Source organism: Pleurodeles waltl, chromosome 10 (assembly GCF_031143425.1).
Source record: "Pleurodeles waltl isolate 20211129_DDA chromosome 10, aPleWal1.hap1.20221129, whole genome shotgun sequence".
In the NCBI taxonomy this organism is placed as follows: Eukaryota; Metazoa; Chordata; class Amphibia; order Caudata; family Salamandridae; genus Pleurodeles; species Pleurodeles waltl.
The window spans coordinates 291549764-291621852 of record NC_090449.1 but is presented as its reverse complement, the minus strand read 5'-3'; positions in this window follow the sequence as shown (position 1 = coordinate 291621852).

The following is a 72089-nucleotide window of genomic DNA, read 5'->3' as shown; positions in this document are numbered from 1 at the left end:
TCTTCCCTGGACTGGAAACAAGCATCCTGGGACCGGTTTCGGGGTTTCACCCCTCATCAGCCAAGCTAGCTTGAATTCAGTGGCATGGGAAGCACGGGACCCACGTCTGGGCAAACCCTTCCCACTTAGGGCGACAAAGCAAAAACAACAAGTGAATGAATGTTCCTTTTATGGGCATGACTTGCTAATATGTTTCCCTAACTTGCCATATTTTTTTCAATGTTCCTACTATGGGCGTTTTATGATATTCTTATGACAAGTGTTCTAATGTGATAACGTGTTTCCTGACTACTGATTATGTTGCAGAATACTGAGTAACCTGTGTGTTATGTGTGACTACTGCTAATTTGCAGAGTAACTAATGTGTAATGTTCTGACAACTGCTAAGGTAGCAGGATAGTACTGATATGTGATGTTTGGTCTGATAATTACCTTGTGTACAATACAGTATATTTTCCATATAATCTGGTGTTGTGTTTCCTTTGTAGTGGGGATATTGCGTCACGTGTGTTGTGTGTGTTGTGCAAACACTTTACACATTGCCTCTGGGTTAAGCCTGACTGCTCGTGCCAAGCTACCAAGGGGGTGAGCAGGGGTTATCTTGGACGTGTAACTCCCTTGCCCTGACTAGAGTGGGTAAGTTCTGCCTGGCTGAGGTGCATACCCTAGCCAACCAGAAACCCCATTTCTAACACAGTACAGTGTCCCCTCCCTAGCATTGTGACTTGTGATACAGGTGTCCCTGTGTCTTCACTCGGGGTGAGATGATAGTTCCATACACAGGTTACATTTGACAGTGTTGTTAACACGTTCATATCAATGTAACGTGGACATCACATACCTTTAAACTTATGCAATAGATTAATGTAAACATAATTGAGATGCTTACAATTTGAAAGGTGACATTTAGGCAACACACTCCAAACGTTGTGATCATTGACGTCTTAACATTAGGCTGTACAGTAATTTCAGATGTGTGACAGGTTCAATGGTGACCTATGAAACATGGCTAGCGATGTCACAACCTCAGTGTGTTCCTGTCGACATGTTGCTGTTGTGGTGTATGTGTTGTGTGTCCTAGAGGGTTGCTGTGCAGTGTGTATGTAAGTAGGTTTTTGTACTTACCAACAAGTAGTCCATTGCCATACCGTCCATCCTGGAATTGTTGATTGATGGTGCTGTGACGGAAGATGAATGAGTCATGGACACTCCCAGGATATTTTGCCACGATGTTGGTGATCAATCCTTGGTGATCCACAATGGCCTGCACATTGATGGAATGTGTGTGCTTCCTGTTGCAGTAGAGGTGTTCAGTTGCAGCAGGTGGCACAAGGCGTACATGTGTGCAGTCGATTGCACCAAGGACATGTGGGAAGCCACTAATGAGGTAGAACCCCTGTTTTGTTTCCTGCTGCTTCTGCAGTGTGTTAGGGAAGCAGATGTGGCGGGTGTGAGTCCAATGATGGCATCCAGTACTTTGGGCAAAAAGGTAGAGAATGATGGCTGTGATATTCCGGTAACCAGGGCACCAGTTGTTTGAAAAGAGCCACTTGCCAGCATGTGAAGTGCGGCAAGCAGCTTGGTTTCTGTTAGGATGGTGCGGGGTGTCAGCAAGGTGGGTGCCAACTGTGGCTCAATGTTTCGCAGCAGCTGCTGATTGGCCTGCCAGTTCAACCTGTACCTCTGGATGATGTCATGTTCCCTGAGGCCATGAAGGGTTGTTCTGGTGCAGAATATCCTCTCCTGCCTTCTGCGCTGCCTTTGGGATCCCTGCTGGTGTTGTGGTAGCTGCTGTTGTTGTTGCTGGGCTCTGCGTCTGCGTGCACGCTGGATGAGAAGCATCTCCATGTCTCCATTTTGCTGCTCTGCTGCTCTGCTGTTGCTTCTGTGTGTTCTGATTAAATACAGGTGTGTTTGCCCTATTTTATCGCCTGCCCTGACCCAGGCATTAAATTATGACGCAAATCGGGCTGTGTGTAATTTTTTTGCTCCGCCTCCCAGCCGTGCGTCATTTTTGCCCGAAAGCATAAATACGAAGCACGGCCGGTTAAGTCATTTTTTGGACAGGAACGCCTACCTTGCATATGATTAAAGCAAGGCGGGTTGCTGCATCCAAAAAATGACTCACACGGCGGGATTTTGCACCAAAATTTTTGACGCATATTCGGCGCAGACGGAGTATAAATGTGCCGCTCAGAGTCCTGGTGGTCCTCAGCGTGGGCCCCCCCCAGCTCTATTCAGCCAGCTCTGCCTTCTCCTTCCCATAAGACAATTGACATGCAGCGTGGTGCTGTTAAGATCTAATTGGATCACTGACCGTCAGCAAATTCGCAAGGTGACCTGTCAAAGTGGCATTATAAAAATAAGGCCCATATTTATACTTTTTTAGCGCCGCATTTGCGTTGTTTTTTGACGCAAAATCGTCGCTAACTTTCAAAATACAATTGTATTTTGTAAGTTTGCACCGATTTTGCGTCAAGAAATTACACAAATGCGGCGTTAAAAAAGTATAAATAAGGGCCTAAATGAATTACCTCTGCAGGAAGCAGTGAATTATCATCTAGTTATGGCACTTTCTGCTGCCTTTTCTTATTTCGTAATAACATTTCTCTGACTGATAGCGCGTCCAGTCTTCATAAATTACTTGTACTTGGACACGCCGGAGGTCGGTGAACCTTTTGACCGAGTTGGGTTCTCCTCATCCAAGAATAGTCGGATCACTCAAATCAATCATCAATAACCATTTATAATCAATAACCAATAATCAATTAATAATCAATCAACAAATTAGTTAAACAGAAAATCAGTAATTAGACACAGCATGACCTTTCAGTCATGAATAACCACACCTGTTTATTAAAGGTTAATGAGTTTATTTCCCTATATTAACAAAGCTAGCACAATATAAGTAAGTCTCAAAATCAAATGATATACGTATACGAACATTACTAGCTGTCCATAGCGACGGAAGAAACGCAATCTACGCAATATCTGGATTATAATGCACTCGGTTGTAGTAATGCAAATTACTAATATAAGTAACTGAATTTGACTAATTGCATACATCGGTCAGCATAACAAGATTTCAATTTAGCATGGTGCATCAGATGAATACCTCGACTAGCCTCTAATAAGCATTGGCATGTGGGGCTTCATGCAAAATGAATTTAGTCAACACAAATTTAGAAAACTTCTAGCTTGGGTTCTGTTAAAATAAGCAGTTGGTACCTAAAAAGGAAAACGCAATGCATAATACAATTATCCTTTCATATTTACCAAATACAATCAGCATTCAAGGAAAGTCTTTGTCCTTCAGGTACCGGTACGATCAGCATGGGGCAGATTTCAAAGGGGCGAAGTTAAAGCAAGTTTCCTTGTGGCAGCAAGGAGAATGGGGCAAAAGTTACTGCATGGAAAAGACGGGGCAAAATTAAAGTTAAAGTCTCTAGGGTGAGAATTCTTAAAGTCTCTTTCTCTGCGACAGAGAAAAGGCATCAAAGTGTCATTTAAAATGGCGTCTTGAATCTGGCTTCAAAATGGCATGAAAGAAAATGGCGTCTTCTCTTTGTTCGGTGGGTTTAAGTAAGAAACGTTCCAAATTCTTCAGGGTCTTCCATTGGATGGTTCATAGGGTGGCTTCCTTTTGACCAATGAATAGTGTCTTTCTCCTAGTACTCATTTATGCATAAGGTGTCCTTGGATCCTTGGAACACAAGTAGCAACAAAGTTTGCCAATTAATTCTATATCAGTGTCTGCACCTGCAGAAACTGACCTTGCTTCAAAGGGTCTGAAACTAGCCTAGCACGAAACCTTGAGATAAGTGTATTAGTCATCTCTACTGGAAAAATACAACCTTAAAGTTAAAATACGTTTTTGTTAATACAAGTGAAAACCACACAGTTAAATTTGAGACCTGGCAACTAGGCCAAAGCCTCTGCTAAATCTATGCTAAGCATATAACTGTTTCAACAAGAAAATCATAGAATACATTTGCAATTATGACGGATTACTACATTTGTTGATTCTTCATGATTAATTAAGCTTGTTTATAATAATGGCGAACTACTTCGTGGGCACATTTTCCCACATACATTATTTTTCTTTGCTAAAATCACACTTCCTTATACGATTTTGATACATGAATATTTGTTAGTCTTTCTTTTTCTGCTTCCTCAATCCCTCCTCTGATGACTAATTATTTCATCACATCAAATCTTCCATCACAAATTTTATTTAATAAAAATTCTGTTTTAGTAATTTGGCACTTCAGTCAATTCCCTCTTCCTTTTTGTTCCCTTTGATTTTTCCCTGTATATTTCTACTATTTTATTTTGTTCTTTCTCTTCTCTTCTCCTTTTGCTTCTTGATTTCAACATTTTAATAGCTTTCCATATTCCCCGAATACCTAATAAGCAAATTAATAGTATTAATATTCCTTTTACTATTTTCAATAATAGTCCGTTCCAAATGTTGCTGAGCCAATTTCCCATGGAAGCAAATCCTTTTCCAACTTTTTCCCATACTCCTGGTTCCTTCAATTCTTTCAAATCTGCACTCTCGTTAGTTACATTTGTAAGCTTTTTCCTAATTTGCCCACTGTTGTCCGGTATATAAGAACAAGAGTGACGTGCACTAAGCATTTTGCAAACGCCGCCATTCTTTGCTAAAAGAATGTCTAAAGGAAGCCGATTTTGAAGAGTCATAGCTCTTTCTGCAGCAAGCTCAGTATCCATCAGGATCATTGCTCCTGAGAATTTTGTCAGCATGTTATCCACAATAGTAGACAATTTTCGTATTTTGATTGAATTCAATATGACTCCTACTGAAGGACTCATCGCTCCAAATATATCTCCTACCACACCAGAAGCTGTCTCCCTTTTCTGGATACGATGTAATTCAGACAGCTTTGAAAACGTCTTTAAGTCCTCTAGTTGATAAATCTTTGGAAATACTATTCCCAAATGACATCTCCCATACCATCCCTTTGGAAGACGATAATAGGCGTTGAGTCCACATATATAATATACTCCTGGAGTAGCTGGATCTAGGCCATTTAACATGAACGTCTATTTAGCTTGAAACAAAAACAAGTGTTTACATTCACTCGTTCCTACAAAGACTGTGTCATAATATCACTTAGGTCTACATATGCAAAGCTTCCCTATATGTATTGCATCTAAAGCTAGTCTTCCTTGTGTCTTTATTGCAGAAAAAGCATAATTATCTACAGAAGTTCTTTTGTGTAATTCCCTTTCTAATTTCTCCTTTGCCACTTTCCTCCTATCTTCAGTGTGATCTAGAAAGCTTTTCTCTACAGGCGAAAGCAAGCATGTAAGGTTTTCTCTATGGGCTTGAGCTGTGGAAAAAGGTGATAGTGGTTCAAAGAAACCCCTAACTATTTTTATATAATAATCCCTTGCTACTTTACTCAAGTACTCTATTATAGGGACATATGGAAACATGACATCATGATTGGAATAGAAGTATTGAATAGACTCCTGGCCGTAAAATCTGGTCAGTAACAAGCTACATGAAATTCCATATGTAAGCGGCATGCTATGATATGTCACTCCTTCTATTACTGAGGTAGGTATTTGTGTGCACACACAACAATCTTTTGAATCCATTGTGTCAACATACGCATTCAACAAGCGATAGAAGACGTTAGATGAAAGCTCTTTCTTGTCGTGTAAATATTTCTCGTCTTGTTCGAGTTTCTGCAAAGGAGTTAATTCAGTAGTAATTTTAGAAGTAGAAGCATCATTCGCGTCTCTTTCATTCTCTCCATGCATTCCAAGAACTATTGCTATAATTATTAGTACACATGCAGTTATTAGACCTATACACATGTATTTCCAACATTTCATTTTATGTCCCTTTGTAGTACTGCCTGGCATGATCTATATAGAATCAGAAAGTTGAAGGCACTTTATCAAATCAGATTTGCAGGTATATATATATATATATATATATATATATATATATATAAAGCTGAATGAGTTCAATGTTCACACGGTTTTCTTTAGCAGCTTCGCCCGCCAAAGTACCCCCGCCAGAACACCGCACCGCGGTCGTCAGACCGCTGCGGTGATTCTGGGTTTTCCACTGGGCTGGCGGGCGACCGCCAAAAGGCCGCCCGCCAGCCCAGTGGAAAACAACCTTCCCACGAGGACGCCGGCTCTGAATGGAGCCGGCGGAGTGGGAAGGTGCGACGGGTGCAGTGGCACCCGTCGCGTATTTCAGTGTCTGCAAAGCAGACACTGAAATACAAAGTGGGGCCCTCTTACGGGGGCCCCTGCAGTGCGCCGCCATGGAGGATTCATTTGGGCAGCGGAAAACGGCGGAAGACCGCCGGTTTTCCGCATCTGACCGCGGCCAAACCGCCGTGGTCAGAATGCCCTGCGGGGCACCGCCAGCCTGTTGGCGGTCCTCCCGCCAACCCTGGCCCCGGCGGTCCATGACCGCCGGGGTCAGAATGACCCCCTTAGTCTCTTATCGGTTTTGCAGCTTTTGTCTCGAAATTGGTTTCAAAGTCAATCAAGTTATCAATGTCTTATCCGGTTCAAAAGTCAATCAGGTTGTCAATGTCTTATTCGGTAATGTTCATGGAATTTCACTTTTCAAGTACCAAAGTGTCGTTCTGCTTCTTCGTTTTCAAGACTGAGAGATAGAAATTCGTCTGACCAATTGTTAGTGGCTGTGTATGCCCACTCTGGACCAGAATATCTTCTGCTCTGTATTATTTTTCTTTTCAATTTTGCATCTCCTTTTGATTCTCTCTCGCTTATGTCTTCTTCTTTGGCTGGGTCTTTTTCTTCACTCGGTGTTGTTATTACGATAGACACTTCTTTTCTTTTCTCCTTCAATTTTGGCACTTCATTTTCTTTTAATGTTTCTTTAGTCTTTGATTTCACTGGCGATATGCTTTGTCTCCGTTTCGCGCTGCTTTCACCTGATGGACCTGCAACCGGTTTTGGAAGAATTTGAACGATTTCACTCTGTTCTGTCTTGTCTCCTTCCCCTAGGAGGTCAATCAGGTTTTCTCTTTCTTTTCCTGTATCATCTGATTCTGGGAAAGCCCTCCTCTTATTAGGCTCTTCTGCTTCTTCACCTATGACAGGATCTTTGTCACCTTCAGGATCTTTGTCACTTCCTGAGGCTTCTTCTCTGTTGTCCTCAAAAGGATCGACTGCATCTTCCTCAGAAAGTATTTCTTCTGTCTCGATTTCTTTTTGTTCACTTTCAGGCTCTCTTTGTTCTGTCTCAGTCCCTGGTACTTTCCTGTCAGTTATTGGTAATTTCAGCGCTTCAATTTCCTCTTCTGTGGGACACGTCACCCTTTTCGTGTGACTGGCGTGAATCCAGGTGGGAACTCCCGCACACTTCACAGCGGTGGTAGTTGTCAGAATCACTTGAAAAGGTCCTTTCCAATGGGGTTCCAGACACGACTTCCTCACGTGTTTCTTTATCACGACCCAGTCACCTGCTTTCAGGGCGTGTCCTGGACCTTGGATCGGTGGCAAGGTGGTTGCCTCCACCTGGTGAGAAAAAGAGTAGACCACATCAGTCAGACCTTTGCAGTAGTCCAATACCATATCATCTGTAATATTTACAAGAGCATTTGTAGGAACTGCTGGAAGTCTCATGGCTCTGCCCATGAGGATTTCATGCAGTGATAGTCCAGTTTTTTCTATCAGGTGTGTTTCTCATTGACATTAACACCAAAGGCAACTCGTCAGGCCATTTCAAGTTTGTGGATGCGCATATTTTCACGGTCCACGATTTCAATGTGCCATTCATTTGCTCCACTAGTCCTGATGCTTCAGGGCGGTAGCTACAATGCAATTTTTGCTCAATGTTCGATGCTGCACATAGTATTTTGATTACTTCTTATTGAAGTGACTACCCCTATCTGATTCTAAGGAGATCGGGAATCCGAAACGTGGTATTAGTTCTCTCAAAAGTAGTTTTGCAACTGTGAGACTGTCATTTCTGCGTGTAGGGTATGCTTTAATCCAGTGACTAAAAATACACACAATCACCAACACATATTTCAAGCCTCCATGCATAGGCATCTCAATGAAATCCATTTGCATCCTGCTGAATGGCCCACCTGCTCTTCCAATGTGGCTCAAATTTACTACTGTTCCCTTCCCTGCGCCATTTGTTGGCAAATGACGCAACGATGGCAAACTGCTTCAGCAACTTGACGGAATTTGGGATTAAACCAATCAATTTTGAATAGTCTAATCATGGCATCCCTTCCAAGGTGGGCTTGTCCATGATACAACCTGGCTAATTGCGTCAAAAGACTGTCTGGCAGAACCAATCTCCCTTCACTTGAAACCCACAAATCATCTGGTTTCTTTACGCATTGTAATTTGCTCCATGAGAGTTTCTCATCCTTACTAACATTTTTTGCAGGAATTTCAATTCTTCGATTGTATCTACAACTTTTAGAGCAAAGGCTTCACTTGGTTCAAGTTCTGGCTCATTTATTAAGTTCCATTCGTCTCTGAGCAATATACAGTTCAATGCACAAAACCTTGCGACTTGATCTGCATATCCGTTTCCCAAAGAAACGAAGGGGGTTATTCTAACTTTGGAGGAGTGTTAATCCGTCCCAAAAGTGACGGTAAAGTGACGGATATACCACCAGCCGTATTACGAGTTCCATAGGATATAATGGACTTGTAATACGGCTAGTGGTAAATCCGTCACTTTTCCGTCACTTTTGGGACGGATTAACACCTCCTCCAAAGTTAGAATAACCCCCGAAGTCTTGTGATTTCGAGTGTGCACTGCATTTTACCACTGCTACTTCTCCTGGTAACTGGATGGCATGTAACAATTCTCTTATTCTTTCACCATTTTTCAGTGGTGATCCTGAAGAGGTCATGAAGCCTCTCTGTGACCACAATTGTCCAAAATCATGCACTATTCCAAATCCGTACTGACTGTCAGTGTAAATGGTGACTTTCATTAATGCGGAAAGTTGGCAAGCTCTAGTAAGGGCTACTAGTTCCGCCACCTGTGCAGAGTAAACTCCCTGAAGCCAAGATGCTTCCAGAACACCGGTTATTGTACATACAGCATATCCTGCTTTCAATATTCCTAGTGCATCTCTCAAACATGAACCATCAACAAAAATAATTTGATCATTTTCTTCCAATTGGGTGTCTTTGATATCAGGTCTTGGCTTAGTACAAAATTCAGTCACCTGAAGACAGTCATGCTCGATGTCTTCGGCGTTCTCAATTTCGACATTTTCACTGGGAAACAAGGTTGCTGGATTCAACGTAGTGCACCTTTTCAGCTGCACATTGGGTGATCCCCAAATTATTGTCTCATACCTTGTAAGCCTAGCACCGGTCATGTGCTGTGTTCGGGAACGTGTCAAAAGTATTTCGACTGAGTGAGGGACCATAACTGTTAAAGGATGTCCCATCACTATTCCTTCACTCTGATTTAGGCTTATACCAACTGCTGCTACAGCACGCAAGCATCCTGGTAAGGCTGCTGCGACTGGATCCAAAGTAGCTGAAAAATATGCTACTGGTCTGTTTACGCTACCATGGGCTTGAGTCAAGACAGACAAGGAACATGCATCACGTTCATGACAAAACAATGTGAAAGGCTTTGTGTAATCAGGCATACCTAAAGCTGGAGCTCTGCACATGCATTCCTTTAATTCAATAAAAGCATTAATTTCATCTCTTTTCAACACTATTTCATCCAGTGCATCTTTCTGGGTCAGTTCCAGTAAAGGTTTGGCTATAGTTGAGAAACTGGGAATCCATTGGTGACAGTAGCTTACCATTCCCAAAAACCTTCTCACCTCTTTTCTCGTCTTGGGTGGACTCATTTGAAGTACACTTGTTATTCTTTCTTTCATGATTCTTTTCAACCCTTTCTCTATTTGGTGACCCAAATATTTCACTTTCTTCTGGCAGAACTGTAATTTTGCAGGAGACACTTTGTGTCCATTCCTTCCCAAATGGTTCGATAGGGCAATAGTGTCAACCGTACAGTCATTTTCTGTCTTGGATGCTATCAGCAAATCGTCAATATACTGTACTAAGGTTGATTCAAAAGGTAATTCCAATGATTCCAAATCTTTCTTTAGAATCTGATTGAAAATTGATGGTGACTCCGAAAACCCTTGAGGAATTCAACACCAACTGTAGACTCTGTCCAGGAATTTGAAGCAAAAGAGAAATTGGCTGTCCTCATGAAGAGGCACCGAAAAGAATGCTTGTGACAAATCAATGACTGAGAACCACTCTGCATCACAGGGAATTTGAAACATTATCACAGCTGGATTTGGTACCACGGGACAACATTTGACTATTATGTCATTTATTTTTCTCAAATCTTGAACAATTCGGACCTTTCCACTTGGTTTTATTAGTCCCGTGATTGGCGAATTACATGGACTACTTAGTACTTCTTTCAGTACTCCCTGTTTCACAAACTCATCAATGAGTTGGGCGACTTTCATGAGAGTGTCTTGTGACATGTGGTATTGCGGAGTCTGAGGAAAATGAACATTAGGTTTTACAGTCACTTTCACTGGTTCTGCTCCTTTAACCAATCCTACTTATTTCCCTGTCATATCCCACACTCCCTTTTCAACTGTTTCCTGTAATTCAGCAGGAATATCTGCTTCAGTGAACATAGGATAAAGAGTAATCAGGGGATACTCTTCATCGACAGTTTCCACTTCGTCCTCTCCTAAACTGTCCTCTTCTTCCTCATCACTGTTTGTCTGAAGTTTAATTCTATCAATGGAGCACATAATCGAGCATCCCAATTTGCACAATAAATCTCTCCCAACAGGGATATCGGGCTTGAGTCACACACCACAAATGTATGTAACCCTTGAAAGTTACCAATTTTGACTTGCACTGAATCTGTAATTGGGTTTGTCAGATGCCTATTTGCTACTCCTACTACTTGAACTAATCTCCCTGAGAGTGGCAAATTTGGTACTTCGATACGTCTAACTGTAGAGCGTGTAGCCTCTGCGTCAACCAGAAATGAAACGCTGTGACCCATAACTCTTCCTTCCACATACGGTCCCTTTTGATCAACTTCCAAAGATGCTGCAAGCATACAATTTCCCTCCTCATCTGAACTTTCACTCTCCCATACATCGTTTATTCCATTCTCACTGTGTAACGGGAACTGGTGTACTGTGTCATTTTGATTCATTCCTTGACCCGTGACCTGTTGAGGAAGCATTACTTGTTGCTGATTCATTGGTGCTAAGGGTATTTGCATTTGATGATTAGGTATCATAGGAAACTGCTGTTGCAATGGCTGCAACTGTGCCATTTGTACACAGGGCATTTGCACCTGCTGTGGTTGTATGGGTTGTAGACCCTGCATCTGACTTACATTATTTGGGAAATTTGGATTTGGACCTCTCGATTCCGGTCCTCTCATACTCTGAAATGTATTGACATCATTGTTTTGCTGACCTACACCTTCCTGCACCAACATTGGGCACTCCCGTTTCCAATGCCCGACGATTCCGCACGTGTGACATGGCATCACCTTCTTCATTGCCTGTATACCATTTGGAATCACAACAGTATTTAAATCAGGACCATTATTCACAAAACCTCCTTGGCCTCTGCCTCTCATCTGTGGCTGAAACATAGCATTTCCCTGCTGTTGCTGCTGCGGCAACTGTTGTTGGAAACCTTGCAAACCTTGCAAACCTGTCTGAGCTGCTCTAATCTGCATCCCCATCACTTTTTCCTTCAACCTTTTCTGTTTTGTCTCAATCTCATCACTGCAGTATTTTGCATAGTTCAACACTTCATCAATCGATGTTGACTGCCAACAAATCAAATGCATTTTAATCATCTGACTGATTTCGGGCCTCAACCCTTCCACAATTCTGAACACAAAATGGAGCATGTCCTTTGCCTCAATCATTTCCGTACCACTGTAATTTTTAAACGCTTTCAACAATCTCTCATAGTATGCATGTATCGACTCTTTAACTTCTTGTGCCGTTCTGTCAATTCTCTGCCAATCCACATTTTTCGACGCAACCTTTGTTTTCAAATGCTCAATCACCTTATGGTATAAACTCATTACGTAGGCAATGGTGCACCTGTGTCCCTATCTCTTTCTGGTTCACTTGTTGGCCAACCTACAGCCCTTTTACAATCTTCCCACAAATCTGCCGGAACCACAATTTCGAATAAAGTATTCAGGTCTTCCCAAAGACATTTTGCGAGTTTCACAAATCTATCTGTTTGTTGATACCATTCGATCGGTTTCTCTCTTAATTTAGGGAAGTCATCCGTAAAGGATTGAATATCACACCTGTGCCATGGTACATGGACAAGCTTTCCCCCTGCCGTTTCTCTCATTGGTAACATGGTTATCAGATCATCATTCGGTTGTACTTTCTCATTCCGGTCTGGGGTACTCTCTTTCTTCTTGTCCTTTTTCTTAACCCACCTGCTCTCTCATTTGTCTAAACATCTCCAAACCTGCGCGCTTTGCAGTATCTCTTTAAGGTGTGTTTTCATTCCTACAGACCTCATGTGTTCAAAATCTTTTGTTACAAAGTCTAACCTGTAACTTCTGCTCAAGTGTTTGGTTTTACCTATGTCGACTTTGTTTCTGTCGGCAATTTCTTGTAACTTCTAATGTATGCTGCTTACTTCTCTTGTAATTCTAGGACACATGTATCTCAGCTCTTCTTCGGTGTATGATTCTAACCTGTTCAGACCCATCGTTCCCTCTACTAGTTCGTCTGCTTCCATGCCCAACCTTATTCTATTCAAGTATTCTTCTCCTTTCCTTCTGGGTGTACTCTGTGGGGAGATCAGGCTATTCAACCATTGTGTTAACTGTTGTGCATTCAGTCCCATTAATGTGGCACTTACGTCTACTGCTACTGATGGCTTCTGTAGCACTTCTGTTTTTGAAGTTAGCGGTACTATTAGAGGTGGACCTGACCTTACCACAGTTGACGGAGCACAAGCTGGAATTGGACTAAATTCCAACAAAGACCCAGATCTATTTAGCAGTGTACCTACCGGAGTCGTTTCTTGAGTATTTTCTATGCATCTCCTTCTTGTCTCATTTTGTGTCATTACCCCTTGATCGCATACACTCGGCTTTGCCTGTATATACAATGGTACTGGCGGACCTACAGTAATAGGCAGAGATATTGCGTCCGGATTCTGTCTGTTCCCCAAATTCTGTGGCATGTTAATTCCCACATTATGGTTCATCATTGCTGGCATATCTAAATGGTTTTCTGCTGTTTGAATGTACCTTGGCACTTCTTGTATCTGCTTTTGAGGCATCAAAATTTGTGTTGATTCAGTTTGAATCAATGTCGGTTTTTGGTAATTCTGTCCTCCCTGCACCATTAAATTAGAAGTCATTTCCGAATTATGCTCATCATAATAGCGCCTTTGAACCTGTGGCTGATAATCATTGACAGGTTTCAATTTAGGCACGTTGGGATATATTCTCTGAACTTGTGGTATTTCTGCTATAAAAGGCATATCAGGACTACTTTGCATCTGCGATATTCTCAAATTCGGTGTTACAGTACCCTGTATTGGTTCTGGAGGGGCAGTACTAGTACTTGGGCCATTTTCGCTTTCCACATATGGTGGCGGGCGGTCATTTAGCAATTGCAGAGTGAACTCATCATCGTCTGATTCGTCTGGCCTTTTTGAATTTCTATTGTTTTCTCTATCTCTGGACTGACTCATGTTTGTTTTATAGGTAGCTTTCCTTCCTTCCGTCTCTTCTTCGTCAGTAATTGCTGGAAACAATTTAATCCCCTGCAATATATCTGACCTCCAAACCTTTTGAGTGCTATCCCATCTAGCATCCGCTAGTTTCTTTTCTACTTTTCTCACTCTTGTCTCAAATTTCTTTTGTAGCTGTCTCCTAGCCATTTGCTCCCAAATTGCTAATGCTTCAAACTGTGCTAGTCTTGGAGGTACTTTCATGTCGTATAGCGTGAATCTTAGATTCCCCAAAACTCTTAGATTAAACGACCCATGGATAGTGAACGCTGCACTTCCATGCTTTTCTGTTAATTTACACCATTGCTTTAACCAAAGACATGGTGCAACACTCTTTTCTTCAATCACGATGTAAGCTGGTGTACCCTCAGGCGGTGTTTCTTCTCCTACATTTGCTTTAATATATACATCCCTCCTTAAGGCACTCTTAAGTGCTTTGAAAAATTTCATCTTGCCGTCTTTTATTTTCTCAAATAAATGTAATCAATAAGTGACTTTAATTCCCGGCATACTCTTCACTTGCCTTTCCCCACCAATTGTGCTTCACGGAATGCGTCCAATCCGTGCGCGACCCTCCTTGCCAACCAACCTATCCCAGCGCGGCTCCTAGTGACGTCACACCCACACACTGTGGCTGACAAAGTCCCGCGGCTTGTCCTCTTTAATTCAACTTCACTCAAAACTAATATCCGCAATATATCGCGAGCACTAATCAAAAGAAGAAAACAAATCTGTCGGTTTACTACAGGAAGGGTAATACAATTGCTTCAGAAACGTTAGGGATTTTTCACTAGCCTCTGCAGTTATTCTATCTTTCTCGGTTTCCCACTTTCGCAAGCAAAATTTGACCTGCAAACTTTACTCTCAACTGATCAATGAACTATTCTAGCGCGCCTTAGAATTCGTCAAATCTCAAAGTCAAAAACGTCCTTTTATTCCTCAACATTCGTACTGACTTGTTGACCACGCCCGATCAACCTACTAAACCGAACAAATTACAACATCAATCAAGTGTCTCATACACTTTTCAACATACTCCGGAGTCTCTTGACCTCGCAGGGCCCATCTCAACATCAACAACCACGTGGACAATTTTTCCTGCACAAAGCGCTACACACATGTGAAGTTCGACGACTTCCCTACTCACACACTTTGGAGTATCACTCCTCTAAAATTTTAATTGGAGTTCGTAACCCCCTAGAATCCTCACAAACTTCACAATTCATCTGCAGCATAAGCTGTGCAAGCGCGAAACCCTAACTTCTCTCATACTGTCACTAGAAACGCCGAAAACATTCTCACACCTCCATTTCCTCCATTCGCAAGCTCTGAGATTCCGGGAAAGTCATTGGGGATTTAGGCATCATCATCTCTCCAACTTGTTTTATCAAAGAAAATTCTAACTTGAATCCGTCTATTGTTCGGAATGGGTCCCAAAGGGCGAAACCATCAATCTCTGCTACCATCTACTGATAGCACGTCCAGACTTTATAAATTTCTTGTACTTGGACACGCAGGAGGTCGGTGAACCTTTTGACGAGTTGGGTTCTCCTCATCCAAGAATAGTCGGATCACTCAAATCAATCATCAATAACCATTTATAATCAATAACCAATAATCAATTAATAATCAATCAACAAATTAGTTGAACAGAAAATCAGTAATTAGACACACCATGACCTTTCAGTCATGAATAACCACACCTGTTTATTAAAGGTTAATGAGTTTATTTCCCTATATTAACAAAGCTAGCACAATATAAGTAAGTCTCAAAATCAAATGATATACGTATACGAACATTACTAGCTGTCCATAGCGACGGAAGAAAAGCAATCTACGCAATATCTGTATTATAATGCACTCGGTTATAGCAATGAAAATTACTAATATAAGTAACTGAATTTGACTAATTGCATACATCGGTCAGCATAACAAGATTTCAATTTAGCATGGTGCATCAGATGAATACCTCGACTAGCCTCTAATTAGTATTGGCATGTGGGGCTTCATGCAAAACGAATTTAGTCAACACAAATTTAGAAAACTTCTAGCTTGGGTTCTGTTAAAATAAGTAGTTGGTACCTAAAAAGGAAAACACAATGCATAATACAATTATCCTTTCATATTTACCAAATACAATCAGCATTCAAGGAAAGTCTTCGTCCTTCAGGTACCGGTACGATCAGCATGGGGCAGATTTCAAAGGGGCGAAGTTAAAGCAAGTTTCCTTGCGGCAGCAAGGAGAATAGGGAAAAAGTTACTGCATGGACAAGACGGGGAAAATTTAAGTTAAAGTCTCTAGGGTGAGAATTCTTAAAGTCTCTTTCTCTGCGACAGAGAAAAGGCATCAAAGTGTCATTTAAAATGGCATCTTGAATCTGGCTTCAAAATGGCATCAAAGAAAATGGCGTCTTCTCTTTGTCCGGTGGGTTTAAGTAAGAAACGTTCCAAATTCTTCAGGGTCTTCCATTGGAGGGTTCATAGGGTGGCTTCCTTTTGACCAATGAATAGTGTCTTTCTCCTAGTACTCATTTATGCATAAGGTGTCCTTGGAGCCTTGGAACACAAGTAGCAACAAGGTTTGCCAATTAATTCTATATCAGTGTCTTCATTGTCTGCACCTGCAGAAACTGACCTTGCTTCAAAGGGGATGAAACTAGCCTAGCACGAAACCTTGAGATAAGTGTATTAGTCATCTCTACTGGAAAAATACAACCTTAAAGTTAAAATACGTTTTTGTTAATACAAGTGAAAACCACGCAGTTAAATTTGAGACCCGGCAACTAGGCCAAAGCCTCTGCTAAATTTATGCTAAGCATATAACTGTTTCAACAAGAAAATCATAGAATACATTTGCAATTATGACGGATTACTACATTTGTTGATTCTTCATGATTAATTAAGCTTGTTTATAATAATGGCGAACTACCTCATGGGCACATTTCCCACATACATTATTTTTCTTTGCTAAAATCACACTACCTTATACGATTTTGCTACATGATATATGAATATTTGTTAGTCTTTCTTTTTCTGCTTCATCATGACCACAGAATGACGTATGTAATGTGTGGTGCATCATCAAACAGAGCCAACCGTTTATACCTCAGCTACTGGGAAACACACTCTAAAGGGAGCGGTATCCCTGAACTTTCACCTCACGCGCGCGACATCACTGCTGTCAAACGGCCACTGAGCACAAATATCTAAAGGCTGGAATAAAGTAACATAACGTAACATGAACAACATTAAATAAATACATCATCTGACAGACTTACAAAACTTTTGTGCTTAATGTTCACTACTAAGTCAGACAAAAAGATTGAGCCGAGTTTAGTTCCTTTCATGTTTCCCAGCCTTTGGAAGCTGCTGCGTCTCGCACTCAGGCTTTCCAGGTTTCCCCTCTGACGCAAACACTTTGGCCCAAGCCTCAGCCTGTCTCGGAAAACCAACCGATCAATCTGACTTTTCCAGCTTCACTGGTGAGTTGGTTCCCAGGGCCACAAACAAAGACCCGCATAGTTGCCATTGAAGGTAAAGAAATGAAAGAGCTTCTAACCAACTCGATATCAGTCAGAAATTCTTGCAGTGTAAGTCATCAGACATAAACTGCAACTGAGTTATGACTCGCCAGGGTGGATCCGTTATTATTAACGTGTGATGTGTCCTGTGAGCGCTGTGGGAAATTAGTAATGCTAACATTGTGTTTCTTATCCAGTGCTTTATACCACACTGTGCCGTTTCTATGGGCCAGATGTATCAAAGGATTTTACCCATTCTGTGTCTATGGGGAAAAGCTTTAGTACATATGGCCCTATGTGCTTTAAACAGTCCTGGTTCTAACAGGAATGTCGCGTAGGCTGGTGCCATCCAAACTAACCTGTTTAAACCATTCAGGCTGTACCTACTTCCAGTCTGTATATAGTGCTTCCCAAGGGCCAGCAGCTGCTATTTATATACTTAAATGTGTTGATAACTAGCAATGACGTGGACTTCAGAGTCTGTGAACATGAACTGCTATTATCATACTCATTACACACCAGTGCTTCGTTTGTGCCGGTGGTTGCCTATACTGGCAGCTAGCACTCGTTTTTGGGGATCCAGACTTATTCTTGATCATCAGACCTGGAGCAAGAGAGGGAAAGGCAGAGATAATGGAGAACGATGAGAAAAAGATGGGAACACAGTGACAAAGCAGGAAGCAGGGGATGGAAAAGAAGCGTAAAGAGTGAGAGAAAGAGATCGGAATCTTGGGATGGTGGAAGAAATTGGCATGAGTTGAAATCAAAGGTGGGCATCCTTGCTAGATCTCTGTACTTATTATTATTTTGTTTCAACTAATCACTGCCAAAGATGCATAACCTTCACTTCCGAAACATACTCAGAGTTGGACGGTATATGGCAGGCACAAAGCTGGCAGCAGGTCTATTAGAGATTTCAAACTTGGAAAAATCCGCCAGCTGGCAGGGGAAGTGGTGGTAAGCGGCACCAGAGCATCACCCCTAATTCATTCGCCTCCCTTGGTTCTTTGGAGACTCGTACTCAGTGCTTAATTTGTAAATAAAAAGGTGCCGGTGCCCAAAGCCCTCCTCTCAAACACGCTGCTGCTGCAATTAAATATGCAGCATGGAATACTGAGGCAGCATAATCCTGAAGCCATCTCAGGTCTCTTTAATACATTTACAGCCACTCCCTGCCCCTTCAGCTCACTGTTGCAGCTTTCTGCTTTCTCCCTTTGTAACACTTTTTCGTTTTTCTCTTCTTCCGTCTTTCCCATATGTGTCTTTTCCTCGCAGCAAATGCTTGAGGCAGAAGACTTAGCCTCGGCCCTCAAAAATAAGTGCCGGTGCTCAGCACCGGAAACAACAAGCACAAATTAAGCACTGCTCGTACTAGGGGCTTAAAGTACACACTGGCAGCTCATGTGGTGTGGGGATAGCAGGCAAGCCTTCAGGGGTCACCAACACTGAGAATTGAAAGGCTCACAGGCTCCTCCACATTCTGCAGGGGATGAATCCACATCATTTTGCATTATGCCACTGACTCGTAGACGTAAGAAGGGGAGATTGTGGTTTGCCATCTGCCTTTTCACCAACTGCTGTGAACCTGTTTAGATCAAAGGTAAATGGCGTGTTGGCTTTATCGCTTGAGTCATTTTCTAGATGGTGGATGACTGGTGAAGTGGCTGCTTCCCTTTGTGGTGTCACACGGTGGCGATATCACAGCAATAAATAACTGTGTTGAATTCTGATGGTGACTATGAAGTATTTCTAACAATGCCATGTAGAAGATGGATACACTGTGCGCGTGTTTCAGTGACAGTGAGGGACAGGGGATTCGACACAGACTGGAAATCTAGCTCCCCAATGAAATGCATAACTTAAAAGGACGTTTCAGTCATTTGTTTCTGTGATATGGAAATGCCATATAAACACATACATACATACAAAAATAAAATGTGTACAACTTGTTTCACTGTAAAGTGTCCTGCATGAAGGCAAGCGCAACGCTGATGTACTTCTGATTCCGCATAATTCACTCTTCATTCACGTCTGCAGTATTAAAGTGTGCAGTCTTCGCTTTTGAGTGTCCTTTGCACAGCACAAGGCATGCTCAAGTACTGTAAGCCATTACTATCACTGCCGTCCTGTCTAAAGCACACTTCATCACTGCACTCATCACTTTCCATCATGAGGCTGTCAAACCGCAGTTTGGTATCGCTGGTGCTTTGAAGCAGTCATATCGCCGAAGAATTATGGAAATAACTCAAGACGTGCCATAACAATAAACACATACACATATAACAAAAAAACAAAAAAATAACATAAAAATTATGTACAATACATAACATATACAAACAGATGGAACATAAAACATAAAATACGACAAACTTTGAAAATGTGTGAGTTACTTATTATAAGTAGAAGAGTATCCTAACTCGAACCTCAGTACATTTCCTTGATTTTCAACCTCAGATTTTTTTTGCTGCGTTTCTCATTCAGGTTTCATAATCTGCCTCTTGCCCTACAAACATTGTCCCAAGCCCTACCCTGGCCGAAATAAAAACTCTACCAGTGTGCATTTTCCACATTTGCTGGTGATTTGGTTTCCAAAGCCACAAACAAACACATAGGGGGTCATTTTGACCTCGGCGGTCTTTTTCCAAGACCGCCGAGGAACTGCCGTGTGGAAGACCGCCAGTGGTGGTGGTTTGCCTCATGGCCTATTATGACCGTTGGCAGCTCTCCGTCCTTTTACGGACGGAGAGCCACCAACAGCCATACTGGCGGGAGGCAGGGAAGTGGAGGTTGCTTCACCTCCACCGCCACGCCAACAGAACACCGCCCAGCGAATCAAGTCCTGTGATTCGCCGTGGCGGTGTTCTGTTGACGGTGTGGTGTCGGCAGAGCTGCCCCCATGGCTTCCGTCCCCTCCCGGAGGATCGTCGGACCAGGTAAGTCGATCGTCCGTGAGGGGAGGGGGATGGGGGGGTAGGAGGGTGTTGTGTGTTGTGTGCGTGCGTGGGGGCGTGGGTGTGTGTATGTAGAGGGGGTGTGTGAGTGCATGTATGCTTGCGGGGTGTTGTGTGTTTGGGAATGAGTGCGTGTATGTCTGTAGGTATGTCTGTATGGATGTGTGCGTGTATGTTTGAATGTGGGTGTGCGTGTCTGACTGTGTGTGTGGATGTTGGGATGTATGTCAGTGTGTGTGCGTGTATGTGTGTTGGTGGTGCCTGCGTGCGTGTTGTGGGTGTCTGAGTGTAGTTATGTTGGGGGTCGGGGTGGGGAGGGGGGTCCTGCCACCTTTGGGGGGCGGCAGGGCTGGTGGGGGGTTAGGGCGCGGAGTCGGGGTGGGGGAGACCCCTATCAGTGCCAGGGAAGGAATTGCCTGGCACTGATAGTGCTTACCGCCATGGATTTTATGGCGGTTCCAACCACAGGAAATCCACGGCGGTAAGCCGGGTCGAAATACCGCCGGCGGTATAGTGACGGCCGCCGGGCTGGAGACCCAGGTCTCCAGCCCGGCGGTCGTCTCCGCCCTGGCGGCAGGAACGGAGAAGCGGCGGATGACCATGGGGGTAACCGCCATGGTCATAATACACAAAAAAAGACCGCCAGCCTGTTGCCGATCTTACCGCCGCTTCTCCGCCTTCCGCCAGGGTCATAATGACCCCCATAGTTGCCAATGAAGGAAAACGAATGCGAGAGCTTGTAACCATGTTTGGCACCAGCCAAAAATTCTGACAGTGTAAATCACCAGCCACCAGAAAGGAAAAAATATAATCTCTGGGTTATAACTTGCCAAAGTGGATCCATAAATTAACGTGTTATGGCTACAGTGATTACTGTGAAATAGTATGGAAAGAACTGGTAATAGAAACCAACAAGCAGGTGCCCAGTGCAGCTCTTTTAGCGCCTTTCATTCTCTCTTCCATCTCTCTGACTCTCCTCACCTCTCCTTTTCAGGCCTCCCAGCTCACATAATGCCATCGGGTGTCACATGATCCCAGCTCTCTTCCACAGTCACTCCTTGAAGTGCCAACACCAGCACAGGGTGAGCTGGAAACCCTGCAAAGTGTAGCGTTCCAGCTTGTTTGCTGGAGATTCTGCACCTGTAAACCTATTAAGGGTTTTGAATCCTCTCGAGGACTGAGGTGGCGGATTCCGAAGCCTTTGTTTCTATAGGTTTAAGAGGTTAGAAAAGGGGTTGTAGGCTTTGATAGGCCCACTCTGTTTTCTTAATTTGAGCCGGTGATTGGTGGTGGGGCTCACCGGCGCTCATTTTTGGGGAGTGGCACTTATTTTTACTCAATAGACTTTAATTCAGAGCAAGAGAGAGAGAAATACAATAGAGGGGAAGAAGGAGGAGAAAGACGGAAAAAATAGTGACGAAGGGAGAAGGCAGGGATGAAAACAAACCTTTAAGAATAAGACTAAAGTACGTAGAGTGGTGGAGAATTAAAGAAGTGTGTAGAGGAATCTGCACAGCCTTTGTATTCACCACCCCAGTGTTTGATAGTGGCTGCCTCGGCTGCTGAGCAAAACTTTGGGCCATGACATTCATTTTTTTTTTACAAATTGAACACTGCCCATACTGCCTGAAGAATCCTTCAGAGGCAATCTACAGGGCTCTTTCAGCAGTAAAGAACTGAAATCCCCTCTCCAAGCCTAGCCCCTCGCACATGGTGATAAAGTGTTCTTTGTTGCAAAGTTTGCTCTTCCCTTTTTCCTTTCAATAGTCTCTCTCAATCTTGGTCCATTTGTCATTATTCCACTTGTGAGAGGTTGGCAACATGACACCTGGGAGAGACTGGCTGGTTCGGGCTGCCACTGTACTTTCCTGAGTCCGGTGTCCGAGCATCTGCCTTGCTGCAAGGTGTGTGATGGTGCTTTGTGCGGGATAGAGTTGGAAGCAAGCCTTGATTTTACTGTCAAGGCATAACTGGTATTTCAATGCAGAAACAGGAAAAACATAAACATTCCCTCTTGAAACCTTTAAAATATAAAATTGGAACAGCAACACAAGAAGTCCTTCAAAAGTATTTTGTAGCTGTATAATCCCTTCCTAAATCTGCATTAATTCAAACAGAAATGTAATTGCTTTGTTAAAAAAAACACAAATTGTAAGAAATTTGGTTATTGGTTGAGGGGGTGATAGCCCCACTCAAGTAACAACTACAATACTTGTCAGGGTGAACCACAAAAGTCACCAAATTAACCTGTGAGTAATCCTCTGGTAGCTTGCCACAAAAGCAGTTAGTGTAGAGGCAATGTGTAAAGTATTTATGCAATGTGTAAAGTATTTATGCATGCCACAAACAGTAACAAAGTGTAAACACAAGAAAAGTCCAAAATCAATTTAGGATAACAGAGTGATTTTAAATAAATACATTCACATCAGAATCAAGAAATCCAATCAGTAGAACCAGAGATATTGAATTTTAGAGTCTTGGGTAAAAATAGAGCCAAAAGGCGCAAAGCGACAACTGGGTATCTGGTGATGCTGAACCGGGACAAAGTCACAATTTCAGGCTGACCACAAAGGAGCACAGGCCTGGTACCAGATGAAATTCGTCCTGCTGGGAGTTGCACCTTATGCTCTTGGTGTGAGGCCTTCACAGCGGGGGCTCTGCGAGTCTTTGCGTTGCTCTTCTTCAGTTCCGTTGGATCTCTCAGCTGTACATCAATACTTTTCAGGGTTTGCATTTCTTCATGCTGGATCTGATGGAACATTCAGTTAGGCACAGAGGAGTTGACTCTCATACCAGCCAAGGGTCCAGAATGTGGGAGGCACCTCTTGGTAATCAGTGCTCACTCCAGAAGAGGCAAGCAGCAGGGCTCAGACAGGTCGAGGAAGTCCCAGTGACAGCAGGTCAACTGTGCAATTGCTGGAATGCCTCTGAAACTTGTTGTGTCCCTGTAGCTCACACAGGAAGGTATCCAACTGTCCACTGGAATCACTATGAATAGCCAGGGAGGAAGGCAAGCAGTTCCTCTCTTCCTTCCCAGAGATTAAGGCAGTCCTTGAAGCAGCAGGGCATACGTTTTTCACCACTATGGCATTTTAAACTTAAGTGCATATGTCCTACTTTTAAATACAATGCACCCTGACCTTTGAGCCTTTAGAGTCTACCTTAGGGGTGACTTATACATATTAAAAAGGAGGGGTTAGTTTTGACAAAAGCTTTGTTTTACCAGGTCAAATGGCCATTTGAACTGCAATACGCGCTGCAGTAGGAGGCATGAGGCATGCTTTAAAAGGCCAGTTTAGTAAGTGGCACAATGAGTGCCCCAGCGCACTAGTAGCATTTAATTCATAGGCCCTGAATACATGTAGTACCATATACTATGACTTAAAAGTAATTTAAATGTGCCAATCAGAGAGATGCCATTTGTATCGTGTTTTAGGCAGAGAGCACAAGGACTTTCTCACTGGTTAGCAGGGAAATAAGTAAATAAGTGCAGTCATAATGCCAATAAAAACGGGCTCAGCAAACAAAAGGCAAACATCTGGGGGTGATCCTGTAAAAAGGGACAGGTCCAACAGGAAGGAAGAAAATGTTGCACAAAATCCTATTCAGGTACTGGCTCCTGAACCTTCCAGGATCAGAAACATGCAGAAATGATGGATATTCTCTACAGTAGTAACCCTATTGCAGGAGTGTTGTGAGCACAGTCTCTTGCCATGCTGTGAGGTGCATGAGTGTCCTCCATGTTGACAGGTGCATGAGCTAGTCTGACCATGCTGTGAGGTGCATGAGTGTCCTCCTGTTGACTGGTGCATGAGCTAGGGACCTACACTCCCATGTTGCAACTGATACGAGTGCTTTCATGGTCACACTGGCCTATAGGGCAATCAGTTAGTGCCCAAAGGGCTGGTTAACAGGTCATTGTGTGGGCTGCTTATCTGGCTGTTTGTGGGCCTGTTTTATGGCCTGCAGGGCCGGTTTTTAATGCCTAATGCAAACTTACAACCATGCAGTCTTCATGCCTCCATAATCACTTATGCAACAAGTCTTTGTGAGTACAAGACATCCCCAATTAGATAACAGTAGACTAATGTGGACACTTTTATTTTGGTGCCCATGTTTATTTTCTGTCTGGTCTATCCCTGGTGCTGCCTGTTCCTTGCTCTTCTTCCACTGTCTCTCGTGCAGATTTAAGGTAAAAATATCAGGAAGTCCCTTTCTAGTTGAGGACACTTTTCGATTTCCATTTAGAGGACTTCCAGTCGTGACAGAAGCAGAGGCTGAAAATGCATATAATATGTGAACTTTGAATATAATTGAACCTGCTTCATGATAAACATAGGTATGCCACTACTCCCATAATTTAGTGTGTACTTAATTAAAAACGTTGAAATAACCTAGCTATGTTTTATGAAAAATGACACACAGTGGCTGTCTGCACATGTGTACATGGAATTGGCAGTCCATTTAGAAAATAGATGCATCGCTACATAAGACCCAAATATAGCATGAACTTGTGTGCAGTAAGCTGTAATGCTGTAGTGTGGAGTGGTCGGGCTGCCAGGTGTGGGAGTGGTAATGGCCTGGAGGATGCCCACCGCCTCCTGTCTTAGGCTACGGGGGAAGTGACGGATGACAGTGTCACCACCGATAAGCCACAGATCTCCCTGATGAGAGATGCTAGGACTGTAGTGAGGAGGTTGGGCCCCTACATGAAACATTGATGAGGCGAGAGTGGCACTGGAGGTGGCCATGAAAACCCACCCTGTATGGCGCAGCATTGAATTATAGGCAAAAAACGGTCTGGCAAATGATACAGACAGACCGGAGTTGGCTGCTGGAGTGCTGCATGGATCGACAACCCTATTGCATCCTGGGGCGCTGAAGTAGGAGCCCACTCTGATGTTTGCAGTGATCCATGTAAATATAGGTTGGTGGTGAGGTGCTTCGGGCCCTCTTGATCCTCCCCTCAACTGGAAGCAGTGTCCAGCAGTTCAGGAAAGACAGCAAATGGAAACGAATTGCTGGGATTCTGCTTCTCTGGTGGCGAGGCATTGTTTGGAGGGAACTGAGTCCCCAACAGCAAGATTGGCATTAAGGGGAAGAGAGGGGGATCCAGCGCAGGATCACAAGAATGGAGGGTGACTGCGTCTCCAGGCTCCCAGGGGACGCGGCATGCAGAGATGGATCTAGCCCCCACCCTTCATGATGAAAAATTGGACAAAATCCTAAAATTCATAGCGACCACTGGACAAGACTTGAACACTAGGGTGGAGGTAGGCTTGCTACGGGAAGACCAGAGGAATCTATCCACAAGACTGGCAAGCACAGAATACGAACTAAAAGACTTATGACCATCGCTAACAGAGCTGGAGGAGAAAGTTAAATCCTCACTGGCGAGGTCAGGGAATTGGAGCACAGAGCACAGGATTCAAAAGGCCGATCCTGGTGGAATAATATTCGAATAGTGGGGTTCCCGGAGGGAGCAAAAGGACTAGACCCCATAAAATATTTTGAAACCTGGCTGGCCCAGAAGGTGGGAACAGAGGCATTGTATCCACACTACATCGTAGAACGAGCACACAGTATACTGGCCCGTAGACTGCCAGCTGGAACGCCCCACTAGGCTGATACTGATCTGCCTTCTTAATTATAGGGATAAAGAAATAGTGCTACAGAAGACACGCATGGCGTCACCACTTCAATACGAGAACTCTTGCATCTACTTGTTTCTGGACTACACAGCCACAGTCCAGCGTCAACAGGCCTCCATCGCAGGGGTAAAGAAGCGCTTGCACCAGGTCGGCCTAATGTAATCCCTGTTATTCCCAGCCAGACTCAAGGTAATAGCCAATGGTATCAGTTTCTTCTTTACGGAACCTACGGACGCCTGGGACTGGGTGGAGCAGCGCAGGTATGAGGTCTCCGAGTCGTCATCACCGAATGTACCCCTGGACCGACCGCAGAGAGGAAAGCACAACAGGAAGGCTCCCAGGAGCCTGATATGGACAGAGTGAAATGAGCACCTACCCTGGCCCAGGCGCGACTATCACAGGAACAGGCACTGACTGCTGCAACTGCATTATAGATGGACAAAGGACTAACCCTGTCACAGATAAGTAATGGACGACACACCAACTCGGAAGCCTCGGCCATAGAGAATCCACCTGACACTCTGCAAATGGTAACCCCGCAAACAGCGGACATTCTTCTCCAGGAAAGCTCTGGCTGACAATGCAGGAGTCAGAGGCAAAGTCATTCTCCCCAGCCAGCTGGGTCACTGGTACTGTTGAAAAAGACTATTGGAATTGAATGTTTAAAATGTGATGTTGCAATAAATTACTTAATATGCTTTTGTGAGTCAGGTGGTAAGCACACTGGTAGTCACACTGACACTGTGCTAGTGACCAACTAACCGCCCACCCTGCTCCTGGGCACCCACAGGTCACACTGCTAGGCAAAATGGAGGACCCATTATTTGGGATAGTGTGTTTATGGTTTGAGCATACCGAATTGTTCTGGGTAGCCCTGGGATGGGCGTTCTGGGGATCAGTTATAATTGTAATCAAGATGCACGAACCACGCTGGCGCAGTAGCTAACTTCACCCAGCAATGGGGTATGGTCCTCCTTCCTGATACTCTCTTCAAAGACAAGGTTAAATGGCAGAAATTAAGGTAGTAACATAGAATGTTCGGGGTCTGGGTACCACCTGGAAGAGGCATGCAATACAACAGTATATAAGGCATTGCTGGGTGTAGATTGCACTCTTACAGGAGACACATATAGCTGGGGGTGAGGATGCTAGACTACAGCACAGATGGCAGGGACAATGCTACTGTACCACGTACTCTGGGTTTGCGTGAGGAGCCATGGTTTGGATCCGTGCAGGAGTCCTGTTCCAATCTAATAAGACGGAAATGAACCCAGATGGTGGTTATGTTTTTGTAGTAGGGTCTCTGGACACAGACCTGTGTTGCTAGGCAGCGTTTATGCCCCTAACGTTAACCAAGTTGTGTTCTTTGCGCATATACCCACTGTATTGGTTAAATGGGCACATTTGCCATGGATTGTAGGTGGGGACTTTAACAGTGTACTTAACATAGATCAAGAGCGCTCATATCCCCCACTACCAGCTTCTCCGATGGTGTCGGTAGCCGCTCACTGTTCCCAATGGCTGCAGCAGTGGGCGTTGCGTGATTGCTGGAGCGTACTACATCCAGAAGCTAGAGAGTTTTCACACTATTCTATGCCACATGACCTACAAGTTAGGCTAGATTATATACTCTGCCAATCCCCCAAACAATTATTGGTTAACGCAGCAGAGTATCTTGGGAAAACCTTATCTGATCATAATCACTCATTAGTATGCTTTCAATAGGGGCAGCTGAAACTACCGGATCCTACATGGAAGCTGCAACCTGCAACAGTGGAGGACCAAGGATTATGGGAAAGAACGCGAGGACCCCTAACGCACTACTTGACAGATAAATGGGGAATGACAAATACACATGCAATTGAGTGGGAGGCACTGAAGGTAGTGATACGGGGGCATTGTATCCGTACAACAATGGGAGTCCATGCAACAATACACAAGGAATTAATGTGCTTAGAAACTATGCTTAGAGCGGTAGAACTCCAGTCAAAGGCTTCCCCAGAAGGAAAGCGCCAATTACTTACTACTACAGAGGTACATGTTCAACTAATAGAGCAACTACGTTGTCTTGACCTTAGAGCGTATCAGGCAAGATGCATACTGAAGGGTACAAATCGGGACACTTACTGGCCTGGTTGCGGCGCAGTTCGGCCCCCACACCGCCGACCATGGCGATAAGGCTATCCCCCACATGCCTGCTTACCATACAAGTGGATATTCATGATGCTTTTACTGCGTACTACTGAGACCTATATAACCCCCCGCCAGTAGATAGAACCCAGCAAATACTGGCCTGTATGCAGGAAATGGTCCTACCAGTGCTGTGCCCCTCCGACATAGAAGCCCTTAATGCACACATTATGACTCAAGATATCTGTGAAGCAGTACGGACATCAGCTGCAGGGAAGACCCCGGGAATAGATGGGTACTCTAGTAGCACCCAGGCTGTTAGACATCTATCAAATGGCATTGCAGAAATGTCGGCATCCACCGTCTCTGCGGGAATCCTTGCTAGTATCTCTACCCAAACCAGGGAAAAACCTGCAAGAACTGGCTTCTTATCATCCTCTTTCAATGCTTGGGTCAGATTATAAAATATTGGGCAAACTAATAGACTGTAGGCTCCTAACACCGATACCCCGGCTAATACATATCGACCAGAACGGCTTTGTCCCGGGCAGATCCACAACAGTTAACATACGTAGACTGTACAGAATAATGGAGAGGGCTGCAGCACAATGGCCATATGCTGCGTGTCTGGTCCTAGACCTCGAAAAAGCGTTTGATACACTGGACTGTGTTAGCGCATCTGACCTTATTTGGTTTCTTATTTTTAATATATAATGGGACGCGTTAGGGTTCAATGGACCTTTTGACTGTGCTTAGAGTAGTTCCCACCAGAAGACTCAAATATCAATACCAGTCAATAACCATAACAGTCACTAGAATCAATAATATTGGGAGTCAGTAATTTCCATACACCATAACCCCTTTGGTCGTGAAGAAGCACACCTTTATGTAAAAGTTAAAATGTTTATTTCATTATATTAACAATGCTAATATCACTTAACTTAATCTCAAAATTATTCAATACACATGCAGAAACAGTACCGGTTGATCAAATCTTCTAAAGAATCTCAATTTGACTAATGCATGTATCACTACACATTCTAGAGTTACAGTACAAATCAATAGCAAGAACAACTGTGCAATAGAAATAACATACATTTAGGTTCAGCAAAGAAAATACATCAACAGTTTTTAATAATTAGCAAACATCTTCTGTCAGTCACCTAGCTAACCTTCTGATTAGAATAGCATGTTTGGGCTTCATGCAAAACAATTCAGTCAACACAAATGTGGAAAAACATCCAGCTATGGCTCTATCAAGGTTAGCGGTTGGTACCTAAAACAAAAGCAACTGACATTGAGATCAGTAACATTCTAATAGTACCTTTCCTTGATATGGATCAGCAAGCTGCGATGGTCTTCATCAATTGGACATCTGTCCAGTCCGCATGGGCATCAGGACTTAGCAATAAAGTTCACGATAGAAATGTCTCAGGAGCGGGAATAATCGGAATAGCACTTCTCAGTAAAGATTTAGGAAAAGTGAGCTCTCCTCGCTCAGTGCAGTCGGGCTAAATTAATGTTCCCTAGGACTGCTTCTCATGTTGCTATTGGTCAAAGAATCATATGTTTACATTTAGTCCAATGAAAGCAGAACCTCAAATCTAAGCTATGACTAAACTGTCCTTCACATGTCGATGATTGGCTCCTCTTCTCCTGTTCCCATCGTCAGACTCGTCAGGTAACAATTTTGTATCGCCTTGTGCTCCAGTCCGTGCATCCATTGTTAACTCCTGGGAACATCGCTTTCACACACACTAAACTCTACATTGTATCAATAGCTAATACAGTGTATTCTATCAAGCTGTTCTCTTGGGAAAAAATCATTTACTAGCATTTGGTCAACACGGTGGAAAATTAAAAATCTATTCTCTATGCAGCCATTTTGTGTGACTCGTTTAAGGAGTGCAACTTAACGAGAGGCTGTGTAACTAGGCCAAAGACCTCACTAATGTAAGGCCTATGAATAATAAAGCAAATACATGATGTTTAACCATTAATATAACATATCACTACATTAATTTAAATATGAGCACATAATTTAATTAATAAGCAATTAATAAGGACATGTTGTGATTCTTGACAGCCACTCAAGTAGGCACATTTTCCAAAGTTGAGTATTATTTTTCTATATTAATTCATTTTCTATGCAGATTCAACATTCAAAATACATAATATTTATTAGTAAAATTCAGTATTAACAATCCCTCCTCTGATGACTAAATATGTCATCACATTTACATCTTCCCACACACTCAGCTGAAATTTGTCAAACCTATCCCTTTAAATTTTTTCGCTCCCTCTTCGAATTTTCCAAGAACAATTTTTCCATTTTTATTTCTTTCCTCCTCTGATAATTTTTCATTGTCTTTAATTTAATCACATGATACAATTTACATATTCCCCCTGTTCCAATTATGCAAATCACAATAATCAATACCCCTGTATTATTTTCAATACTATCCCTTTCCTAAGGTTCCCAAGCCAATTTCCCACGTAAGCAAATCCTTTACCAGCTTTTTCCTAAACTCCTTGGTTCTTTCAGCTCTTTCAAATCAACACTATCATTAGTCAGATTACTAAGTAAGCTTCTAATTTCTTTGCTATTATCAGGAATAAATGAACAACAATGCTTCAAATTCCCCATTTTGCAAACTCCGTCATCCATTGCTAAACAAATGTCTAACGTCAGGCGGTTCTGAAGTGTCATTGATCTTAGCAGACATTTCTGTATCCATTAGGATTATGGCTCCCGAAAAATGTGGCAGCATGTTATCCACAACAGTAGACAACATTCAAATCTTTATAGAATTTAGGATAACTTCCACTGAAGGAATTATTGCTCCAAATATATCTCCAACTATACTAGAAGAAAACTCTCTCTTTTGTTTAACGTGACATAACTCAGTCATTTTCGTTAATCTTTTCAAGTCCTCAAGTGGAAATATCTTTGGGAAGACTATCACTATGTGCCATACCATCCTCTTGGAAGACGGTAATAGCCATTTGATCCACAGATGTAATAAACTCCAGGAATTGCCGTATCCTGTCGATTCAACATGAACGTCTATTTATTCTGAAACAAAAACACGTCTACATTAATTCGTTCCCACAAATAATGTATCAGTTCTACATTTAGGCCTATGTATACACAGCTTTCCTACGTGTTGCACATCTAAAGCTAACCTTCCTTGTGCTTTTATTTCACTAAATGCATAATCATTTATAAATGTCCTTTTTTCTAAGCCCTTTTCTAATTTCTCCCTCAATGCCTTTCTCCTGTCATCTGTCTGATCTAAGAAGCTCTTTTCTATGGGTGTTAGCAAGCATGTCAAATTGTTTCTATGCTCATATACGGTGCCAAAGGTTAACGCAGGCTCAAAGAATCCTCTCACTGATTCTATAGTGTTCTCCTTAGCTAATCTACTCATGTATTTAATTATAGGGACAAACGAAAACACAACATCATAATTGGAATAGACGTATTGAATGTACTCCTAGTTATAGAATCTTGTTAATAGCAGACTGTAACTTATCCCATAAGTGAGGGGCAAACTATGATAAGTAACTCCTTCCTCAACTGATGAAGGAATATGTGTGCATACATAACAATTTCTCACATCCATTGTCTCAACATAATCACTCAATATACAAAAGAAAACATTAGAGGAAAGTTCTCCTTGTGCATTGTCTACGTACAGATACTTCTCATCTAACCTGAACTTCTCTATTTCTGGTATTGCGTAGTTGTCTCCAAAGCTGAAGTATGGTTGGCTTTACTCTTGTCAAGGACAGTCATTCCCACAGGCAATATCAAGCACAATACCATGAATACAATCGCCAATCCAATACTCACCTATTCTTCCTACTCATGATCTGAAAAGAATCAGAAAGTAGAAGAGAAAAATATTAACTGTGTGGCAAAAATCAAAAACAAAATCTTTGATTTTCTTTAGGAATTATTTACGACTTTCAGTCTTACTTCCAGGATCCTTTTCTCAAAATTCGGCAAGTTTGTCAAAATCGGTTTAGCAGCTTGTCAAAATCAGATTTTTCAGTCTTTTCTGATTAATTTCAACAGTCACTTTCTTGCACTTTTCGCAGCTTACAGTTTTCGACAGTTCAGTTCATTGATTTCCTTCAAGTGCCAACATTTTGACCTGGAATGTCTTGATCAAAATAAAAAGACAAAAATTCTCTTTGCCATTCACTTGTTGCATATGCCTATTCAGGACCAGTGTACCTTCGACTTACAATTCTCTTTCTTTTCAGCCTTCGATCTTCATTTAATTCTCCATCTCTCAAATCTTTTCTCCTTGTTGTGTCTACTTCCTCTTCAATTGTTGGCACTGTAATAACTCTTTTCGCTTGTGACTTTGACCACTTATCTCCTTTCAGTGGACCTTCTGTCAATGCTCTTTTCAGTGTCGGACTTGTAATTTCCCCTTGCTCTGCAGGACTTTCTCTTGAGGGACCTGGAGCTGGTTCAGGAGGAGTCAGACTACAGTGGCTTTGATCCGCCTCAACTCCTTCTTCTTCGGGATCTGTCATTTGCTTTGTTTGTCTATCAAGACCGTCTGCTTCTGGGAGAGCCCTTATCGGTCTAGACTCTCCTGCCACGTCAATTGAGGTTGGGTCACCTCCACCTTCCTGTGGGTCTTCTCCTTTATGTCTCACAGGAATCTCAGTTTTTCCTTCTCACCTCTCTAGCTCTGGGGTTGGTCTGGACGTTGCTGGTACTCTCAAAAACCCTTCTTCATTGTTCAAAGGACATGCCACTTTCCTCGTATGGCTTGCGTGGATCGAGTTCGGAACTCCAGCACACTTCACAGCTGTGGTAGTGATCAGCACTACCTGGTAGGGACCTTTCCAATGAGGCTCCAAACACATCATCCTCACGTGCCTTTTGATCACAACCCAATCACCTACCTTCAGGGTGTGTCCTTGATCTTGAGACGGTTGAAGTGTGGTGGCTTCCACCTGATGAGAGAAAGGGCGAACTACATCAGCCAGACCTTTGCAGTAGTCCAACACCATTTCTTCTGTTATGTTCATTAGAGCATTTGCAGGAACCGCTGGAAACCTCACTGCTCTGCCCATGAGGATCTTATGCTGTGACAGTCCTGCCTTCCTGTCTGGTGTGTTTCTCATTGTCATCAGAACTAACAGTAATGCGTCGGGCCATTTCAGATTCATGGATGCACACATTTTTGCCATTCTTGATTTCAAGGTACCATTCATCTGTTCCACAAGTCCTGATGCTTCAGGGTGGTAACTACAAGGCAACTTCTGCTCAATGTTTAAGGCGGAACATAGTAATTAAATTACTTCATTGTTGAAGTGACTTCCTCTATCTGAGTCTAAAGAGATTGGAAACCCAAAATGTGATATCAGTTCCCTAAGCAGTAATTTTGCTACTGTGAGGCTGTCATTTCTTCATGTAGTGTAAGCTTCAATCCAATTGCTAAAATACAGACAAACACCAACACATATCCCAAACCTCCACACACAAGCATCTCAATTAAATCCATCTGCATTCTGCTGAATGGACCTCCTGCTCTTCCAATGTGGCTCAAATTGACCACTGTCCCTTTACTTGTGTTTATTTGTTGACAACTGACGCAACAATGGCAAACTGCTTCAGCAACCTGCCTGAACTTTGGATTGAACCAATTTTGACTAAACACTCAAATCATTGCATCCCTGCCAAAATGTGCTTGTCAATGATAATATTTAGCCATTTGAGTCACCAAGCTGTTCTGCAGGACCAATTGACCATCTTCTAAAACCCACAGTTCATCCTCCCGCTGTACACATTTCAACTTTACCAATGTCCTTTTTTCTTCCCTTTCAATGTTATCCTGCAATGTTTTCAGTTCTTCCAATGTATTTATAACATATAGGCCCTCATTACAACCATGGGGGAAAATCCCGCTAACCGCTGTGCTGACGGCCGCCAACATACCGTGACCTCAGCGGTATTCCGCTACGGGTATTATGACTCCCACTGAGAAATCCGCCACTATACAGACACCCACACAAGTCTGCCAGACCAAAGGTCAGTGATAAACTGGCAATAGCAAAACCCACACCGTCACGCCAACAGGAATACGCCCACAGTATCATGACCCATGAATCAAAGCGTCGGTCTTTCAACTGCGGTAAACCATTGGCGGTACACACCGCCATGCTAAAAATACACACACACTTCCAAACTACACCACACTGGACAATTCAAAATACACACACCTGACACACATACACACACCACACCCACACACTTACACCACTATAAAACACACAACCACATTACCCACAACCCTGAAAGTGAAAAAATTTGAACAAGCAGAGAAAGAGAAAAGCAAAGACCAGACCATCATCCAGAGGCACAGAACACCATCACACATACACCTTTCACGCACCTCACAGCACACACCCCAACACATCACCCCACACATCACCTCACACATCACTCACACCACATCATGGCACCTCAAAGACACCCCAGATTTTCTGAGGAAGAGCTCAGGGTCATGGTGGAGGAAACCATCTGGGTAGAGCCACAGCTATTCGGATCACAGGTGCAGCAGACCTCCATTGCAAGGAAGATGGAGCTATGGCGGAAAATCGTCGACAGGGTCAACGCAGTGGGACAGCATCCCAGAACCAGAGATGACATCAGGAAGGGGTGGAACGACCTATGGGGGAAGGTACGTTCCGTGGTTTCAAGGCACCAGATTGCTGTACAGAGGACTGGCGGTGGACCACCACCTCCTCCCCCACAACCAACAACATGGGAGGAGCAAGTCTTGGCGATCATGCATCCTGAGGGTCTCGCAGGAGTGGCAGGAGGACTGGAGTCTGGTAAGGCAATTCTTTACTACTTTATCCCCCACCCTACCTGCATGCCATCACAAACTCCTACCCCTACCCTAACCCCCATCACTCCAACACCTCACGTATACCCCACTATCACAATCCACCCATCCCAATACCAAGCCCTGCATGCAACAACAATGCTTGGACACCTATCACAGACCTGCATGGACACCCATCACCACAGCATGCCCAGTAGAGAGACTCACCAAACCCACATAATCACCAGTCACACAAGGCCAAGGCGACAGTGCAAGCACATTAATCCAGGGAAACACACCCACTGCACAAGATGGCACACACAGATACAATAACAATGCATTTACATCCCAACAGGACCACTACCCAACGTCACCAGACAGGAGGTGCCAGCCATATCCAGTCCCCCCACAGAAGAGGCCGACAGTGATGACAGCAGCTCTGCACACCTGTATCAGGATGACCAGCCTGGCCCATCTGGGACCTCTGGACAGTCGGGTTCCCTGCCACAGTCCCAAACCACCACAGAACCTCCCCCCTCAGTAAACACCAGCACAGCACCAATCCAGCGGGCCCATGCCACTGTCCCCAGGACACATCAATCAGCAGTGTGTCCACCACTACAGGGACCCCAGGCAAACCAACTAACCCAGGACGATCAGGGACCTGGTGTCAGTGGCAGTGGGCACACGGTTCAGGAGACAGAGGCACAGGACAACAGGTAAGCTGGGAGGACTGCTGTGCGACAGGGGGAGGACAGGCCCAGAGAACCCACTCTCCACGAGGCACTCTCCAACATCATGGGAGCATACCTCCATTCCCAGGAGACCATGGGCACGGTACTGGCCAAGTCACAGGAGATCCAGCGGCTGCAGGAGAGACACTACATGGGGATCAGGGAGGACCTCACCAAAATCTACACCATCCTGGCCACCATAGCAGAGGTGCTGGCTGACATAGGCAAGACCATGAGGGAGGCAGTGGCACAACAAAGGGCCCCTGACTCTAGCCAAACCGAGGAACAGCCTTCCACCTCCACCGGCGCTAGTGGACAGGAGGCACCGCCACAGGACCAACAGGGCACCAGCACCCCACCCCCTGCAGAAGGAGAACCACCCCACAAACAGTCCCTGCGATCCAGGCAGAAGACAGAGAACAATGCCAAGACCCCCGCCAGGAAATAAGACTCTCCTGATTGTCACCCTTCTGTCCCACTATGTCACCCTGTCCAACTTGAACTACCACTATTCCCCTTCCTATGCCCCATTGGACAATGCACATGTGATACCAAGAGACTGGACTCTACTATGGACCTTCTTCCACCATCACCCCAGCCCCTTGCACATACCCCTATACGCATTGGCCACTAAATAAACACCCTTTAATCACAAACCAAGCTGGAGTCAGTCTGATCTTTCACATATGCATTATAACAACATTAGCAACCAATAGCAATGTAAATGTTCATTTACTCATACCTATGTATGACAGTTGTTGGCCAGCATTACATATAGCAGAAGGCAAAATGGGGTACCCATACCTGCAAAAAGTAAATCCAAAGTGAACAGTCAGTGCCCATAGACAGAGGTTAAGAGGCTGACATGTACAATGTCCTACAGAATTCTCAAATGTGAGGAGGAGTTACAGTCTCTTACCTGTGTGTCACTGGAACTACTGCATGATGATGTTTGTTCTGTTGTCAAAATCTTCTTCTTCTGCCTCCTCTTCCTCACTGTCCACAAGCTCCACCGCTGCCACAAGTCCATCACCAGGCTCATCCTCCTGCAGAAAAGGCACCTGGTGTCTCAATGCCAGGTTGTGCAACATGGAGCATGCCACGATTATCTGGCACACCTTCTTCGGTGAGTAGTATAGGGATCCACCTGTTAGATGGAGGCACCGGAATCTGGCCTTCAGGAGGCCAATCGTCCTCTCAATAATATGCCTAGTTCGGCCATGTGCCTCATTGTAGTGGTCCTCTGCCCTTGTCCTGGCATTCCTCACTGGGGTCAGTAGCCATGAGAGGTTGGGGTAACCAGAGTCACCTACAAATTCCGAGGAATAGCTGTTAGACACACGCTAACTCTTAGCGACTACCCCATACCCAGACACCTACTCATATTGTGTGGGGACCTATTAGCCACACCCGGTGCCTCTGGAGTTAGCCCATCACAGAAGGGATACTGCTATTCTGCAAGATATAGGCGTCATGCACAGAGCCAGGATACTTGGCATTCACATGGGAGATGTACTGGTCAACCAAACACACCATTTGCACATTCATCAAATGGTAGCTCATTCTATTTCTGTACACTTGTTCTTTTCTGTGGGGGGGGGGGAATGCCACATGTGTACCATCAATGGCACCAATGATGTTGGGGATATGTCCCAGGGCATAAAAGTCAGCTTTCACTGTGGCCAAATCCTCCACCTGGGGGAACACGATGTAGCTGCGCATGTGTTTCAGCAGGGCAGACAAAACTCTGGTCAACACGTTAGAAAACATTGGCTGAGACATCCCAGATGCCATGGCCACTGTAGTTTGAAAGGAGCCACTTGCCAGGAAATGGAGCATTGACAGGACCTATACTAGAGGGGGGATACCTGTGGGCTGGCGGATAGATGACATCCGGTCTGGCTCCAATTGGGCACACAGTTCTTGGATTGTGGCACGATCAAGTCTGTAGGTGATTATGATGTGTCTGTCTTCCATTGTTGACAGGTCCATCAGGGGTCTGTACACCGGAGGATGCCGCCATCTCATCATCTGCCCCAGCGGTTGTATCCTATGGAGGAGAACGGTGAGCAGGGTCATTTACCACGTAGGTAGCACAACTGTGTCTGCAGTAATGTTAGTAAATCCGTGTGTGAAAAAGTTAGTCCGTATATGTGCCAATATGTGCTGTGACGCAGTTAGGTGCCATGCCATGTGCACCCCTGAAATGGCGGCTGCCTGACTTGTGAGGAGGGACAAGGGGAAATGAGGTACCTGCGCTGGCGTTGTGCAGCGTCGCGGTAGGAGGCCGAAGACTGCCGCGCAACTTCAGCATTGGTTATCACTGGGCCCTCTGGGTTTCAGGAGCCAATGGCCATGTAAGCCGGCGGTGACGGTACGCACCGCCGCAGACGTGACCGCCATTTTCTATCTGTTCACTCACTTGATATCTGACCATCAACAGGAGAGGACCTACACTGCAAGAGCTGCTGTGACCTGAGTCTGGAAGCGACAATGGCTCATGTGTCTGGGGGAAAGGGCCCCTGCCTTTACTGCGGAGGAGTTGGACAAACTGGTGGATGGGGTCTTCTCTCAATACACACTACTCTACAGTCCTTCAGACAAACAGATGAGTACACTGTGAGCATGATTCGTGGGCAATGCCTTTTTGGAGTGGTGTGGATGGAAGCCACATGTTGTGGGGGGCTGCATGTGAGGATGGTCAGTGTATGTGCATCAGGGCACAGGTGGAAACTGGTGGGCAATGAGTATGAGGGCCCGGACGGGTGAGTAATTTCCTTTCCTCCTGTACTTTTCCTCTAGGTCAGCACCCACCAGAAGAAAGGTATTTGGCGTGCCATCACCAAGGAAGTGCGGACCCTGGGGGTCTATCACAGACAGAGCACCCACTGCCACAAGAGATGGGAGGACCTGCACCGCTGGAGCAAGAAGATGTTGGAGGCCCAGCTTCGGCTGGCCTCCCAACGTGGAAGTGGTGCCCATCGCACCATGACCCCCCTGATGTTCCGCTTTCTGGTGGTGGCCTATCCGGAGTTGGATGGGTGCTTGAGGACATCACAGCAGCCACAAGGGGGTGAATACAGTGTCATAAAGCTGACTCTGTGCAGTTTAGGAGGGATCTGGTTGGGGGGTGTTGTCTGTGGGTGCCCCCAGGCCAGGGCGGTCATTCCAGGGTAGCTCCCTTGTTTGCAGGCTCAGAAGCACCCCTACCCCAATGGTACAATTGGACAGCTACTAGTATGCAGGGTCCGGTGGGTGTCAGGTATGCATATGTTGGTGTTAGGCATTGTACGCCATGGGGTGGTGACTACCATAGTGAGTGGTTTGTCAAGGCCTAGTGCACAGGGCAGCTCTGTGTGTTGTGTCCACCAACGGTAGCGGTGTTGCTGGCATTGACCATGTGTGTCCTCTGTCTCTTCGCCCCCCTTCTTGTTTTGTCACCCTGTCCTTGTGTGCATTAGCATCCTCTGGCGGAGGAGCAGAGGCACCGGCGACGGAGGGAGCTGCATCCTGCATGGCCTAGAAGGGTGAATTCATGGAGGGTGAAGGCACCAGTGGGACGGAGGACGAGGGGAGGTCCACGACGGGGACAGGAGGGGATACCAGCGACAGCGACTCCTCCTCTGATGGAAGCTGCCTGGCAGTGGTGGACACCTCTGTGCCCACCCCAACAACAGGTACAGCCGCCAGCCCCCTACCAGCACCTCCCTCCCAGCAGCTCCTTAACGTGTTTCCCGTGCCTGCTCACCCAGGAGGGTGGGCATCTCCTTCGCCCCAGGCACCTCAGGCCCTGCCCCAGCCAGCCCTGCTGCCTTCAGTGAGGAGGCTATTGACCTCCTGAAATCCATCACTGTTGGGCAGTCAACCATTCTGAATGCCATCCAGGGTGTCGAGAGGCATTTGCAGCAAACAAATGCATCCCTGGAGGGCATTCATTCTGACGAGGCAGCCCAACAGATAGCATTTCAGGCTCTGGCCTCAGCACTGATGGCAGCCATTGTCCCTGTGTCCAGCCTCTCCCTCCAACTTCCTCTACCCAGACCCAATCCCGTCTACCTCAGCCTATCCCAAGCACACCATCAGACCAGCATGCACACACATCAACAGACAAAAGTGGCTCAGGAAAACCTAAGCACAACACATCCCACAGGCACTCACACAGGCACCATACCAATGCACACATACCAACATCCACTTCCTCCACTGTGTCCCCCTCCTCCACGTCCTCCACAACCCTCCCAGTAACATCTCCACTCACACCTGCATGCACTACATCATCAGCCACTGCCTCCATCACCAGCACGCCCATCACTACACACCGCTCACGTGCAATCATCACCCCCACTACCATTCACACGTCCCCTGTGTCCTCTCCCAGTGTGTCTGTGAGCCCTCCTCCCAAAGCACACAAATGCAGGCACACACCCACTCAACAGCCATCCACCTCACAACAGCCTCCAGCCCATGCACCTTCACCCAAACTCAGCAGACGTACACCTCCTACAACCACTACCTCTTCCTCCACTCCCACACTCCCTCCGTCTTCCCATCCCAGTGTGTCTAAAAAACATTTCCTAGCTAACTTGAACCTCTTCCCTACACCTCCCCCCAGTCTGTCCCCTAGGGCCAGGATGTCTAGATCCCAGCCCTGCACACCAGCCACCACATCTGTGTCTGCTGTGATCCGTTCAAGTCGGGGTGGATCGAAGGGGGCACCCGTCAGAGCTGCCAGTGTGCCACCTACATATGGGAAGGACCACCCTATTCCACCACCTGCAAAGGTAAAACAGGGGCCGGCTTCCAGCAGGGGAAAGTTGCACCACCCACCCAGCAAGGCCCAAACACAGAGAGGACAGTGCCAAGGTCCCAGCAGCGACTGCCAAGGTGGGGAAGGGCCACAAGACAAAGGGAAAGTCACCTCAGGGCACGATGCCTCCTGGTAAGGGGCTGGTGACCACCATTTCATCAGGGATGCCAGCGACCTGTTTCACAGTAACCACCACCGCAACGACCCCCCCCTGCACCGCCACCTGCACTGCCGCTGCCACAAAGTCAGCCTGCAGCATCCTCCCCAAGGATCAGCTATCCGAGGCTCCCGGAGACGGTATTGTGTTTCCCTCCACCACAACAGACACTTGCACCACGGCCAGCACCGGCAGCATCTCCGCCGCAGCCACCGCCACCTGCACCACCATCTGCACCACCACGTGCCCAGCCGGTACCACTCTGTCGGACGTCAGCAGCATCACCAGTGGGCAGCCATCCGAGGCTGCAGCCGACATCCTGGACCCTGTGCATGCCACTTGAGGCACCACCTCCAGCACTGGAACAACCAGCAGTTGGCAGCCTAAGTCGCCCCAGGATGGAGTATGGCTCTGCCTCCATGGAGTATCATGCTACTTGTTCCAGGTACACCCAGGTGAGATGATGTTAACTGCCACACCCCAGGTGCAGCATCACTGGGCACAAAGCCCCCTCCAGAACCAGTGGAGAGATACATCCACTCACCCAATCCTTGGCAGGATGAAGCACCCTGGGCACATAGCCCCCTTAAGAACCAGTGGAAGAAGGCATCCACTCACTCAATCCTTGGCAGGATGAAGCACTCTGGGCACAAAGCCCCCACCAGAACCAGTGGAACATGTCACCCACTTGAGACACTGTGGCTTTGCACTCCCCAGGAGCAAGCAGTGGGCAAACCATCCACTTGAGAGACTTGAGAGACTGTGGCTTTGCACTCCCCAGGACCAAGCAGTGGGCAACCCACCCACTTGAGAGACTGTGGCCTTGCACTCCCCAGGACCAAGCAGTGGGCAAACCACCCACTTGAGAGACTGTGGCTTTGAACTCCCAGGACCAAGCAGTGGGCAAACCACCCACTTGAGAGACTGTGGCTTTGCACTCCCCAGGACCAAGCAGTGGGCATGGAGCCCCTCGAGGAGCAGCGGCATCGTACCATCTTCCGGCTGAGGCACCCCCCCCCCCCTTCCCCCTGAGGTGCCTGTGTTTTTTTGACCTGATGCCCCTGCAGTGTTCTCTCCGTTTCCGCTGTGGTCGTGATCCCATTTTTTTTACCACCGGCCTGCTGGCGGTGTTACCGCCGCTTTAACACGGACCGCCAGGGTTGTAATGAGGGCCATAATGTATAACTTGGGTATGTCTCATCTTCCTCAGATAACAAATCCCATTAATCTTTGAATGATAAACAGTTCAATGTGCAAAACCTTGCGACTTGATCTGCGTATCCATTTCCCATTGACACAAAATCTAGTGATGTCAGGTGTGCACTGCATTTCACTACTGCAATCTTCTCAGGCATTTAAATAGCTTGCAGCAATTCATGAATTCTTTCACCATTTTTGACTGGTGAACAGGAAGAGGTCAGGAAACCTCTCTGTAACCACAACAAAATCATGCACTATTCCAAATCCATACTGGCTGTCCGTATAGATGGTAACTTTAAGCTGTGAGGGCTACTAGTTCCGCCACTTGTGCAGAATGTACTGCTCGAAGCCAGGACACTTCAAGTATACCAGAAATTGTGCATTCAGCATATCCTGCTCCCAATGTCCCCATGCTGTCCCTTAAACAGGAACCCTCAACAAAAATAATTTGGTCATTTTCCTCCAATCAGGTATCTCTGCTATCAAGTCTCGGTTTTGTGCATAGATCAGTTATTTAGAGGCAGTCATGTTAAACATCTTCCAATTTATTAATTTCAACATTTTCTTTAGGGAGTAAGATTGCTGGGTTAAGCACTGTACACCTTTTCAATGAGACATTTGGGGACACCAGGATGCTCATTTCATAACGAGTCAGCCTGGCACCTGTAAGGTACTGCATTTTGGTTCATGTTTAGTAAAACTTCAGTGGAGTGAGGGACAAGTTGGTCAGGGGATGTCCCATCACAATGCCCTCACCCTGAGTGAGGCTCAGTCCAACTGCAGCGACTGAATGTAGACAGCCTGGTAGAGCTGCTGCAACTGGGCCAAAAATATCAGAAAAATATTCTACTTGACGGGTTACACTATTGTGGACTTGAGTCATGACAGACAAAGAACATGCATCACGCTCATGACAGAATAACGTAAAGGGTTTTGTGTAGTCAGGCATTCCCAAAGCCAGGGTTTTGCACAAAATTTCTCTCAACTCAGAAAATGCTTTCATACCGGCTTGATCTAACACTAGGGGATCAGTAACTTGTTTGTGAGTCAGCTTCTGCAGTGGTTTCAAAATGACTTAAAAGTTGGAAATCCACTGCCGACAATAGCTTACCATTTCCAAAAACATCCTGACATCACTCTGTGTGGCTGGGGGACTCATCTGCAATATGGCTGTAACCCTTTCTCTGGATATTTTCCTAATTCCCATCTCAAACTGGTGACTCAAATATTTCACTTCTTTCTGACAGTATTGTCATTTAGCTGGGGACACTTCATGATCATTGTTTCCCAAATGGTTCAGTAAGGCAATTGTATCATATTTGCATTCTTCCTTTGTTTTCGACGCAATCAACAAATCATCAATGCACTGTACCAATGTTGATTTGCGTAGTTTGGACTCTTGCTCTGGGCAAGACTGCTGGTTAAAGGATGACAGTACTTTTGCTTGTAGGCGACTACGCCTTTCCTACAACAAGTCGCAACTGTTGTCCCAACCTTGCCAGCTCACAAGCAGCACCTCACCAGAAACACAATAGTAAAAGGTGATCTGTGGCAGCCTTTACGCATATACTATAGAATAAGACATCTCAGGGAGTGTCGTGGTTAAACGGAGATTACCCCCTTCTCACAGATATATCATGTCTCATACAAACACAGGCAATGACAAAGATGCAGTTAAGTTTCAATAGTTTTTATTTAACATAACTGCAATTTGCGATAAGTTGCATGGGCTGCAATGATTAGGATAATGAAAAATGGGCTAAAGAAACAGAATTGTGAGGAATAGAGTCATTATTACAATGACCCCCACCATCTTGCAATGCATAGAAAAGACATATGAGATGTACTATGCCCTAATACCTTAATGTGAAAGGCCTAACCTCCTACCTAAAGGAGAGCTGGGTTTGTTAAACCTAATCTGCCAATGCCATGTCCATGAGAGGAGCCCCCAACCCTCGGTACCTTGGAATGAGGTCTCTATCTCAGACTCCGCAGGGACACGAAGACTGGGTCAGCGTCAAGACGACTGCAGCATCGGTATCAGCGATGGTGGCGATGCCCTCTGGTCGGAATCCCTTTGATTATCTGTCTAAAGTGCGATATATTTATAGAGATCTACAAGGACCCCTGACGTAGGTGTGTTGCCAAAAAATTGATAACAGACATGCTTAGGACGGCAATTAATACAAACAATCCCTCGAAAGTATAGAGAGGGAAAATCCCTAAGTGTGAACACCTACTGTTTGTTTGTCTTTGTTGCTTGATCTTGACGCCTTAGCGCGTGACACTGATAATGTAACTCATAACAAGTGGTCTAACTATAAACAAGGCAGCCATCTTAGAAGAATTAAATAATTAAATGGGCTATGGTGTCCATGGTGTCCAGGCACAGCATCGCCCTCAACAAGACTGGCGGTGAACCCCCACCTCCTCTCCTTGACTTGACAACATGTAAGGCGAAGGTCTTGGACATCATGCATCCTGAGAGCCTGACTGGAATCATTGGACGGATTGATACTCGTAAGGAACCTACACCACCCCAGAGCACTAACCTCTCCAGTCCTGCATGCCTCCCAAGCACATACCACTCCCCATCATATCACAAATTACAAGAATGCACCCCCCACTATCATCCCACCTTCCTACTCAGCATTCTACACCACCCCTCTCTCACTATCCACACACCCACCCCGCACAATGCATGCGAAGCCTTCATTTTCTCCTCAACTACCACTCCCACAATCCATCACTAGGCATGGCGGATCCGAATCATACTCACACTTCATAATGGTGCACTGCATGGACATTCATCCCACAGCCCACCCAGACTGCTAGCCAACACCACCTCACTACCTATGCCAATTACAGCAATGTCAAACAACAAACCCACAACTACTGTTGATATGACAAGCATGGCCCAAAGGCCATTCACCATGCAGTGTCAGCATTGCTGCGAATGTCATTGCCATCCATCGGTAACAATTCCACCCACTGCAAGTGGCACACAATGACACTACAACTATATTTCCACGTACTAACTCCCATCCTTTTCATCCACAGCAAACCTTTCTTCTGCCATCTAGCAGAGGATGCCAGGGTCAGACAGCACTCCCCAGGATGAAGGCCCCAGGAGGTGTCTGGAGGACGACAAATTGCTGGGGCAATCTGGGGAGATTGACCAATCCACCCACAGCACCCCCAACCTAGACACCCCGGACTCACCCTCCCGTGTGGTTACAACACCACAGCTAGCCCCTCCTCCCCAAACCTGTGCCTCAGGGACCACTCAATTAGAGGTGTACTGCACAGTACAGGGGCCTGAGCCAAGGGCACCCGCACCAGACAATAAAGGCCTTGCTGCTACTGGGAGTGGGCATACTGTGCCAGGGGCACAAGCACAGGGGGCCAGGGCTAGTGGGAGGGGATCTGTGGTTCAAGGGAAGGGGCAACAATGACATCATACTGGGCAGGAGGCCCTCACCCATGTCCTGGGTGCATACCACCAAACCCAGGACACCATGGCCCTGATCCTCACTGCCCTGCAGGAGACACATGGCCATCATATTGTTGTTTGACTCCCCACAGGTGGGCTAAGAACTCTGATGATACCACTCACCATGAGCGCACTCATCAGCCCTTGCACTTGTATTATTAAAATAAACACCTTTGAGCACAGCTTCTGTCTACATCTGTATCTACTATGAGCACAAAATATACAGCCATTACATATGTAATAGGAAGACCATTGACCTACCAATTTATGTGCCAGTGTCAGAAGGGGGAGCAATCATTTACAAGTTCTGTAATACAGTTAACAGCCCCACATCTAAAGTAATGGGTTCACCCTATACCCACATTTAACACACAACCCTGGTAGCAGCCCTGTACACTGCACACATTGCTACTGGTTACATATAATGGCTTTGATACATACCTGTATGCCAGTGGAAGTACTGTTGTATCAGCTCTGCTCTGGAATCAGCTGCATCTTCGTCATCCTCCTCCTCATCACTCCCCATGTTCCCTTCATCTGCCACTGGCACAGCTGCACCCTCCTCAGCATCCAGTAATGGGATGTGATGTCTCAGAGCCAAATACATGCAGCACGCTACAATGATCTGGCAATCTTTTGCTGATCTGTACAGTAGGGCCCCTCCAGTAAGGTACAGGCACCTGAATCTGGCTTTCAGCACTCCAAAGGTGCGTTCTATTACCCATCGGGTTCTACCAATGGCCTCATTGAAACAGTTTTCTGCTGCTGTAGTCAGATGCCTGAGAGGTGTCAGAAGCTGTGGCAAGTTGGGATAACCAGAGTCACCTGTGTGCACAGAGGTAATAGGCATAGTGAAAACTGTAGGCAAATCTGGAAGGTGGTGTAGTGTGTGGAGTATATAGAGGCACACATGACACGATATATACTGATGAGCCAGGCATGATCCCTTTGCAGTATATAGGAATCATGCACTGACTCTGGGAACCGGGCAGTCACTTGAGTGATGTAGAGGTCTGCGAGACATACCACCTGAACATTGGTTGAGTAGAAGTTTTTACGGTTCCTAAACACCTGTTCACTCCTCCTGGGTGGCACCCGGGCAATGTGGGTCCCATCAATAGTCCCGATCACATGTGGCACATGTGCTAAAGCGTGGAAGGCTGCTTTCACAGTGGGCAGATCGTCACGTTGGGCAAACCTGATATAGCTGCCAATATGTTTGAGAAGGGCACATAGGATTTTCTTCAAGATGTTACTGACCATGTACTGGGACAGTACGCCAGCCCAGCCCATTGTTATTTGGAAGGACCCTGAGGCAAGGAAGTGGAGGACTGCCAACACCTGTACTGTGGGTGTGATGGCATTGGGATGACGAATACCTGGCCGCAGATCCAGCTCCAACAGCCTCACAAGCTCCATGATGGTCTGACGGTTGAGCCGATAGCACTGGATGACGTGCCTCTCTTCAAAGGTGGCAAGATCGATCAGGGGCCTATAGACACAAGCATTCCTCACCATCATTCTTCCACCGTACCCGGGAATAGGAGGGAGTGGCAATCATTATGCGCATAAAGGACTGTGTTGAAGCAGTGGAGCTGTGCACAGGTCACTATTTAACGTCCATGATGCACTTCATTAACCCCCTTTGTACACACTGTGGAAGTAAAATGGCAACCACCTGTCCACGCATAGGACAGATGGAAGTGAGCTAATCCCGCCGGCGTAAGACGTCATGGCGGTAGGCAGTAGCTACCACCGTGCAACTCCTCATTGGTTAACATTATTGCCTATGGGAGACATGAGCCAATGGCGATCACTGCTGGCGGTGACGGTGATGTCCGCGGTGCCCGTGACCACCAGTTCATGTGCTCATGTTCACCTGACTCCTGGCACTCTGTGCTGACAAGACCTCCACTGTGTGTGCTGATGTGTTCTGCCACTGGTAGCCAAGATGCCACGTGCTGCAGGGGATATGGCCCCAGCCATCTCACTGGAAGAACCTGAGAAGCTTGTGGAGGATGTCCTACCCCTGTATGCCCAGTTGTATGGTGCACCAGGTGAGTGCACTATGACTATACTGTCTGTGAGTGGTACGAATGTGGATGGGGGCCTTGGGACAAGGATGAGTGACTTGTGGAAGGACCTGGCTGAGAGCTGTGAGGACAATTGGAAGGTTGAAATGTGCATTTGTTCAAGGGATGTGTTGTGTTCAATGCAGTTCCTAAGATCCCACGCTACATGATTGTCTCCTTTTCTCTGTGTCATCCATGCAGGTGAGCACCCATCAGAAGAAAGAGATCTGGCGTGCCATCGCCAAACAAGTGTGGATCCTGGGGGTCCATGCCCAGCGGAGCACCCACTGCAGGAAGCGGTGGGAGGACCTGAGACGCTGGGCGAGGAAGACCGGTTAGGCCCAGCGGGGGACGTTCTCCCAAAGAGGGAGGGGTGCCTGTCAGACCCTGACCCCCCCATTTTGGCGGTGGCGTACCCTGAGGCGGATGGGCGCCTGAGGGCAGCACAGCAGCCACAAGGGGGTGGTTCACATTCGTACTTAGGTTATGTGGTGAGTGATAGGTGCAGCCTATGCAATGAGTGAAGGCTATGAAATGTGTGCTAGGTAGCTACTGTCGGACTAGGCTTGGGGCACATAGAGGCCAGATGTGCTACATACAAGAGTTCATATGCCTTGCAGGATGTGAGTTGAGGTTGACTTTACTGCTAAGTAGCACCGATGACAGGGCAACTGTGTGGTACATGAGCATGGTCGAAGATGTGGGCAGGGTACCTGCTTCTGGAGTTCACACACATTGAACCCACAAATATATCCCTTTCTGGTGTCTGCAGCATGTGGTGTATGTGTAGTCTGTGAAGTCTGAGATTTCACATCATACAGCTATATGTGCTTGGGTTATGTGGCTGTGCAAGTATGCCTCCAAACGCCGGTAGAGTATTCAATTCGTGTCTAGTGATCTTCTAGAGCCATGAACCAAAGGGGTGGTTCAGGCATGTGCTGAGGGTATGGCTTTCATCCTGTACAGAATACATTGTGTGTCAGCATGAGTGAAACTCATGTGCATGACTGTGGTGGCACTCATGGACTGTCATTGCAGTGGCATGTGTGTGTGAAGGAATGACATGGCACTGGAGTATGTTGCAGTGACTTGTGTGTGGCTGTTGTTCTGGCATTGACCACTTGCTCCCTGTTTCTCTTTCTCCCACCCTGTCTCTCACTGTTCCATCCTCCCCCCCCTCCACCTCTGTCGGGCACCGGCGAGTGGGGAAGTTGTATCTCACGGGTCCAGGAGGCTGATACAAGCGGAGCCGAGAGGACCAGTGGAACGGAGGGTGAGTGGAGCACCACGGGTGAGACAGGAACATCTACACTATCAACTGATTCTTCCTCCAATGGTGACTCCCTGGTGGTGGCGGAACCTTCAGGTCCTATGCCTGCACCAACCTTGTCCGCCACCCTCCTTACCAGCACTGCCTTCCCTGTAGCTGCCCACCCAGTTGCCCGTGCCTGCTCACCCAGGAGGGTGGGCATCTCCTTCACCCCAAGCACCTCTGCCCCTGCCACAGTCAGCCCTGCTGGCCTCAATGAGGAGACTATTGACCTCCTGAGGTCAATCTCTAATGGACAGACAACCGTTGTGAATGCCATCCAGGGACTGGTATCCCAGATGCAACAGTCCAATGCGTTCCTTTAAGGCATTCACAGTGACCTCTCTGCTCTTCAGAGATCGTTTCAGGCTCTGGCCTCCTCATTGACGGCAACCAGTGTTCCTTCTTCTTCTGTCTCCCCTCCACCTACCTGCTCCTACTCCCACATCCCTCTCCCATTTCCCATCCAAAGCACACTTTCATGCCAGCATGCATCCCCTCCAACAGATCCTGAGTGCAAGGACAATCACATGCAACAAAAAACACCACCACCGCCATGCACACACCCACCATTCAGATGCACATCCACTACCTACCCTGACTGCCCACCTCCTTCCCCCTCACAGTCACATCGCCACTCACACCTGCAGACGCAACAGCATCATTCCCAGGTCCAGGCACATGTGCAGTCACTGCCTCCATCAAAACAATAGCAGACCCCCATACAAGCACCCCATAGACCACATCTGCACGCACCACAACAGTCAACACAACCACAGGCAGCACATCTACCGTACCTGCACACACCACCCCAACATTCCCTCAAACATCTCCCTGCCATCTCCCTGTGTCTCCTCCACTCCTCCTCCCAGTACACCTTTACGCCCACACTCATCCACCCAACACACACCCAGCACACACATCTCATACACCCAGGCACCAGCACCCATACCACATCCTGCATGCATGCACCTAAGAAAAGATTCCTGCATGAGTTTTCCCAGTTCCCATCTCCTGGTTCAGTTCCTATTCTCCCCAAACGCCCTGCTAGCCTTCCCAGAGCCCTGCCTTCCACCTCCGTGTCCTCCTCTGGGCTGGACAATGCCCTGCAGTCAGCAGTCCGCAGTGCTGCCACAAGAGGCACACCTTCCCCTCACACCTCCAGCCCCTCACAGCACTCCATCTGGGTCCCTCGCTGTGGTGGCCTCCACCGCCATCCCACCTAAGAAGGCAGGAAAGAGGGGCAAGGCTAATGCGTCCTCCTGAAAGCAGGACAGTAAGGGGGGAAGCCTAATAAGAAGAGGACGGACCTCCCATACAAACCCTGATCACCCCCCATCTCTGAGGTGCCTGCATGCCCCATTGACGCCCCTGCCCTGTGGAGGTCTGCACATTGCAGTCAGGAGTCAAGTTGGGCAGCCCTCACATGCCCATTGTGCCCAGGACATTTGTACACTGATGCACTGGCCCTTGTGGCGTTTTGTATATAGTTATTGTCATAACATATTTGTTATTTCCAATAATATTTTTCTACAACTGCTTAGTTGGTATCGGTGCTACATAGCTTGTCCTGGCTTTCCTTGCACATGTATGTATGGTGACTGTGCATTTGTGCGTGTGTGTGTACTTATGTCCTTCCCTTCAGTGTCTGCTAGGCTAGGGTACTTACGGCTGGTGTCTCTGTCAACATCGCTAGTCCTGGATGTCAATGGCCAGCAGGAGCGTTGGAAATACTTGCAATTTGCGTGCCATGGTGCCTACGGACGTGCCTGTGTTCCAGAATTTGGGTGCTTTACTTTTATGTTGTTCATTTCCACCATGGTTTTCATGGCAGCTACACCATCCCGGAAGTCCTGGCGGTGTGCATGCTCGTAATACGGTGGGTGGAAACTGTCTGACTGCCGACCTGAAAAGGCCTTCCTCCGGCAACAGTGGTCCATCCATAATGGCGGCCCAGATGAAAACTTGACTGTGTTCTGCAGGTGCCTTCCCAGTACTCGTAATATGGCGGACTATGCCACCGGGCCTGCGGCGGTGCGACTACCATCTCCACCGCAGCCATCCACTGACCACCAAACTAATAATGAGGGCCTCAGTGTCTCTGGTGTCACAATGCTTGGATTTGGACCTATGTACGATCTCACCTCATTATTCGGAGGAGTCCTGAAAGGACATAAGTCAATTAACGGACCTGTTCCATCAAACGTTGGTGTCATGAGGGTTGTCATTCTTGCATTTCGTGTTGTATTTCTCCCTTTCTACGTTCGGGCTGAGAGATTTCTGCTCACTGTTCTCACTATTTCCCTGGGAAAACAATTGTATGACCGGACCTATGGTGACTGGTACTGTCACTGCATATGGGCTTGGTATAACATTTGGCTCTCGTGTGTGCACTATTCCTATATTCTGATTTGTCAAGGTAAGCATTTCTATTTTTGAACTTGCTATAGGGTTGTATTGTGGGACTGCCTGTGACTGAATCGGGGACATCAGGGCTGGGGTGGATTCTACCTGGACCAATCTTGGCTTTTGGTAAACTTGTCCTGTCGGCACTATCAAGTTTGTTGTAGTATTTACGATAGGTACATCAGGGTACATTTTCAGAATGTTCATTTGCACCATGGGCCTCTTAACTGCCGAAGTAGTTGGAGGATTATGGCTAACCTGTATCTGGCTCTGGGCTTGTTCAACTGCTACCGGGGCTGTTAGATCTACACTGGTGTTTGAATGTCTCTCATGCGCTACATATGGCTGGGCGATTTCTCAATAACTGTAAAATTAATTCATCATTGTCTGACTCTTCATCATATGTCAAAGACTTCCTAGATCTTGTGGACTTCTGTTACCTGTTGTCGGAAGGATACGATTTCCTCTTTTTAGTACTCTTTCTAGCTTCGTTCTCCATCTCCTGTGTTATCGCAGGAAACACCTTAATTCTCTGTAAAGTCTTGGTTCTCCAAAGTTTTTGATCGCTGTCCCAACTAGCCTCTGCTAGTGTCTTTTCTGCCTTTCTCATTCTCCTCTCAAATTTCTGTTGCTGTTGCTGTCTGGTTACTAATTCCCAGATTGCCAAAGCCTCAAACTGTGCTGGTCTCGGTGGAGGTTTTAAATCATACAGCACCCTCCTCAAATTCTCTAAGCTCCTCAAATTAAATGCTCTATGGGCAGGAAACGCTAAACTCCCATCTTTCTCTGTAACTTTGCACCATTGTTTCCCACAAAGAAACAGCGCAGCACCCTTCTCTTCTAATACAATGTAGGCAGGTGTACCTTCTGGCGGTGTAATGTTCCCTATACTCGTTGTAATGTAGGTATGTCCCCTTAGGGCACTCTTTAATGCCCTTAGGGCACTCTTTAATGCTTTAGAAAATTTAATTTGTGCAACCTTTATGTTATTTTTAATCAAATCAGCAAGTGACTTTCAATCCCAAATTCCTTTTCGCCGACCCTCTCAACCAATTGCACTTCACGATTGTCCGCCAATTCATACGCGACCCTTCTCACTGGCCGACCTATCCCAGCGCGGCTCTAATGATGTCACACTCACATGTACATCGGCTGACAAAGTCTTTCAGCTTGTCCTCCCAAACTCAGATTCATACTAAACTAATGCAAAATTATTGTGAGCATTAAACAAAATCAAAACTTAAATTTGACCATTTTACTATAGGTAGGGAAACACAATCGCTTCAGAAACCTTATGGATTTTTCACCAACAGCTTTTCGCTTTAGCAGCTACTCTTTCTTTCTCAGCAAAATTTAACCTGCACATTTTACTCTAAACTGATCAGTGGGTCTGTCCTGGTGCACATAGGATTCGTCAAATCTCAGTCGAAAAATTATTTCACTCACTTTGACTCACACTTTAACTTGCCGACCACGCCCGATCGACCTATTAATCCAGACAAATTACAACAAAAAACAAGTGTCTCATACACTTTTCAATATACTCCGGATTCTTATGCCTCGCAGGGCCCATATACCAACAACCACGTGGAGAATTTTTTACAACAAAGCACCACACACATCTGAAGTTCAGCGACTTCCCTACTCTCACACTTTGGAACACGCAAACTCCTTCAACAACTTCATTTGGAGTACTCAAACTCCCTAAACCCTCACAAACATCACAATTCACCTGCGATTTGCATAAGTTGTGCAAGCACAAAACCTATTCCATTCACACTGTCACTAGAGTGCAGAGAACATCCTCAAACAATCATTGGCAAGCTCCAAGGTTCTGGGAAAGTCATTCTAAATTCTTAGGGACACATTTTCTCTCCACTTTGTATCATCAAATCTGAAAATCTTTCTCTTTAGGGGACTAACCATTACCCTACTACCGTATCTGGGGAGCTGCTAATGCTTTATGATGGGCTCTTAAGGAGACTAACCATCATACTCCGCTACCATCTCTGTTAGAACGTCTGACCTAATTTGGTTTCTTAATTTTAATTTATAAGGGGACATGTTAGAGGTTCAATGGACCTTTTGACTGTGCTTGTTGCCACCATAAGACTCAAATATCAATACCAGTCAATAACCATAGCAGTCAATAGAATCATTAATCTTGGGAGTCAGTAATTACCACACATCATGACCCCTTTGGTCATGAATAACCACATCTTTATGTAAAAGTTAAAATGTTTATTTCCCTATATTAACAATGCTAATATAACGTAACTTAGCCTCAAAATCAAATGATACCCATACAGAAACAATACCGGTTGATTAAATCTTTTAAAGAATCTCAATTTGACTAATGCATGTATCACTACACATTCTAGAGTTACAGTACAAATCAGTAGCAAGAACAACTGTGCAATAGAAATAGCATACATTTAGGTTCAGCAAAGAAAGGACATCAACTGTTGTTAATAACATTTTCTGTAAGTCTCCTAGCTAACCTTCTGATTAAAATATCATGTATGGGCTTCATGCAAAACAATTTGGTCAACACAAATTTGGAAAAACATCTAGCTATGGCTGTATCAAAGTTAGCAGTTGGTACCTAAAACAAAAGCAACTGAAATTGAGATTGGTAATATTCTAATAGTACCTTTCCTTGATATGGATCAGCAAGCTGCGATAGTCTTCGTCAATTGGAGATCTGTTCGGTCAGCATGGTCATCAGGACTTAGCAATAAAGTTCAAGATAGAAATGTCTCAGGGATGGGAATAATCGGAATGGTATTTCTCAGTAAAAGATTTAGAAAAAGTGAGCTCTCCTCCCTCAGTGCAGTCGGGCTAAGTTAAAGTTCCCTAGGACTTCTTCCCACGTTCCTATTGGTCAAAGAATCATACATTTACATTTAGACCAATGAAAGTATAACCTCAAATCTAAGATATAACTAAACTGTCTATCAAAGTCGATGATTGGCTCCTCTTGTCCTGTTCCCATCGTCTGGCTCATCAGGTAACAATTTTGTATCGCCTCATGCTCCAGTCAGTGCATACATTGTAAGCTCCTGGGTACATCGCTTTCACACACACTAAACTCTACATTGTATCAATAGCGAATACAGCGTATTCTATCAAGCAGTTCTCATGGGAAAAAACATTAACTAGCATTTGGTCAACATGGTGGAAAATTACAAATCCATTCTCTATGCAGCCATTTTGTGTGACTCGTTTAAGCAGTGTAACTTAACGTGAGGCTGTGCAACTAGGCCCAAGACCTTGCTAACTTAAAGCCTATGAATAATAAAGCAATTACATAATGTTTAACAATTAATTTAACATATTACTACTTTAATTTAAACACAGGCACATAATTTTACTAATAAGCAATTAATAAGGGGACTTCGTAATTTCTGAAGGCCACTCAAGTAGGCACATTTTCCAAAGTTGTGTATTATTTTTCTATAGTAGTTCATTTTCTATGCAGATTCAACATTTAGAATACATGAATATTTATTAGTAACATTCAGCGTTAACAACTGGAGCTACATGTTTTCCACCATAACTGTCTTCGGTATCACGGGCCACATGAATAAACTCACACAACCTTCATACATGGATCCTATTGCATGAGTAAAGGTAGGACAGTGCATTTCCCTTGCCTTCCAGGTGACGACAGGCACGTGCCAAGGCTTGCCCCCTATCTCCACTGCTCTTTGCCTTGGCGATGGAGCCACTGGCACAGAAACTCCATCAGAAAGGAGCAGAATGGGGGATCCCATTAGATGGAAGTATGCATGTTGCATCACTATATGCAGATGATGTGCTGATTTATATACTCAATATAAGGCAGGGAGTAAGTGCCATAACTAAGATATTGTCTGACTTCAAAGAAGCGTTAGATCTTGTGGTAAACTGGGCCAATTCATGCCTATATCCTTTAAGCCCCCGCTGTCCTTTGCAGCGCCTCCAGGCGGAGACCCGGGAAATCGGCTGGGAGCCCACCACCTTTCGCTATCTAGGCATACACATTTATCAGGTCATGGAAGTCTTTTCCAGTTACTTTCAACAGTGTCTTTTCTTCTTTGTACTTTTCTCAGCTTGCAATTTCTACCTACAGTTCAGTTCATTAATTTCCTTCAAGTGCCAAAATACTGACCTGGAGTGTCTCGATCAAAAGAAAAAGACAAAGATTTTCTTTGCCATTAGCTTGTTGTTGCATACACACCATTCAGGACCTGCGTACTTTCGACTTGCAGTTCTCTTCATTTTCAACTTTCAATCTCCCTTCAATTCTCCTTCACTCAGGTCTTCTCTCCTTGTCGCATCTACTTCCTCCTCAATAGTTGTCACTGTAAATGCTTCCTTTCTCTTTGCTTGTGACTCCAGCCACTTATCTCCTTTCAGTGGACCCTTGGTTAATGCTCTTTTCAGTGTTGAACTTAAAACTTCTTCTTGCTCTGCAGGATTTTCTCTTGACAGACCTGCGACTGGTTCAGGAGGAATCAGACCACATTGGCTTTGATCCGCCTCAGCTCCTTCCACCTCGGGGTCTGGCGTTTGCTCTGTTTAGCTCTCAAAATTGTCTACTTCTGGGAGAGCCCTCTTCTGACTAGACTCTCCTGCTGTCTCAATTGAGATTGGCCAACTGTCACTCTCCTGTAGATCTTCTCCGTCGCTCCCAGGAGTGGCTGAACCATTCTCAATTTGCTCAGATCCGGTCTCAGTTCCTCTTTCTTCTCTTTCCGGCTCTGAGGTTGGTCTGGTCATTGTTGGTACTTTCAACAACTCCTCTTCATTGTCCAGAGGAAATGCCACTTTTTTCGTATGGCTTGCGTGGATCCAGTTTGGAACTCCAGTGCACTTCACATCTGTGGTAGTGATAAGAACTACCTGAAAAGGGCCTTTCCACGAGGCTCCAAACACGTCTTCCTCACATGTTTTCTGATCACAACCCAGTACCAGCTCTCAGGTCGTGTCCTTGATCTTGAGACGGTTGCAGTGTGGTGTCTTCCACCTAATGAGAGAAAGGGCGAACCACGTCAGCCAGGCCTTTGCAGTAGTCCAACACCATATCATCTGTTATGTTCACAAGAACATTTGCTGGAACCGCTGACAACCTCATTGCTCTGCCCATGAGGGTCTCATGCGGTGACAATCCAGTCTTCCTGTTGGGTGTGTTTCTCATTGTCATCAGAACTAACGGTATTGAGTCTGGCCATTTCAGATTTGTGGACGCACACATTTTCGCCATTCTTGATTTCAAGATACCATTCATCTGTTCCACAAGTCTTGATGCTTCAGACTGGTAACTACAGTGCAACGTCTGCTAAATATTTAAGGCTGCACATAGTAATCTAATTACTTTATTGTTGAAGTGACTTCCTCTATCTGATTCTAAAGAGCTCGGAAACCCAAAATGTGGTATCAGTTCCCTAAGAAGTAATTTTGCTACTGTGAGGCTGTAATTTCTTCGTGTAGGGTAAGCTTCAATCCAATGACTAAAGATGCAGACAATCACCAACATATATCTCAATCCACCACACACAGGCATCTCAATAAGGTCTGCTAAATGGGCCTCCTGCTGAACCAATGTGGCTCAAAATGACCACTGTCCCTTTTCCCTCGTTCATTTGTTGACAAATGACACAACAATGGCAAACTGCTTCAGCAACTTGTCTAAACTTTGGATTGAACCAATTCTGTTTGACCACCGAATCATGGAATCCCCCCCAACATGCACTTGACCATGATAATATCTAGCCATTTGAGTCAACAAACTGTTCTACAAAACCAATTGACCCTCTTCTGAAACCCACAGTTCATCCTGTCGCTGTAACATTTCATCTTGCCCCATGACCGTTTTTCCTTCCTGTTGACATTATTCTGCAATGTTCTCAGTTCTTCCAAGGTATCTATTACATGTAATGCATAATTTGGACACATCTCACATTCTTCAGGTAACAATTCTCACTTATCCTTGAACGATATACAGTTCAATGCGCACAACCTTGCAACTAGATCCGCAGATCCATTTCCCATTGACACAAAATCTTGCGATTTCAGATGTGCATGGCATTTTACCACAGCAATTTCTTCAGGCATTTGGATAGCTTGCAACAACCCTTGAATTCTCTCACCATTTCTTACTGGCGAACCCAAAGAGGTCAGGAAACCTCTCTGAGACCATAACTGTCAAAATCGTGCACTATTCCAAATCCATACTGGCTATCCGTATAGATGGTAACTTTAAGATGTGCAGAAACATTGCACACTCTAGTAAGGGCTACCAGTTCCTCTACTTGTACAGAGTATATTCCTCGAAGCCAGGATGCCACAAGTATACCAGAAATTGTGCACACAGCATATCCTGCTCTCAGAATTCCCATTTTGTCCCTTAGACAGGAACCATCAACAAAGATAATTTGGTCATTTTCTTCCAATCGGGTGTCTCTAATATCAGGTCTTGGTTTTGTGCACAGATCAGTTACTTCAGGACAATCATTCTCAATGTCTTCCAATTTTTCAATCTCAACATTTTCATTTGGGAGTAAAGTTGCCTCGTTAAGCACTGTATGTCTTTTCAATGACACATTAGGTGACCCCAAGATGCTCATCTCGTAGCTAATCGGGTATTGCGTCTTGGTTTTTGTAAGTAAAGCTTCAATAGAGTGAGGGACCATAATAGTCAGGGGATGTCCCATCACAGTGCCTTCACACTGCGCGAAGCTCTATCCAACCACTGCGACTGATCGCAAACAGCCTGGTAAACCTGCTGCAACTGGGTCCAAAGTAGCTGAAAAATATGCTACTGGGCGGTTTACACCTCCTTGGACCTGAGTCAAGACAGACAAAGAACATGCGTCATGCTCATGACCAAACAGCGTGAAGGGCTTAGTGTAGTCAGGCATTCCCAAAGCCGGAGCTTTGCACAAACTCTCTCTCAATTCAGAAAATGCTTTCATACAAGCCTGGTCTAACAGTAGGGGATCATTGACTTCTTTGTGAGTCAGCTTCTGTAATGGCTTTGAAATGACTAAAAAGCTAGGAATCAATTGGCGACAATAGCCTATCATCCCCAAAAACATCCTGACATCTCACTGTGTGGCTGGGGGACTCATCTGCAATATGACTGTGACTCTTTCTCTGGATATTTTCCTTATTCCCTTCTCAATCTGGTGACCCAAATACTTCACTTCTTTCTGGCAGTATTGTAATTTAAGTTGAGACACTTTATGACCATTCTTTCCTAAATTGTTCAGTAAGGCAATCATGTCATATTTGAACTCTTCCTTCATTTTGGATGCAATCAACAAATCAGCAATGTACTGTATCTTCGATTGGAAAGGCATTTCCAATGACTCCAGGGTCTTTTTCAGGATCTGGTTGAATATGGAAGGGGACTCTGAAAACCCTTGAGGAATTCTACACCAACTGTAAACTTGATCTAAAATTTTGAAACAAAAGATAATTTGACTATCCTTGTGAAGAGGCACAGAAAAGAAGGCTTGAGACAAGTCCATGATGGTGAACCATTCAGCATCACATGGAATCTGAAACAAAATCACGTCTGGATTAGGTACTACGGAACAACATTTTATTACAAGTTAATTTATTTTTCTCAGATCATGGACAATCCGAACGTTCCCACAGGGCTTCTGCAATCCCATTATCTGTGAATTACATGGTCTGCACAACACTTCTTTCAAGACCCCTTGGTTTACAAATTCTGCAATTATGGGAGCAACCTTCTCAATGATATCCTGTGGCATGAGGTACTGGGTTATCTGGGGAAAAATTGCATTCGGCTTTACCAGAACTTTAACTGGCTCAACTCCCTTTATCAGGCCAATGTCTTTCCCTGTCATATCCAATACTCTCTCTTTAGCTGTTCCTTGCAAGTCAGGAGGAAGACTCTTTACAGTAATTACTGGAAAGAAACTAATCAGAGGGTACTCCTCATTCATTATTTCACGCTCTGTCTCTGGAACTGGGTCATCCTCATCATCACTGTCCATCTGTATCTCAATTCAATCATTTGAGCAAGTAATCAAGCATCTGGTTTTACACAGCAAGTCTCTCCCAATTAGGGATACCGAACTTGAGTCACAGACTACGAATTTATGTAATCCTTTAGAATTGCCAATTTCAACCTGAACCGGTTCTGTGATTGGATTGGTCAACTACTGATTCCCTACTCCTAGAATCTGGACTGTTTTTCCTGGAAGGTGCAGGTTTGGAACTTCCGCAGGTCTCACTGTAGAACGTGTAGCTCCTGTGTCAAACAAGGATGAAACTTTGTGAACCATTACTTTTCCCTTCACATATGGACGTTTCTGATCTACTTCTAAGGAAGCTGCAAGCACACATTCCTCTTTATACGAGCTCTTGCTCACCTATTCATCATTTATTCCATTCTCACTGTGTAACGGGAATTGGTGTACTGTGTTATTACTCTGGTTAAGCCTTTAACCTGTGACCTGCTGAGGAAGCATCACCTGCTGCTGTTCCATTGGGGCTTGAGGTATTGGATTTGCTGTCTAGATACCCTTTGAACCTGCTGTTGTTTTGGCTGCGACTGTGCCATTTGCACACGTGGCATTTGAACCTGCTGCATGGGTTGAAAACTTTGCATCTGATTCAGATTGTTATGGAAACTTGGATTATGACCTCTCATTCTTGGTCCTCTCATATCTTGGAACAAATTGATGTCACTTATTTGCTGAACAACACCTTCCTGTACCATCATCGAACACTCCTGTTTCCAATGTCCGATTCCTCTGCAAGAGTGACATGGCAACAATCTCTTCATTCCCTGTACATCATTCTGAACCACTACAGTACCCAAATCAGGACTGTGGTTTCCATTTCCAATTCCCCGCGACCTCTGCCTTCTCAACTGATTTTGAAATATCACATTTCCCTGCTGTTGCTGTTGCTGCTGCTGCTGTTGTGAAAAATGTCCCTGCATCCCTGTCTGTGCCACTCTAATCTGCATCACCATCGCCCTTTCTTTCAACTTCCTCTGCTTCAACTCAATCTCGTCACTACAGTACTTTGCATACTCCAATACCTCGTCAATCGGCTTTGCTTGTGAGCAAATCAAATGACTTTTAATCAACTGGCTAATTTCAGGTCTCAATCCTTCCATAAATCTAACCACAACCTGAATCATGTCTTTTGGCTCAATTGTTTCTGCACCACAGTCATGCTTAAATGCCTGCAGCACTCTCTCATAATACGCATGTATTGACTCTTTCGCTTTCTGAGCAGTCCTGTTGTGTCTCTGCCAGCCAATGTTTTGGGGCGAAATTCTCGTCTTCAAAAATTCAATCACCTTGTAGTAGTATTTCATTACCTCAGAGATGGTCACCTGTAATCGGATCTCTCTCCTGTTCCTTTGTTGGCCAATCTATACTCCTCTTGCACTCCATCCATAAATCAGTTGGAACTGCTATCTCTAATAGAGTGTTCAAGTCCTCCCGCAGGCATTTTGCAAGTTTCACAAACCTATCTGTCTGCTAGTACCATTCTACTGGTTTCTCTCTCAACGTAGGATAGTCATTTGTAAAGGACAGAATGTCACTTCTGCTCCAAGGGACATGAACAAAATTCCCTCCTGGAATCTCTCTCATTGGTAACATTTTCACCAGATCCTTAATCTGCTGCTTGTTCCTGTAGATCTCATGTGTTCATAATCCTTTGTGTCAAAATCTAACCATTAACTCCTCTTCAAATGTTTTGTTTTCTCTATCTCTATTCCATACTTCTTTAGCAAGTCTGCTAGCTTCTGATATAAGTCGCTTTCCTCTCTTGTAACTTTCAGACGCAAATATCTCAATTCTGCTTTGGTGTAAGTTTCAAGTCTGTTCATACCCATAATTCCTTCAATGAGCTCACCCGCTTCCATCCCTAGTCTCGTATAGTTCAAGTACTCCTCTCCTCTAGGAGCACTCTGCAGGGTATTCAGCTTGTCTAACCATGCAGTCAAACCTTACAGCGAAAAGTTGTTTGCAAATGGCTGTACAACTAAATTTGGAGACTGCGTGTGAGTAATTTCAGGCTATGACTGATGTTTGACTCTGTTCCCGTGTCTAGGGGCACACCAAATGGACTAAATTCTAGCAATGATCTGGTTCCATCAAAGGGCTGTCCCACAGGGGAGACTTCTCTGGCACCTCCATTGAGTTCTCCCCTCATTGAATTCTGACTCAGGACCACCTGTCCGTTTGTACTGTTATTTTCCTGTGCAAACAAAGGTATGACATGGCTGGACCAGTGGTGACAGGCACAGATATAGCGTCTGGGCTTGGTCTAACATTCGGGCTCTGTGGGTGCATAATTCCTGTACTCTGGCTCATCAGTACAGACATATCTGTCTGTGTCCCTCTTATAAGAGTGTATTTTGGCCTTGTTTGGGGCTGCACTTGAGGCAGTAAGAGTGGAGTTGGTTCCGTCTGAACCAATGTCGGTTTCGGGAAAACCTGTGCTTTTGGCACTGCTAGGTTTGTGGAATTTTCCACAATGGGTACATCAGGATAAATACTCGGGACATTTGGCTGTGGCATCTGATTTTGTGCTTCCGGTGTAGTAGGCAGGTTAAGACTGATCTGCATTGGGCTCTGGGTCATGCTAGAACTAATCTGTACTGGACTTGTCGTAATGCTAACCTGTGTTGGTGCCCAAGGGTTTACACTAGTGTTCGGACTGCTCTTCTGCTCTTGTGCTGCATATAGTGGGGGACGATTTCTCAATAATTGTAAAATAAACTCATCATCATCTGACTCTTCCTCAAGTGTAAAAGATCTCCTAGACTCTTTTGATTTCTGCTCCCTACCCTCGGAAGGGCTTCTGTTTGTCTTTCTGATAGCTTTCGCTCCTTCTCTCTCACTGTCCTGTGTAATTGCATGAAACAATTTAATCCCCTGTAAAATCTTGGTTCTCCAAAATTTCTAATTGCTCTTCCATCTAGCCTCCTTTATTGTCTTTTCTGCATTTCTCATCCTCCCCTCAAACTTCTCTTGCTGTTGCTGTCTGGCTACTAATTTCCAAATTGCTAATGCCTCGAACTGTGCTGGTCTCGGAGGGGGTTTCAAGTAATGCAGCGCCCTCCTCATATTCTCTAAGCTACTCAAATAAAATGTTCCATGGACAGTAAATGCTAAACTCCCATCTTTCTCTGTCACTTTGCACCACTGTTTTAGCCAAAGACATGGAGCAGCACCCTTTTCTTCTATCACAATGTAAGATGGTGTACCTTTTAACGGTACAATATATCCTATACTCCCGGTAATGTACATATCTCCCCTTAGGGCACTCTTTAAAGCTTTGAAAAATGTATTTTCTGCGACCTTTATGTTATTCTAAATCAAATCAGGGAGTGACTTTTTAATCCCCGAATCCTCTTCACCAACCTTCTCAACCAATTGCTCTTCAAGGTTGTCCGCCAATACATGCACGACCCTTCTCAGTAACCAACCCATCCCAGCACGGCTCAAATGATGTCACATTCACACGTACTACGGCTGACAAAGTCTTGTGGCTTTGTCCTCCTAACTTCAGATTCACATTAGACTAATGCAAAATTATCGTGAGCACTAAAAATCAAAACCCAATTTGTCTGTGTACTACAGGTAGGGTAAGACAATTGCTTCAGAAACCTTATGGATTTTTCACTGACGGCGCTTCGCTCAAGCAGCTACTCCTTCTTTCTCAGTTTCCCTGATTCGCAAGCAAAATTCGACCCACAAATTTTGCTCTCAACTGATCAGCTGGTCTGTCCTGGTGCACATAGGACTCGCCAGATCTCAGTCGAAAAATTCTTTCACTCACTTTGACTCACTCTCTGAGTTGTCGACCGAGCCAGATTGACCTATTAACCAGACAAATTACAACAAAACCCAAGTGTCTCATATACTTTTCAATATAGTCTGGAGTCTTAGACTACACAGTGTCTGTATACCAACAACCACGTGAACATTTTTTGAGCACAAAGCGCCACACACATGTGAAGATCGACAACTTCCCTACTCTCACACTTTGGAGTACGCACACTCCTTCTACAACTTCATTTGGAGTACCCAAACTCCATAGAACCGTAGAAACATCACAATTCACCTACGATTTGCATACGCTGTGCAAGAGCAAAACCTATTTCATTCACACTGCCACTAGAATGCTGGGAACATCCTCAAACAATCATTAGCAAGCTCCAAGGTTCTGGGAAAGTCATTCTAAGGGGCACATTTTCTCTCCACTTTGTATCATCAAGATCTGAAAAATCAAAACTTTCTGTGAATTTTCTCTTTAGGGGCCACTCTTATAGGGGGCCTCTATGAGGGTCTCTTAAGGAGACAAACCATCATACTCTGCTACTATCTCTGTTAGCATGTCTGACCTTATTTGTTTAATTGACATTAATTTATAAGGGGACGCGTTTGTAGGTCGATGGACCTTTTGACTGCGCTTAGAGTAGTTTCCACAATGAGACTCCATGCCAACACAAATCAATAGCATCAACAATCAATAGCATCAATAATCATAGGAGTCAGTAATTTCCACACACCATGACCTCTCGGCCATGAATAACCACACCTTTATGTAAAAGTTAAAATGTTTATTTCCCTATGTTAACAATGCTAATATCACGTAACTTAGTCCCAAAATCAAATGATAAGCATACAGAAACAATACTGGCTGCCCAAATCTCCTAAAGAATTGCAATTTAATTAAGGCTTGGACCACTACTCATTCGAAGGTTACAGTACAATAGCAAGAATAACTGTTCAAGAGAAATGCAAAGAAAATACTGTTATTATGTGTAGCAAACATCATCAGTGAGTAACCAAACTAACCTTTCACATTAGAATAACATGTTTGGACTTCATGCAAAACCATTTAGTCAACACAAATTTGGAAAACATCTAACTATGGCTCTATCAATTAGCGGTTGGTACCTAGGGACAGAAGCAAATAGACATAACAATCAGTAACATCGACTTATATCTTGCTTCAGTATGGTTCAGCAAGCTGTAACAGTCTTTGTCAATTGGACATCGGTTTGGTCAGCAAGGCATCGAAATTCAGCATTAAAGTTCAAGAAAGTAATGTCTCTTTATACAGTTCGGAAAAGGTAATAACTAAACACTCAATGCGGTTAAAAAGAATATAGCGGAATGACTTCTCTCTTCCCAATGCAGTCTGGCTAAGTTATATTCCCTAAAACTTCTTCCCACGTTGCTATTGGTCAAAGAATCTTATGTTTATGCTTAGTCCAATGAAAGTAGAACTCCAAATCTAAGAATTTACTAGGCTGCTGTTGACATGTCGATGATTAGCACCTCTTCTCCTGTTCCCGTCGTTGGGCTCATCAGGTAACAAATTTGTATCAGCTTATACTCCAGTCAGTGCATCCATTGTCTGCACCTGGGAAGACCATCTTTACACACACTAAGTTATACAATGTATCCCTAGGTAATACAACATATTCTAGCAAGCAGTTCTCATGGGAAAGGATTCTAGTTACTAACATTTGGTCCATACAATGGAAAATCACAATTTAATTCTCTAAGCAGCCATTTTATAAATCGCCTAAGCAATGCAGCTTGACATGAGGCTGTGCAACTAGGCCAAAGACCTCGCTAAAGTAAGGCCTATCATTAATAAAGCAATTACATAATACATAACTTATAGAAATGGGGTCTTTGGTTGGCAGTCAGGTTTCCCCCTGTCCAAGCAAGGACCCTCACTCTAGTCAGGGTAAAAGAGAATCACCCTCAGCTACCCCCCACTCACCCCTTTGGTAACTTGGCATGAGCATTAGGCTTAACTTCAGAGTGCTAGGTGTAAAGTATTTGTACCAACACACACAGTAACTCAATGAAAACACTTCAAAATGACACAACACAGGTTTAGAAAAATAGAAAATATTTATCTACACAAAACAAGACCAAAACGACAAACATCCACAATACCCAAGTCAAGTTATCAATAATACAAATGTAAAGAGAGTCTTCATGTAGTTTTAAACACAACGCTAACTCTGTTAGCGTGAAAATGTACCTTGGGCTGTCAAAAATAACCCTACACGGGCGAGCGTGCGTCAAAAAGGGCTTGCGATGCATCGATATCACTCATGAGCGAGACCTTGCAACGATTCCCCTTCAGTCGGGTCGGCCTGCGTTGTTTCTTCTCTCTGCAGGAGAGCGATGCGCCGATCCGGTCAGCACTCTCAGGTCCGGGCAGGCCTTGTGTTGTTTTTGCACGCCCAGCGATGTTTGCATCAGAAATCCTGCCTGACGATGATCTGAAAACCACCACAGCGCGGGTTGTGGTCTCACCGGTCTCCATCAGCAATACTGTGTGTCGTTTCTCCAGCCACGGGCGTTGATTTTTCAGTCGCGTTGCAGGCGGGCGTCGATTTTCAGGCTCAGATCGGAGCCGAGTCAATCTTTTCCCCACACGGCGGTCGGTGCGTGGATTTATCACTCCTGGGCTGCCAGCTTCTACTTTCAGGGTCCCAGGAACTGGATGGGCACCACTTGGCAGAGTAGGGGTCTCAGCAGAGGCTCCAGGTGCTGGCAGAGAGAAGTCTTTGCTGTCCCTGAGACTTCAAACAACAGGAGGTAAGCTCTAAATCAAGCCCTTGGAGAGTTCTTCACAAGAAGGAAGGCACACAAAGTCCAGTCTTTGTCCTCTAGCACGGGCAGAAGCAGCAACTGCAGGATGCTCCACAAAGCACAGTCACAGACAGGGCAGCTTGTCTTTCTCAGCTTTTCAGCTCTTCTCCAGGCAGAGGTTCCTCTTAATTTCCAGAAGTGTTCTAATGTCTGTGGTTGTGGGTGCCCTTCTTATACCCATTTTGCCCTTTGAAGTAGGCTTACTTCAAAGTAAAATCTCTCTTGTTTGTGAAATTCTGCCTTGTCCAAGTCAAGCCCCAGACACACACCAGGGGGTTGGAGACTGCATTGTGTGAGGGCAGGCACACCCCTTTCAGGTGTGAGTGACCACTCCTTCCCTCCCTCCTAGCACAGATGGCTCCTCAGGAAATGCAGACCACACCCCAGCTCCCATTATGTCACTGTCTAGTGAGAGGTGCAACTAGCCCAACCGTCAAACTGACTCAGCCAGGGAATCCACAAACCGGCAAAGTCACAGAAATGGTTTAAGCAAGAAAATGACCACTTTCCACAAAGTGGCATTTTCAAACACACAATCTTAAAATCAACTTTAATAAAAGATGTATTTTTACATTGTGAGCTCAGAGACCCCAAACGCCACTTGTCTATCCGCTCCCAAAGGGAATACACACTTTGATCATACTTAAAGGCAGCCCCGTGTTAACCTATAAGAGGGATAGGCCTTGCAACAGTGAAAACCGAATTTAGCAGTATTTTGCTGTTAGGACATATAAAACACATTAGTATATGTCCTACCGTAAACATACACTGCACCCTGCCTGTGGGGCTACCTACGCCCTACCTTAGGGGTGTATAGCATGTAAGAAAAGGGAAGGGTTAGGCCTGGCAAGTGGGTAAATTTGCCAAGTTTAATTAGCAGGTTAAACTGCACACACAGACACTGCAGTGGCAGGTCTGAGCCATGTGTATAGAGCTACTAATGTAGGTGGCACAACCATTGCTGCAGGCCAACTAGTAACATTTGATTTACAGGCCCTGGGCCCCTGTAGTGCACTGTGCTAGGGACTTACTAGTAAATAAAATAAGCCAATTATGGATGAACCAATTACATACACATTTTGTATAGGAGTACCTGCACTTTAGCACTGGTTAGCAGTGGTAAAGTGCTCAGAGTAACAAAAACAGAGTCCAGCACACATCATCAACCTGGAAAACAGAGGCAAAGGGAGACCACACCAAGGATGAAAAGTCTAACAATAACCATTAATATGACATACTACCTTAATCCAAACATAAGCTCAACATTTTACATTAATAAGCTTTTAATAGGTGCACTTTGTGAATATTGACGGTCACTCAAGTAGGCACCTTTTGAAATGTGTGTATTATTTCTCTACATTAACTCATTGTCTATGCAAATTCAACACTTAGAATACATGGATATTCATTTGTAAAATTCAGCGTTAACAAGGGCAACACAAAAGACACAGGAGCAGCACCAGACTCCATCCAAATCATAGGGTAGCCGTGTCTGTTAAAAAAATTACATGCGCACCTGGTGTCAATTGCAGACCATTGTACAAAGAATTGTAGACGGGTTTGTGCCAAAACCCTGCACCTGCCTGAGGCAGGCGTAGTGAGGAGAAATATTTTCATTTCATTTTTCCTCTTAATATGTGCCACATTTTGTAGCACCCAGACAAAGAGGAAAAACCCTTAAAGCATAGTTTTTTTACAGGAAGGGACTCCTTCCTGAACAAAAACTATGAAGACCACAACACAGACACCCTTGTGCTATGTTGCAATGGTGGCTGTGTTGGCGTATTTTCAACATAAAGGTCACCACCACCACCGGAACAGGACAGACTAGTGCCAAATTTTAGTATCCAGTACGCTCTTCTACGCTATCTCGTTGACACAACGCAGTGCAGCAACTTTACTTGCTTATACTGTGTTGGGTCATTTCTTTGTAAGTTTGGCCCTGAGTGGTCCCTTTAAATCACAACTGTGACTCTGCCTCACACGAAACACCTTTCAACACCAACCACCCATCAGTAAATGTCCACGTTTCCATGAAGGCATGTTATTCTTTCACCTTTTGTAATTTTGTACATTTTTCCCAATGGAGGAGGCAGAGACCTTATAATCGTCCGCTTAATCTTTGCTGTAGTGCTTCCACTCCTTGTGTAACCATGTGCAAACTGTAGAAAGGGCTACTTCAGCAGGAAGGCGTGCCTGCTCGCACCCTACTCGGGAGCAGCCTCATTCTCACGTGTCTGAAACTATCTCACACCTTCTGGGCTGTGTCAGCAGATGGAGTTGGGAGCAGCCAATACAAGGCTGATTGTCAAGCAGCAGCAAACACATTCCGAGTCCCAGCAGGTCCCAGAGCCAGCAGGTGATTGCTCAGCCTGCCTGCTGAGCACAGCTGCATGACACTGGTGCACACACGCTTTAGCTTTACGAGACATCTTAGAAATCACAGCTCTAAATAATTTTCTTGGGAGGCTGCCATAAATAAATTCATATTCCATTTCTTTTGGAATAATTCGTTTTAAAATTCTGAGTTTATTTTTACAGACTTGGGACATACTCTGGCTCACAGCACATTGAAGTGGCCTGAGGGTCTCATATTGGTGCAATGCAAAACACATGAAAGGAATAATATAAATGTAGGGCCAGACTTATCAAGGTTTTGCATTGCCCTTGCGCCACCCAAGGAGGTGCAAGGGCGAAGCAAAAACTAAGTGATATTATCAAGGCACGCAAGGGCACCTTGCATGGCCCTGCGTGGTTTGTTAAATCTAGAAGAATGCAAGGCATCACATATCACTGCAGTGCGTTACTCTGCCCCAGAGAGGCGTTCCATGGGTGGAGTGTGAGTATTTCCACGCATCCACCCATGGGTTTTGGCACATTCCCATATTTACCATTAGTGGTAGATCTGGGAATGCGTCAAAATGCTATGCCTTCCTAAGGGAGGAGTAACAAGAAAAACGTCTTTATTTCTCCTTCTTTTATCTCTTTCTACATGTGTTGCATTCTGCAGCACACATAGAAACAGGAAAATGCCTATCTGGATTTTTTGGTGCAGGAAGGAGTTGCTTCATACACAATAAAATCCTGCCTACAGTGCAGGCACCCTTGTGCCATGATGCAAGGGTTCCTGCATTGATGCTAGACATCCAAAAGTGCACCAAAGCTAGAAAATCACAGGAATGCACTGTATATTGTTAAAAAGGGCATATTCCTGCTCGTAACCTTTCATGCAGCACAGCGCAGCAAGCTGGCATGCAGCGTTGCGCTGTATGACAGAATTATAAATATGGGCTTTAGTTTTCAGAGGGTTTAGTGTTCAATAAATTCATAATGTATGCATTGTTTTACTTTCACCATTCTGTCTGAGATTTTGGAATTCATTTTCTTTACATCTGTGCAACCAACGATCATGACTGCCTCTAAAACGTTTGAACTCATGCACAGCGGATATATTGAGAACTTAAAGTAATGCCCCAATTAGTAGAGTTTTATCTGTGACCTGACATACCTTAACTTATATATTACTAAAGCTCATATTAATCCCTTTGGGGCATCTTGGCGCTGAATAACAGATGCTCATTTTTACCCAACATGCTGGTAATGTGCAAGTGCTCCCCATGTCACTCTGGCCTATAGGGAAATCGGTCAGTGCCTGGAGGGCTGGTCTGACAGGTGAGTGTGTGGGCTGTTTTTTTGACTGTGGGGCTCTTTTATAGTCTGCTGGGCTGTTTTTATTATGATTTCCCTGGTATTAAAACAAAGATTGCCTGCAACAAACGCAAATTCATGCAGTCTACTATGCCTTGCGTAACACAGCTTTTCTTTAAAAATTCAAGACTTCCCCAATTTGGCCACTTTTTTAGCTACCTAATTCACTAATGGGAGTCATTTTTATTTTGGTGCCTGGGTCTATTTTCTGTCCAGTCTGACCCTGGTGTGATCCAGAAAACCTTTCTACACACAGAATTTGACATTTACTCTTCTAAATAGAATTTACAACCATGAGAAATCTATAAGTAGATGGGTTTTCAGAAAGAGTTGGCCGTTTAGGGCTTGGTGTGGGATCAAGCCATTACCAGAACAGGACAGTTGCCATTGGGAGTGTGTTGAACATTCATAAATTTGTAACCCTGTGTGTAGTCACTGATATTCCTCTGGTATACACTCGTGCTTTACTCACCTGCACGAAGAGGTGGAAGCAAACCCTTGGGGGCCCACCCTGCAAGCTCTGATGAGGGGGCTGCTCGCAATACCCATACCCTCGAGTTTACAAGCTGAGGGGGCTCCCCTTTATGTATGGAAAGCTGAGGGTCCCCCCACACTGTGGGGGCTGGGGGTGTCCGTTACCTCCTGCCTACACGTATGTCCTCTTTACAACTGGCCTGCAATCTCTCACATAGTTGTGCATCCAGTAAACACTCATAGCACTGGGTGTATTATTTACCAGGTGCACAATAACTGCACCACTCTGACTTTTCTTACTGAAAATGAAATGAAGCTCAAGTGTGATCAGAGCTTGTGCCCTCTAAGCCTGTTTTCAGGCACTGATTCCCTTTGACATTGCACCAGTATTTTAATGACAGAACATGAAAAACTAATATTTCAGATATTGCAGTGAAAACTGCAGAACTCAGGGTCCCGATGTGGATGGAAACAGGTGTTTACAAGTACCATGGGAATCAAAAAAACTTGAAAGAAACCTCTTCGTGTTTAACCCCTTCGGTGCCATGGACAAGCTGGTCTCACCCTCCCCAGGGGAGGGGTGGAAGGGGAATCGCTTCCCCTTCCACCTCCAACACCCCCGCCCCAGTGACATCTGATGACGTCAGCATGTGATCGCGCGCTGACCTCATCAGAGGCTGCCCCCCCAGCGCAATCAGAAGAGAAATAAAAGCATTTCTCTTCCGAACGGGGGGTCGGAAGAGAGACATGAAAGGAAAGGCCTTTCCTTTCATGTATTTCTGAGCATTTCTGCAGCCCGATCGTAAAGCGATCAGGCTGCAAGAAATGCCCACTAGACACCAGGGATTTTTTTTATTTTTTGCATTGATGTATAAGGGGAGTGACCCCTTGGACAAGGGTCGCTCCCCTCAGGCGCAGTTTTTTATTAGGCCTTTCCCCCCCCCCCCCCACCCACCCGGGACAGACAATCCTATTTTCCTATTTGAATTAGGCTAATCTGTGTCCGGTGGGGGGGGAGCTAGAAGCCACTAGACACCAGGGATCAGTTTTTTAAAAATTGTTTACACGTGGGGAGCAACCCCTTAGGGGAGGGTCGCTCCCTTGGGGGGCAAATTGGTTTTAGGCCATTTTTGCCCCCTTTGGGGCAGATCAGCCTATTTTTAAAGGCCAATCTGCCCCCAAAGGAGGCAGAAACCACTAGACACCAGGGATTTTTTTTTCATGACAATTTCACGAAAGTGGAGCAACCCCTTAGGCAAGGGTCGCTCTCCTGGGGGGCAAATTTATTTTAGGCCATTTTTGCCCCCCTTGGGGGCAGATCGACCTATTTTAATTAGACCGATCTGCCCCCGAGCGGGGCAGAAACCACTAGGCACCAGGGATTTAAAACACATTTTTTTTAACAGATAACAGATGGGAAGCGACCCCTTAGGCAAGGGTCGCTCCCCTCGGGGTCAATTTTATTTTAGGCCATTTGTGCCCACCTTGGGGGCAGATTGGCCCATTTTTCTTAGGCCAATCTACCCCATAGGGAGGCAGAAACCCCTAGACACCAGGGATTTTCTTTGCGCCAATTTCACACAAGGGGAGCGAACCCTTAGGCAAGGGTTGCTCCCCCGGGGGGCAAATTTATTTAGGCCATTTTTTCCCTCCTTGGGGTCACATCAGCCTATTTTAATTAGGCTGATCTGTCCCCAAGGGGGACAGAAACCACTACGCACCAGGGATTTTTATTTTATTTATTTTTTACAGATGAGGAGTGCCCCCTTAGGCAAGGGTCTCTCCACTGGGGGGCAATTTTATTTTAGGCCATTTCTGCCCCACTTGGGGGCAGATCAACCTACCACTTAGGCACCAGGGATTGGTGTGGTTGTGTGTGTGTATGTTTTGTTTGGGGGGGCATCCCCTTGAGCAAGGGTCACTCCCTATCCGGGCACATTTCTTTTGGCCATTTCTGCCCCCCTCGAGGGCAGATCAGCCTATTTTTGTATGGCCCATTTGCCCCTAAGGGGGCAGAAAGCCCAGCAGAGACCAGGGAAGAATTCTTTTTTTTAAAAAGAGGGTGGGGTTATGGCCATACCCCCACCCCAAGTAAATGGGAAAAAATTTGTTCTGCCCACCGGTGGGCAGATGGGGCAATTAGCCCTGATACA